The sequence below is a fragment of the Sminthopsis crassicaudata genome, chromosome 4, assembly GCF_048593235.1.
Source record: "Sminthopsis crassicaudata isolate SCR6 chromosome 4, ASM4859323v1, whole genome shotgun sequence".
Taxonomy (NCBI): Eukaryota; Metazoa; Chordata; class Mammalia; order Dasyuromorphia; family Dasyuridae; genus Sminthopsis; species Sminthopsis crassicaudata.
In genome coordinates, this window is record NC_133620.1 from 307,175,817 (window position 1) to 307,236,764 (window position 60,948).

The window sequence follows — 60,948 nt, forward strand, 5'->3', positions numbered from 1 at the left end:
TCCAACATTTATCATTATTTTTTCTTGTCATCTTAGCCAATCTGACAGGTGTGTTGTGGTATCTCAGAGTTGTCTTAAATTGCATTTCTCTGATCAGTAGTAATTTGGAACACTTTCATATGAGTGGAAATAGTTTCAATTTCATCATTTGAAAATTGTTCATATCCTTTGACCATTTATCAATTGGAGAATGGCTTGATTTCTTATAAATTAGAGTCAATTCTCTATATATTGTGGAAATGAGGTCTTTATCAGAACCTTTAACTGTAAAAATGTTTTCCCAGTTTCTTGCTTCCCTTCTAATCGTATTTGCATTAGTTTTGTTTGTATAAAGGCTTTTTAATTTGATGTAATCAAAATTTTCTATTTTGTGATCAATAATGATCTGTAATTCTCCTTTGGTCACAAATTCCTCTTCCTCCAAAAGTCTGAGAGGTAAACTATCCTATGTTCCTCTAATTTATTTATGATCTCATTCTTTATGCTTAACTCATGGACCTATTTTGATCTTATCTTGGTAATAATAGCTTGTTTTATTTTTTTTTTCCAAGATGGGACTGTTTAACCAATTTACTTCTTCCTCTGTTAATCTGAGCAAGCTATATTTTTGAAGGTATTCTTTTGTTTCATTTAAGTTATTGAATTTATTGGCATAAAGTTGAGCAAAGAAACTCCTAATTATCGCTCTAATTTCCTCTTCATTAGGGGCGTGTTCTCCCTTTTCATTTTTAAGACTAACAATTTTATTTTCCTCTTTACTTTTTAAAATCAGATTTACTAAGGGTTTGTCTATTTTGTTGTTTTTTTCATAGAACCAACTCTTAGTTTTATTAATTAATTCAATAGTTTTGTTTTTTTTAATTTCAATTTTATTAATCTCTCCTTTTATTTGTAGAATTTCAAGTTTCGTGTTTGTCTTATCTTTCTCTATTTTATGCAAATAGGACTCTAGAGATATAAAATTTCCCCTTATTAATGCTTTGGCTGCATCCCACACATTTTGGTATGACATCTCATTATTGTCATTTTCTTGGGTGAAGTTGTTAATTATGTCCATGATTTGCTGTTTCACTCGATCATTCTTTAGTATGAGATTATTTAGTTTCCAATTATTTTTTGGTCTATTTTCCCCTGGCTTTTTATTGAATGTAATTTTCATTGCATTGTGGTCTGAAAAGGATGCATTTACTATTTCAGCTTTAATGCATTTGAGTTTGAGGTTTTTATGTCCTAATATATGGTTAATTTTTGTATAGGTTCCATGAATGCTGAGAAAAAAGTGTACTCCTTTCTGTCTCCATTTAGTTTTCTCCAAAGATCTATCATACCTAACTTTTCTAATGTTCTATTTCCCTCTTTGACTTCTTTATTTATTTTGTGGTTTGATTTATTTAATTCTGAGAGTGCAAGGTTGAGATCTCCCACTATTATAGTTTTGCTGTCTCTTTCTTCTTGCAGCACTCTTAACTTCTCTTTTATGAATTTAGGTGCTACACCAATTGGTGCATATATGTTTAATGTTGATATTGTTTCATTATCTATACTACCCATTAGCAAGATACAGTGCCCTTCCTTATCTCTTTTAGTTAGATCAATTTTTGCTTTTGCTTGATCTAAAATGAGAATGGCTATCCCTGCTTTTTTGGCTTCACCTGAAGCATAGTAGATTCTGCTCCAACCTTTTACTTTTATTCTGTATGTATCACCCTGCTTCAGGTATGTTTCCTGTAAACATCATATTGTAGGATTCTGGCTTTTAATCCAGTCTGCTAACCTCTTCCTCTTTATCGGGGAGTTTACCCCATTGACATTTATGGTTAAAATTACCAATTCTGTATTACTGGCCATCTTGTTAACCCCTGCTTATGCTTTTCTACTTTCCTTCCCCCTTACTCCCCCCCCCCCCCCCGCTAGTCACTTGCTTCTCACAGCCCTCCTTTTTTAGTATCCCTCTCTCCACCTTAGAGTTCCTCCCCCTGTTTTACCCCTTTGCATACAATTTCTGCAATCCCTTCCACTTAGCTTATTCCTTCTCTTTTCACTTTACCCCTCCCACTTTTCAATGAAGTGGAAGGAGTTTCACCATAAATCTAATATGTCTATATTTTTTCTCTTTAAGCCAATTCTGATGAGAATATGATACATACTATATTCATCTCCCTCCATTCTTTCTCTCAGATATGATAAGTTACCTTTGTCTCTTCATGAGATGTAGTACCCCCACTTTACCCTTTTTCTGGTATAATTTGCTTACACCTCTAGTTTCTAGAACAAATTATACATGTGTTCTTTATATATCTTTATAGCAGAAATATAGTTCCCAAGATTTCTTTTTACTTTTTTAGGAACTTCTTGAGTTCTATATTTGGAGATCAAACTTCTTGTTTAGATTCAGTTTTTTTCATCAAAAATAGATGAAATTCACTTATTTCGTTCAATGTCCATCTTCTTCCTTGGAAGAAAATGCTCATTTTGGCTGGGTAAGTTATTTTTGGCTGCATACCAAGTGTTCTTTAGCTTTTTGGAATATCAGATTCCAGGCGCTTTGATCCTTTCATGTGGATGCTGCTAGATTCTGGGTAATCTTTATTGTGGCTCCTCTATATTTGAATTGATTTTTTCTAGCAGATTGTAATATTTTTTCTTTAGCTTGATGGTTCTGGAATTTGGCCATCATATTTCTTGGAGTTTTGATTTTAGGGTCTTTTTCAGTAGGTGATTAATGAATTCTTTCAGTGTCTATTTTACCTTCTGTTTCAATAACTTCTGGGCAGTTCTCTTTGATATTTTCTCGGAAAATAGTGTCCAGGCTCTTTTTTTCATTATATTTTTCAGAGAGTCCAATAATTCTCTGTCTCTCCTAGATCTATTTTTATTTTCCAGGTTTGTTGCTTTCCCAAGAAGGTATTTGACATTTGTTTCATTTTTTTGGTTTTGCTTGACTAATTTTTGGTGTCTCCTCGAGTCATTCAATTCCATTTGTTCAATTCTGATTTTCAATGAATTATTTTCTTCACTCACTTTTTAAATATCTTTTTCTAATTGTCCAATTGAGTTTTTAAGTAAGTTGTTTTGTTCTATGGAATTTTTTTCCATTTCACCAATTTTATTTTTTAAAGAGCTATTTTCTTTTTCCAACTCACTAATTCTGTTTTTCAAGTGTTTGATTTCTTTATTTACTCTGTCTTTAAATGAGTGGGATGACTTATCCAGACTCTCTTGCCAAGCTTCCCTTTTCTTTTCCCATTTTTCTTCTAGCTCTCTTGTGAGAGCCTTTTTAATTTTTTCTATGAGAGTTTTGTGTGTTGAGGACCTGATCATATCTCCCTTTGGGGATTCATCTGGAGATAATCTGTTTTTAGTCTCCTCAGGGTTTAAAGTCTGCTCTCTATCCATATAGAAGCTATCAATGGTTAGAGTCCTTTTAAATTTTTTGCTCATTTTGTCAGAGAAGAATCAAAGAAAACAAACTAAGAAGAAAAACAAATACAGTCTGCTTTTTTGGGGGAGAGAAGGGGTTGGATGGTGTTACTGGGCTTCCTCTACAGACTGTGGGGGACAGCAACAAGGCACTAGCAGGACAACAATGGCTGTGCTGCATTTGCACTCTGAGACTCTATAGCTCTAAGAGCCTGCTGAGACACACCGGGTAGGGGTGTCCAGGTCCTGAGAGACCCTAGATTTTCTTGGTTATAGTCTTTAATCCCTGTGTTTACAGTTTCTCTGCTGATACTGGCTGCGCCCGATCTGGCCATTACCACCCCCGAGCAAAAGCAAACCTTTTTGGGTGAATATCAAGGATGTCTTCTGTTGGTAATATTTGTGAGTTTTTTTTTTTTCCAGTCAAGCACTAATTCCAAGGCTTGTCATGAAATAAATTCTGAGAGCAAAGACAGAGATTAAGTAGGTGTGTATATCCTCTCCACCATCTTGGCTGCAAGTTCCGTAACTCTATCACAATTCTTTTTTTAAATTAATTAATTAATTATTATTATTTTTACAAAAATTTTATGTATAGGTAATTTTTCAGCATTGACAATTGCAAAACCTTTTGTTCCAACCCTTCCCCTCCTTCCCCCCATCCCTCCCCCAGATGGCAGGTTGACCAATACATGTTATATGTTAAAGCATAAGCCAAATACAATATATGCATACATGTCCAAACAGTCAGTAATAATGCTGCTGGTTCAAAGGGCATGCATGATAATTGCAATTCTTTTTCAAAATATTTTCCAAGTACATATAAAAACTATTTTTAATATTCATTTTTTAAATTGTGTGTTCCCTGATCCAACCATTCTGGAGAGCTATTTGAAACTATGCCCAAAGAATAATCAAACTGTTGTGCGTACCTTTTGATCTAACAATACCACTACTAGATCTGTATCCCAAAGAGATCATAAAAAAAGAGAAAATGACCTATATGAACAAAAATATTTATAGCAGCTCTTTTTGAAATGGAAAAGAAATGAAAATTGATGAAATATCTATTAATTAGGAGAAGGCTGAATAAATTGTCATGTATGAATGAAATAGAATACTTTTGTTTTATAAGAAATGATAAGCAGTTGGAGTTAAGAAAAACATGGAAATACTAATATGAATTAATGCTGAGTGAAATTAGCAGAATCAGAAGAACATTGTACACAATAACAACAATATTGTGCAGTGATAAACTATGATAGATTTAGTTCTTCTCAGCATTACAATGATCCAAAATAATTCCAAATGACTCATGATGGAAAATGCTATCCACATTCAGAGGAAAGAACTATGGAATCTGAATGCACACCAATGTATATTATTTTCATTTTTGCTTGTTTTTTTTCCCCATCATGGCTTTCCCCTTTTGTTCTGTTTCTTCTTTCACAGTATGACTAATATAGAAATATATTTAACATGATTGCCAATGTATAACCTATATCAGATTGCTTGCCATTTTGGGAAGAGAGGGAGAAGAGAGGGAGAAAAGTTTAGAATTCAAAATCTTATAAAAACCAATGTTGAAAACTATCTTTACATGGAAACAAATAAAATTCCATTTTTAAAATTGGGTTCCAAATTTACTCTCCCCACCTCCTTATCCTTTCTTGAGATGGCAAACAATTTGATATAGATTACACTAGTACAGCCATGAGAAACATATCTGTATATTAGCCATGTTGCAAGAAAAAACAGAAACAAAAATAATTTAAAAAAAAGAAAAATAAATTTAGAATAGTATTCTTCAATCTGCATTTATCCAACCACCAATGTAGTTTTTCATTCAATCTGCAAATGTAGTTTTCCTGCTTATGTCTCTTACTTAGATCTATTTTTATTTTTGCTCTGTCTTAGTCACAATTGTTATCCCTTCTTTTTTACTTCAACTGAAACATAATAGATTCTGCTCCAAATGCTTATTTTTATTTTGTAAAAATTTACTCTGTGTCTCTCTTTTTCAAATGTGTTTCTTGGAAACAACACATCAGATTCTGGCTTTTAATCCACTCTGCTATTCTTTTCCAATTCATGGGTGACTTCTGTGCATTTCCCTCTATTCTATTTTTCCCCTGTTTATCCTTATTGCTCTCTTCTTTCACTCTGTTCCTCCTCAAAAGTCTGACCATCACTTCCCTAAATCTATTCTTCTTTCTGTCATTCTCTCTCTTATTCCCCTTTTACTTCCCTTACTTAGATTTCTATACCCAACTGAGTGCTAAGTTTTTCCCTCTGAGTGAATTCCAGTGACAAAAAAGTTAAAGTATTTCCCAATATCCCCCTATCTTCTCTTTCACTGTAAAAGCTCTTCATTTTTTGTCTCTCTTTTTTTTTTTAAATGTTATTTAAAACTTAAATACAAAATAAGAAAAGAAAAACCATTTGCCATGTGCACAAAAGAACCTAATATGATTCAAAATATTTTATAAAATTATTTACTCCTTTTTTATCTCTCCCTTTCTCCTTCTTCCAGAGAATCCCTCTTTAAAAAAAAAACCAAAAAAAAAAAACCCTTAATTTTGTTTTTTGAAGCCATTCGATTATAGTTAAATCACATCTACATTGTCTGTCTAGATGTACTCCTAACTGCCCTAATAATCATAAAGTTCTTAGGATTTATAAATATTATCTTCTCTTGTAGAAGTGTAAACAATTTAGCCTAATTGGATCTCATGATTTTTCATTCATGTTTACCTTTTTATGCTTTTCTTGAGGCTTTTATTTAAATTCAAGTTTTCTATTCAAATCTGGTCTTTTCTTCAGGGATGTTTGAAACTTTCTTTCGTTAAAAGAAAAAGGGGGGGGGGGAATATCCCAGGGAGATGGAGTTGAAGGTTGGTGCAAGAAATGTAAGGAGTTTCCTCCCACTGTACATCTTAGTGGTTTTTTTTTTGTTTTGTTTTTGGTTTTTTGTTGTTTTTTTCTGGAAACTGCCTCCATGCTAGTCAATCAACTCAGAACAAAATTTTCCAAAAGAAAAGTAATGTAAGGAGAAGTTGATTAAGTTGTCCGGAAGAAGAGAGAGCCAAAATAGGTGAACTTGCTCCCCACATTATCTAAAAATTGAAAATTGGATAGGATTCAAACAAAGGAACAAAAAAGAGTAGCTAGTTAGCTAATAATACTGCTTTCTGAATAAAATTAATTAAATTTTACATAGATTAATTAAAATGTACTTCTCAGAAACTAGAAATTACCTGGAACTTCCAAATATTAATCTTTAGGTTTCTTGAAATTTTCTGGGGTTAATACAACCTGGGGTCCTAGTTTAAGGATTAAAATAATCTGATTTCTAAGTAATACATTCCCAGTTTATTGTCATGCAAGACTACATTTCTATAATCAAGTATTAATAATTTTATCTAAAAATTGATAATTGGTAATTTTACCTACAATTCCTTACTTTTAGGGCTTCTAAGCTCATCATCCCCATTCTATCAAAAGTACAAATTTAGAAGTGAGATTGGATTAAGGATCAAAAGAAAGTTCATCAAAATAACTCAAGCTAGTAGAAGCATCCTCTTCAATGCCCAATTTAGCAAGAATCTGATAGAATTTCTTTAAGGAAGGATCTTTTCCCATGATCTTTTCCTATAGCAAGAAGATCAAATTGAATAAACATTAGGGATTGCAAATTAGGGAATACAAGCTTATATTATGAAAAAAGTGAGCCATGCAATAAGGAAGATTTTAAGCTTTTAAAACAACAAAGAAAACTACATATAGCTACAAATATTATAAACCCATCAGAATCCATTTAGACCATTCTGTTGTCAAACATTCATGACCATAACCATGTTCACTAATTATTACCAATGGAAGATTAATGTATATCTAAAACCAATTTCTGTAGATCCCATAGACAGATTTCAATAAAATGGTTATTATATAAAAAAACTAAAGCAACACATTCCCTAAAAATCTTGGCAACCATATATGTCTGAATAAGATAATCAGTGACTGCCCTAATTCTCTAAACCAATCTTCCTGATCTGTTCAAATTCCACATTCAAAGCTGACATTATGATGGATCTAAGATTTATGGACTTAACCATGAGCTTTTGTGCCTTCTTTCCCATTGGACCATTTTTGCATTCTTCTCATTAGCTTTTTGTATCACTCTCAATTCTTTTCCTAATTTTTCCTCTGTCTCTCTAACTTGATTTTCAAAATCCCTTTTGAGATCTTTCATAGTCTAAGTTCAATTCTTATTTTTCTTGGAGGCTTTGGATACAGGAGCTTTGATTTTGTTATTTTCTTCTGAGTGTGTTTTAATCTTCCTTGTCACCATAATAACATTCTGTGGTCAGAAACTTTTTCTGTTGTTTGATCATTTTCCTAGCCTATTATTAGCTTTTAACTCTTTGTTAAAATAGGGCTCTGTTTCTAGGGTAGAGAATACACTTATAAACTTCAGGAATTCTGTGCAACTGTTTTCAGAGAGATTCTTCTAGGGACCTGCCCACAAGCACTCTTTTCTGCCCTAGATCTGTTAGGAGGGTCCCCACTCCACTGTAACTGTAAGATTTTGTGTGCTAAAGCAATAGTTCTTCCTCAGAATTAATGAAGAGACCTCTTTGGAATAGACCTCAGGAAGCTGCCATTGTCACCACTACCCATGCCTACTCCTGGTATACTGATTTCTCAAGCCTTCTCACCCTATAGACAAACCATTTCTGCCAACCTTCAAAGTCCTCTTTGGTGTCTCTGGGCTGAGAAGTCTAGAAGCCATCAGTACTGTTCCTGATTCAGGGGTCCCTGCTTTGCTGGCATGGGGCCAGGCTGGGGCTATACTGGTGCACTGGACTGCTACCCTGGTGTCACAAATCTTTTCTGCTGAACTTCTAGGTTGTCTTTGGTTGGAAAATGTTCTACTCCATCTTTTTGGGTGTTCTGGTGCTCTAAAATTTGTTCAGAGTCATTATTTAAAGGAATATGGAGCAGTTTGGGGATTGGTCAAGTTCCTACTTTTACTTTACTATCTTCACTCCACCTCCTCCCCTCTCTTTGAAATGTCTGGGCTACCTCTCTGGAGGATCTTAGAATCAGCCCGAGTTGATTGGTCTTAGTGGAGAAGTGAAGGAAGCAGGAGGCTCATGAGGATGGAGGGTCAAAGATGAAGTTTGGAGTCTGGAATCTGGTGTCTGGCATCTTCTCTTGTATTTGTGGCTGAGAGAGAGTCCTCTGTGTCTGAGATTCCCTTAAATACCTCAGTATGATTACATCACTGCAGCACACTGAGGATGTGAAATCATTACATCACATTAAGTATATGTTTAGAGAACAATTATCTCACACTGAATAGGTGCTTAACTATAAGCACCATGTTGTCCTTGATTCAGGGTTCCCTGCCCTCTAATTTCTTAAGATTATCAAGACATTAAATAGAATTACTCCAAGGCCTGGTCTAAGTGAATTGCTTCTTTGAACTCTGATATTAATAGGGAAACATGGATCATCTCCATATATTTCAATGTAAACAGTTTGACACTTGGTTAGTCCTGTATCATTGTTTATTCACACTTATCTTTTTATGTTTCTCTTTACTTCTGGGTTTGAACATCAAATTTCATCATCAAGTTTCATTCACTTTATCAGGAAGGCTTAGATCTGGATTTTGATTATAATGTTCCTGAGAGTTTTCACTTTGGTGTTTCTTACAGGAAGAGACTGGTAAATGCTTTTTTTTTTTTTTTTTTTTCACTTTGCCTCCTATCTCTACTCCTGGTATACTGGGAAGTATTCTTTTAAGATTTTTTGAAAAAGGATGTCTAAGACTTTTTTTTTTGGTCTTAGTACTGTGAATGTGAATTTGACATTTATATCTAAATCAGTTGCTATGATATGTGTTATGACTTATAAATCGTTTCAATTTGTTGGAGCTTCCCTACTTTCCAGGGTAACCTTACTGAAAAGCTAAGATAATCAGTCAAAACCCTTTACTCATTTGACGTGCTTAACAACTCCCTGCACTTGTAATTACCAAGTGACCTGAATCATGTGCTCTGTGGATGTGTAAGAATGAAAAGTCTTGACCTTGTTAATCTTGGTTCTGCACATCACTGGAAAATCACGAGGTTAAATGACTCTAACAACTCTGAAAACTGTTTACCTGTGTTTTCTCTGTTTGAGGTTTTCATGCTTAAACATTGTACTCCTGCTATAAACAGATGACTCTCTCTTCTTAGGAAAGCAGATTCCACTTGCAAGCCTTATCCTCACAAAAAAAAAAAAAATAATAATAAGCTCCTGTTGTTATGCTTTAACCAACTGGTCCTGGCTGCTCCGTTTGGCTTTAGCCTTTACAGATTAGGTGTCTGGTTCAATTTGGTTGACAGTTTAATGATTCTTAATTTTTTTCTCCTTATGATATGATTTATGTAGGCATAAATGATGTGTTCATTCATAGTTCTAAATTCCTAGCTATAATTCCTGGTTCTAAATAATGTGTTTTAGGATATTTGCACCAAACGTTGAGATTGATGTATACACCAAATGTGGTTTGGTCATGTGAAAAATTGACAATGGTTATTCTCTTTGACAAAAGATCTGGGTTTTTTTGTTTGTTTGTTTGTATACATCAGTTGTTTTTATTATAAGATATCCTACATTTTCTTCTATTTTTTTCAGCCTTTTGACTTTGTTTCAACATTTCTTGGTATTTCATGGAGTCATTAGCTTCTTTGTTATTGTTCAGTAATTTTTCAATTGGGCCACATTGCTACTTTATTTCAGAGAAGAGGTTACAGTTAAAATGAAGAGACACAATAGTCACCAGTATTGGTAAATATGAAATATAGTTGCAAGAGCTTATAGTTAGCAAGCAAAGGGATTTTAACAATTAATGATAGAAAAGACTAGTTCCCTCATGGAACTCACAATTAACCAGGAGAAAGGGAATACTCCGTAAACTGGGAATATACCCTTAATTGGAAGGCTAAATCCTTAAGAAGGATTTAACACCCTAAAAGATTTAGTTAGCTATAAGGAGAAAGATGTTATGTGGCATAGAGGAAGAAAGACCCATGGGGCAGATTGTCATGGTTTAACCCCAAAGAGATTCAGCAAAGATGGCATGAACCATGGACAGATTTATTAGGGAAATTTAATCCTCAGGGGTTTGACATAACTTGGATTTCTGGCTGGACACAGCAAGGTGGGACTGTCTACAACTTCCATAGAGGGTGAAACTATAAGGTTCAACCAATCCCATCAGTGCCCTTCTCTATTTGACTCAGGGAATAATTTTATCAGTACTTCAGGCTCTTGCTGCCAACCCTACCTAGTAACCTAGGACCTCATCACTTGGTCTGTTTTTTCACATCAATTGTTTTTGTTATGAAATATTCTACATTTTCTTCTATCTTTTCAGCCTTTTGAAAAGTCAAAAGTTTTTATATTTCTTGGTGTCTCATGGAGTCATTAGCTTCTTTGTTATTGTTCAGGGGTTTTTCAATTGGATCCTGTTGCTACTTTCTTTGAGTATTGAATGTTGAGTTATTCTCAGATCTCAAAGACAGGCTGGGGTTCTGTAGACTTTCAATGTTTCCAAAGTAGTCTGCTACAAGACAAAATCTGATTTATAGCTTCCCTAAATGAGTTCTGCAAGTTCCTGACCTAGGTTGAGTCTGTACAAGAATAGCTGATTTAGCCCAAATCAGTAATCTAGAAAGCTCTCTTGTTTGAGAATGTTAGAATTATAAACTTCTCTTTGGCCCAGGATTCCTGCCTTGGTTATTCCTCTGTTGGCCAGGCTAGCTGCTTTAAATGAGACTATTCTGAACCTAGAATTTGAATCATGCTGCTGCTACCATTGGCTTTTGAATTTCTTCCTTTCTGGATATATTGTCTAAGGTCTCCCTACACAAGTGCTGGATGTGACCTAAAAGTTAACAAATCTTGCATTTGGCCCCTTTTGCCATCACAGTGCTTCAGTATGGATCTGTGAGTGCTTGAATAAGGTTTTGGGATCTCCCCCTTGCCATTTTGTACAACTTCTTTATTGCTGAAAGCCCTCAGCACATTGTTATTCTGGTTGCTCCTATCCCTTCATCTGCAGTGTCTATAGACTTTACTGTCTGCCTCTTTATGCTGAACTGAGCAGAGCTAAGCAAATGAATCACTATATTTCCTATTCAGGATTTGGTCTGATGTATTTTCTAGTTCTGTTTTGAGAAGTTCCTAAAGTTGAGCTCCCTGGAGTGTTTCCTATCACTCCACTATCATAGCTTTCCATCTAAAGGTTTTCTATTTAACTTTTCATTCCCTCTGTCTTTTAGACTCCACAAAACAATGACTTCCTGCTTATTCTCGCCTGTTTATTTTAAATACTTCAATGACCCTGTTTACAGTTTTTTTTTTTTCATTTTACCTCTTCCCATCCTTTACAATGAAAGAAAAATAAAACCTTTGTATCTAACAAGCATAGTCAAGCAAAATAAATAATAAAAGACTCATTGGCAGGGTCTGAAAATAAATTTCATTCTACACCTTAAGAGCACTTTACTATTAAAAGGTAGATAGCATATTTCATAATTTAGCTTCTGGAATCACAGTTGGTCATTGTTTTAATTACAGTTCTTAATCTCTCTCAGTTGCTTTTAATTGTTTTAAATTTTGTTAATATATAAATTATTCTTCTATTTCTGCTCATTTCATTCTATATCTATATCCTAAATGCCTTAAGTTTCTCTGAAACTATTGCTTTCATAATTTCTTATTATACAATAATATTCTGTAATGCTGGAGGAACTGAGGCAAGATTAGAGAGTTTTTAATATTTTATTTGAGAGGGAGAGATTATGCTGGGGGCATATTGCCCCCAGGGATGATGTCTCAAAGCATCCAGCCATGAATGTGAGTTCTCAATGACATATATACACATAGCTCCAAGCTCTGGTAGACAAAGTGCGGTGTAGTCCAAACTTTGGTGATCAGGAATCTCCAAACAGGGACCATCAATCCGGTTCTGATAGGTTGGGCATAGGACCATAAATTCTTTCTTAGGAGGTGTCCAATTAGAGCCAAGAAGTCTGAAACTTAGAGATACTAATTAGGCATCTGAAATAGGACATCTGGAGTTTTATCTTTTGGAATGTCAAACCTCCAAGCCCTAATTATCTCAGTTCTAATGATAAGAAAAGGGGGATACAACCAGGGGGGATTGGCAGAACAATTCAAGGAAACTGAGGCAGAACAATTGGGGAAACTGAATCAGAATGATTTAGAGAAACTGAGGCAGAACAATTCAGGGAAGGTGAGGCAGGACCATCAGGGAAAGTGAGGCAGAACAATAAAAAGGAACTGTGGTACTATTTCACTAACTTCATATTTCATATAATTTATTTATAAATTCCCTAATTTATGAGTCTCATTTTCTAGTTCTTTGCCATTACAAATAATATATCTATATCTCTATAGGCCTATAGGTATTGCAATGGTATGCTGGATCAACAGATGTACAGTTTAGTAATTTCCATTTGTGTTTAATTGTTTGAATTGTTAAGTTTAATTGTTGAATGCAGCCACAGACTTACTCTCCACAAAGAAATAATCATCTCTCTTTACAGATGTAAAATAGGAATTCCAGATCTTATCTCACATAGTTATCTATCCATGCAAATACATGCAAGGCAACCATTTTATGATAGCTGCATCCTCATCTCCATTGTGATGGTTCAAAGAATTGGTCCAGAGTGTGACTACAAACATGATAGGAGTTAAGAAACTCCTGATTTTAAGCCTTGCACTGCCTGTCTGTTCCCTATGCTTAGAATGTGTTCACTTATGCCTTCTAGGTTCACACATATGAAAACATATTATACACATGTATATTACATGTATGTAATATGATTCTTTCATGTATATCTACTTTTCCAATAGAATACAAGTTCCTTGAGAACAGGGATTACTTTTTTTTTTTTCGTGTATTGACTGACTCTAAGCACTTCTAACCAGAATGTAGAACAAGGTGTATTTCATTTCCCCCCTATTCTCAATAAAATGCATATTATTCTTTTTTCAATATGGTTTAAAATGTGGTTTCACTGATGTAGGAACTCCTTCCACTCAATATTTGTTATGCAACTAAAATTCTTAGAGACTTGTCCAAGGTCAGGCAGGCAGGCAGGCAGTGCTTATCAAGAGTTCTGTGCTTTTATTATGTGGTGCAGTAACAACCCGAGTTGAGGATGTTAGAAAAAAACAAGGTATAATCAATCTCTAAACTCAGAATGAATGGTACCACCAATCACCTAAGGTAAAACAGAAAGACAGATATGCTAGAAGGTGTAAGGATGTAGAGAAGGAGTCTAAAGTCTGTGTGGGATTGTTATGCCATAGTCTCCTTGAATCATCCTACCTCAATTATTCTGCCCCAATCCCCAGCCTATAATACCACCCTTCCCTCTTAATCATCATAATGTTTGATAAGGATAAAGATTTTATATCTTAGAATGTCAGGTGCCTTTCCCATCCTAATTTATCAGAATATCAGGTGCTTTTCCCCATCTCTGGTGCCTCTCCCCATTATGTCATTGTTCTTGTTACCCTATAAAGAATCTTTGTATCCCACATTCGATACTGGATACTTGGAGATAATCATGCAATCCAATTGATTAATTAAAATCTCCAATACATTAAATTACAATAACTCTCTAATCTCTATCTTGCTTCAGTTTCTCTGGCATTACATTTTAGAGACTTACCACTGAGATATTAGAAACTGAGAATGGGATTAGAGGTTAGAGATTTTTGGGTTTCTGCTTTGGGCCTGGGGGCAGTTGAGGATCTGGGTTTTTGTTCTTGGGAAGGCTAATTCTCTGGATTTCTCCAGAGTCTCCAGGAAGAGAGCAGTTCTTCAGCCACAGCCACACCCAATGGTGGACACTCTTGTTTCTGTCATAGGAGAGTAAGTCTGGGTGTCTTATGATATCTGTTCTGTCTGTCTGTGCTAGTATCTATATCCTCAGAATTATAAGACACTGATGGATATTAACTTCTGAGAGTAATATCTACTGGATGTAGTGTGACTCTATCTGGGTGTCTTCTAAGACACATATCTGGTTCTGTGTTCCAGTTGCAAAACTTTGGGTATTCTAGAGTATAAATCTGGGGCCTTTTTAGAGACACCATCTGATTCTGATGTTAATGCTTATTGAATGTTGTAATTGTGCAGTCTATTTCCATGTGATCAGTGTTCTGTATTCTGTATGTTTTATCTGCCTGTTTTGTGGCTTAAGGTTTAAAAACTGTAATTGGGAAATTTGGCAATTAGTCAAAAGGGACAGAAAAGGCTTGGTTATTCTGTCAAAAGAAAAACTGTTAAAAGATATTAGGAGTTCTCCCCTAGTGGTATAAGGCTATCTGTCAACTCAGTGACTTTATGATGGGAAACTCTGCTTCAAAAGCAGTAACTCTACTTGATTGCCTTCTTGATCATTTCTCTGAAAAATTTAAATGTCATGATTATGGAATGGCATGGAAAAAGGATAAACTAAAACCATTTTACAAAAAAAAAATTGGCCTTTCTTTGGGGTGGGATACATACAATAGAGACATACCACAAGCCCGGCACTAGATAGTTATTGGTGAGCCTGGCCATTCAGATCAGTATCCCTATATTGACATCTGGCTGCAAGTTGTCTCTTACTCCTCTTCCTGGCTAAGGGTGGTGACCATGGAAAATGGTATTCGTTGGTGACAGAAAGGAGTATACTTTCTTCTTAGCAGTTCATGGAACCTATACAAAAAATTGACCATATAGTAGGACATAAAGACCTCAAAATTAAATGCAGGAAGGCAAAAATAGTAAATGCTTCCTTTTCATCTCACAATACAATAAAAACTACATTCAATAAAAAGTTAGGGGTAAATAGATCAAAAAGTAATTGGAAACTAAATAATCTCATCTTAAAGAATGATTGGGTGAAACAGCAAATTATAGACACAATTAATAATTTCACTCAAGATAATGACAATGATGAGACATCATACCAAAATTTGTGGGATGCAGCCAAAGCAGTAATAAGGGAAAATTTTATATCTTTAAAAGTTTACTTGAATAAAATAAAGAGAAGATCAATGAATTGGGCTTGCAACTTAAAAAGCTAGAAAAAGACCAAATTAAACCTCCCAATCAAATACTAAACTTGAAATTCTAAAATTAAAAAGAGAAATTAAAAATATTGAAAGTAAAAAAAAAAAACTGTTGACTTAAATAAAACTAAAGAGTTGGTTTTGTGAAAAAAAAAAACCCCAATAAAATAGATAAACCTTTGGTAAATCTGATTAGAAAATCAAAAGAGGAAAATAAAATTGTTAGTCTTAAAAATGGAAAGGGAGAACTTTCCACTGATGAAAAGGGAATTAGAGTAATAATGAGTTACTTTGCCCAACTTTATGCCAATAAATTTGATAATCTAAGTGAAATGAATGACTACCTCCAAAAATATACACTTCCCAGATTAACAGAGGAGGAAGTAAATTGCTTAAATAATCCCATCCCAGAAAAAGAAATAGAACAAGCTATTAATCAACTCCCTAATTTACATGTGGACCAGATGCATTTACATGTGAATTCCACCAAATATTTAAAGGACAATTAACCCCAATGCTATATAAACTATTTGAAAAAATAGGAATGAAGGAGTCCTACCAAATTCCTTTTATGACATAGACATGGTACTGATACCTAAACCAGGTAGGTTGAAAACAGAGAAGGAAAATTACAGACTAATCTCCCTTAAATCTTAAGTCTTATATAAAACATTAGTAAAAAGACTATAGAAAATCATCCCCAGGATAATACACCATGATCAAGTCGGATTTATACCAGGAATGCAGGGCTAGTTCAATATTAGGAAAACTATTAGTATAATTGACCATATTAATAACCAAATTAACAAAAACCATATGATTATCTCAATAGATGCAGAAAAAGCATTTGATAAAATCTAACATCCATTCCTATTAAAAAAAAAAAAACACTTGAGAGTATAGGAATAAGTGGACTTTTCCTTAAAATAATCAGTAGCATCTATTTTCAATACCCCCTGCACCAGCCAGTCAACCTCTCTTTGCTTTTCAATGATAGATCACCAAAGGGAATTCTCAGAGCAGCTCACTTGGACTAGGCTGCCACAGGGCTTTAAAAACTCCCCCACCTTGTTTGGTGGAGCCCTCCATCTGGACCTCCAAGGCTTCTGCAAAGAACATTCTTATTGCTCTCTTGTTCAATATGTTGATGATCTCCTTGCTGCCTTCGATGAGTCCCTCTGCTTGCAGGCAACTCGTGCCCTTTTGCAACTTCTTCAATACTTAGTACAGGGTCTCTGCTAAGAAGGTTCAGCTCTACCTTCTCAAGGTCTTTTATCTGGGCTTTGTTCTTAAATCTGGCCACTGCTTCCGGTCTTCCCAACGTATCCAGGCTATCTTATCTATTCAGCCCAATTACTAAAAAACAGGTTCAGGAGTTCCTGGGAACAGCTAGCTACTGTTGCCTTTGGATTCCCTCCTTTGCTGAGAAAACAAAACCCCTTTATTCTGCCACAGCTGGACAGAGTCCCCTTGTCTGGGGCTCCCCTGAACAAGCTGCCTTTAAAAGTCTTAGGAACGCCCTTACCAAGGCCCCCAACCTAGCTTACAAAGCCCTTCCATCTTTTTGTGGCAGAGGTTAGAGGTATTGCAAAGGGCATTCTGACTCAAATGCTTGGCCCCTTGAATCGGCCTGTTGCTTATCTTTCAGAGGGCTTAGATTAGGTGGCAATTGTATGGCCTTCCTGTCTTAGGGCTGTGGCTGCAGACAGCCCTCCTGGTGAAGTTGGCTGACAAGCTTTCCTTGGGCAAATCTCTATCTCTGCCCCTTATTCTGATGAGGGTCCGCCCCGACCAGAGACTCTCTAATGCTCTCATCACCCACTATCAGGCCCTGCTTCTGGATCACTCTCACATCACTTTTCTCAAAACGTCTGCCCTGAACCCTGCCACCTTGCTCCCAGATTCTAGTTCTGACCTGGCCCCTGTGCTTGACTGCTTCCAGCTCCTTAATGAGTCCCAGTCAGTAAGGCCTGATCTTTCTGATACCCTGCTGGAAAACCCCAACCTGATTCTTTTTACATATGGGAGCAGTTTTGTTGTGGGGGATAATTGTATTTCTGGGACAACAGTGGTGGACTATCCCCCTCTCTCTACTCTGTGGTCTTCTTCCCTCCCCTCTGGGTCTTCTGCTTAGAAGGCGGAGCTTGTTGCCTTGATTCATGACCTGTGAATAGCAGAAAGAAAAACAACTATTATTTTCACTGACAGCCATTATGCTTTTGCTACAGCTCATGTCCACGCCTCTCTTTACAAAGAAAGGGGCCTGCTGACATCCACTGGTAAGGAAATTAACAATAAGACAGAGATACTTTCCTTAGTAGATTTTATCTAGTTACCCCTCTCTGTTGCTGTTATTCACTGTCCAGGTTACCAATCCAGTGAGATGATGGAAGCAGTGGGAAATCAGGCTGCAGATGCATGGGCTTGGGGAGCTGCCACCTCCCCCCTTCTTCCCGGAGGGGAGGACAGAGGGAGGGACCATGGAGGACAAAATTTTTATTCTACAAACACTGAGCCGAATGCTGGTAAAGGACTTACATGATTTCACTCATTTGGGTGAAAAGAAAATGAATCAGTTATTGAGCAAATATTATATAAAGGATGTTAGCCAATTGATCAGAAGTTATATCCATAGATGTAACACCTGTGCCCAAGTAAATATAAAAAGAATTAAAGAGGCCTGTGTGGGAATCAGGCTTAAGGGACATATCCCAGGGGAGAGATGGGAGGTAAAGTACCCTGAGATACAGCGGTCAACAGCTGGATGCTTTGGACATCAGCCCTGGGGGCAGCATTCCCTCCTCCCCTCCCCCAGCACAATCTCTCCCTTTCAAATAAATTATTTAAAACTCTCTAATCTCTATCTTGCCTCAGTTTCTCCAGCATTATAGGATTAGGTGGGAGTTGGTGGGAGCGGTGATGCCCGTTTATCCCTGAATTCAGACTTCCGGCATCCCCACTCAACCCCCTCCGAACCCGGAAGTGGGATGGGGTAGGGTGGTGTTAGGATGGGATTATGTTGTAGTGCTAGGCCGGCTGAAAATTTCATATATACTTCCGGCCTTTGTAACCCACCCCCTACCCACCCCAGCCCCCACTCGTCTTTTGTGTGTGGGGTTGAAAGAGAAGTGAGCGTGACTAGCTGCCCCCTTGCCCCCGTCCAGGGTTCGCGGTGAGTGGGGGTCGGGCCGAGCTGTGCAGGGTGGTTGCCGCTGGCTGTCTCAGGGCTGGGAGGGTCGGTGCAGCTGTGCCCCCTTGGGGCCACTCAAACCGGCTCCCTCTCCTTGGCACTGCCTTTTGGCTCTCCCTGAACTCTTTCTCCTCCCTTCTCCTTCCTTTCCACCATTCACTCTTCACCTTTCCTCATTTTTTTCTTCTCCTCTTTGCATTCCCTTATATGACTCTTATTTGCTGTTAATTCTATTTCCCTGCTCTCTCTCCCCTTTTCTACTCTATGTTCTCTCCCTCTTCTTCCTCTTAGTCTCCAGCTTAGTCCTTCACCGTTGCAACTTCCTGACCCTAGCAACTGATAAAAACTGATAAAAACTGCCGATGCTGGGAAAGGGAGGAACAAAAAAGAAAAAGCTTTCTCCAAGACATTTTCCCATTTGTTTTCAGTCAAGCACAAGCCTCTCTTGTCTTGGTTTTGTTGTTAGAGGCCCTAGATTTGAATTTTAATTCATTCACTATTATTCATTATTCCCACTAGCTTCTTGGAACTCCATGCCTTAAAAAGACTAAAATAATTGGGTTGCATTAGATTTGGGGTTCTTAGTCTTTTTATGGTGCCATGGATTATTTTGGCAGTCAGGTAAAGTCTAGTACTTATGAGTCTTGTATGTTCAAAATTGAAGGAAATGATAAATTTTGGTCGGAAGATAGTGAACATAAAAATGTAACTTTTTTTCCTCTCCAAGTTTATAAATCCCCTGAAATCTATTCTAGGACCCCAGATTAAGAACTTCTGGGTAAATGATCTTCAAGCTCCCTTTTAGCTCTAAGTACTGTCTTTCAATATGTTTACTGGAATTTCACACTTTTGTGAGGTATGTCAGACAGACTTTACCTATGGGGTTGGAAGGTATCAGGTATTAAGGATGACAGAAAGCAGATTGCACCCAAGTACTACTATTCTAGTTCAGTCTTTCCTGGTTGTTTCACCAGTCTTTCACTATGGCTAAGACTTTCTATATAAATGAATCAATTAACCAAATATTTATCAAGCACCTACTTTGTGGTAGGAAATGTGTCAGACTCGGGGTATTCAAATACAAAGAATGAAACAATCCTTGTTCTCAAAGAACTTCTAGTAGTAGAGAAAAGAACAGGATGAATATAAAGAAAAAAAAAAGACAAATCAAGGTAGTTCAATGCAAGTTAGTTTGGGAGTAAAGGCACTAGCAGTTGTAGGAAATAAGGAAACACTTCATGTAAAAATCTGATGCTTTCACTGCATCTTCAAGGAAGAGGGGATTCTTTAAAGCAGAAGTAAGAAGAAAGTACATTTTGGACTTGGAGCACCAAAGATGCAAAGACAGGAAACAAGAGAATATTCTGTTTTAAGTACAAGAATAAGGCCAATTTGACTGAATTATAAATTGGGCAAGAAGCAACTGCTGTACAATGAGTTTGAAAAGATAGGTTGGAATTGGATTATAAAGGGTGATGAAAACTAAACAAGTTTATATTTAATTCTAGAGGAAGTTTGGGAAACCCTGGAGTTTACTGGATGAATGAAGACAGTGACATGGTTAGATCCATGCTTAAGGAAAATCATTGACAATAGTAAGTAGGATGAACTGGATCAGAGAGAGATTTGAGCCAGGAATACCACTTAGAAAGATGTTGCAATTATCTAGGTGAGAAGTAACAAGGGATCCTGAGCCAAGGGTAGCACTGTGAGTAGTGAAAAGAGGTTGAATATAAGAGATGCTATGGATGTGGAAGCAGTAAGAATGTGCAATAAGATTGAAGGAGAAGTCAAAGATAATGTTGAGGTTATGAATCTGGAACATGGGAAGGTGTCAATATCATTCCAAAATCAGGGAAGTTTGAAAGAGGGAGTGATTGGAGTGGGAGGAGGAAATAAATTCTGTTTTAGATATATTACATTTTGAGATGTCTCTTTGGACATTGAATTTGGAATAGCCAATTAGCCATCAGTGACTGAAGTTTTGGGGAGACCACAGATTGGATACATAGATCTAAGAGTAACATACATAGATATAATTAAAATCCCTACCAAAGAGGGAATAAAGAGAAGAAAATGGAACCTTTGGAAAAGACATAGTTAAGGGTCAAATGGAGATCAGCACAAATTGGTTGATTAATTAGGCCTGGCCTTTTTTAGTTTTGTTTCTTGCTCTTATTTGTACATTTTATTAAATGGAATTAAATACCACCTTTCCATCTCACTGCTATCTACTGATTCTTCTTTTTAAGTTAACATTATAAAACCATAAAATGTTAGATGTAAAAGGTTCTTTTATCATCAGAAGTTAAGAGAGGGGAAATAATTTGTCTATGGCCACTAGGTAAATTAGTGGTAGAATCAGGACTGGAACCTGGATCTAATTCAGTATTCTTTCCACTGTTACAGCGTTCATTATTCTTGTATCTAAGTATTTTAAAGTTAGTAGATGACTGAACTTTGTAAGCATTTAGACATACTACTAGTATTTGTCATTTCTTTAACAGTAATTTCACACTATTCCTTTATCCCTCTTTGAGTAGCCTGACTTCTTGTTCAAAGATATTTTTTGTATAAGTCAAATGTTGGGTCCAGAGAATTGCTCTGGTAAGCCTCTCCTTTTCCCCCTTTCTTTGAGCTTCTTGAAGAATATTTTATTGTTTCCTAACTCTTGGGTTTTTTTTTCTAATCCCTCATCTCTATTGTTTTGTGTATGTGTGTGTGTTTTAATATTTATTTTATGATTTTACCTCATGGCTTTGTAACACTTAACTTCCTTATTTGCAAAATTAGGAGATTTACAGTGTCTTTTAAGGTCCTGTATAGACCTGATGATCACTGAATTGTTATCTGCAGAGTTAATGTGAAAATCTCAAAAGTTTATTAAGTAAAATTTTAATTAACTTTAAGAAAGATAAGATTATATTGTATAGAAAGCTTTAGAAAAGTAGGGCTGCTGCTTTTGCAAACAAATAAGATTAAAATTAAAGTCAACTCCAAAAAGACTGTTTTATACCAACAATAATTTCTTCTCTTTTAAGTTCCTGAAAGAGAAAATCAAGAGCTGGAATTTGATTCCTAAATCATAGGTTCTATCTGGAGTAAGTGGCACCCTCTGAGTCTGAGTGCCCTCTACAGGATCCAAGGAAGTTGCATTACTGATCCTTAGACCTCCACAGGAACAAGAGAGATCTCTGAAAATGGAGCTGGGGGAGGTTTATGCCTGGGAAAAGGAACCAGACCTACAGTGGAACACACCCCTTGATGGGGAGATTTTTCGCAAACGTTTTAGGCATTTCTGCTATGAGGAAACTCCTGGACCACGTGAAGCTCTGAACCAACTCAGAGACCTTTGTCAGAAGTGGTTGAGACCAGATATTCATACTAAAGTGCAGATCCTAGAGCTACTGGTACTGGAGCAGTTTCTGACTATCCTGCCTGAAGAACTACAAGTCTGGTTGCAGGAGCACCATCCAAAGAGTGGAGAACAGGCAGTGACTATGTTGGAGGATTTAGAGCAAGAGCTTGATGAGCCAGATCAGCAGGTAGGAAAAGAAAGGGAATGGGTAAGCTATTGTGAGAGAGTATGGGTATATCTTTGTAAGAAGAATGAGGGACTCAAGAGCAGAAATGATAGAATGTTATCAAACTTTCCTTGAACTATGTGTTTTTCATTAACTTCCTTTATATCTTCTGCTTTTAATTGTCATCAGAAATTCAAATCTTTATTTTTCCCTATGGCCTGGAGGAGGTGAGGGTCTGAATATTTGTTCTTAGAGACTGTATTTCCATTTCCTGTAGTGATTTCCTTCCTTGTGATATGGGTAAAATATTCCTACTGAGTTTTTATGATAGGTAACTGCTGTCAAATTATATTCACCACAAGGAGAGTCAGATTATTGAAATCTAGGTTTTTATTATATTCAGGTCCAGAGCTTAGGAAAATAATTCATAACCTTTATTAGAGTTCTAACAAGACTTATACTGTGGGGAATTAAAATTGTTTAATCTACAATAAGAGAGAGTGAGGCAGAGTTCTGAGCCAATGGTACTTTATTAAAGAGTCCATGATCCCCTCAGATTTTCTTCCTGATCTGAGATGCACCCTTTTGTCAGGACCTTGTATTTATAGAATTTCATTTACAGAATCTCATTGGTTGATAGACTGTTAGTGAGGGCAAAAAATGCCATATGCAAGGGGATATGTGTCATAGATTGGATAAAACATGGGGCATTTCCACTCACTAAGTGGTCATAAGATGGTCACCTGCTTGTATTGGACAAGAGAGGATGGTCCAGAGGTACAAAAATAAATTGGAAGATTTTCTATGTAATTGAGTTACTATGACAAGAAAAGATAAGGATGGAGGGCCTCTATTTAACTTTCTACAATTAAGCAAATGATCTTACAATCTGCAGCTCAGATTCTGGGCTCTAATATACATAATTTATAATCATTCCCCCCAGGGAATTATATGAAATTGATTGATACTAATTGGAATAGAATAAAGGGGTCCAAATGAATTATTTCTCATAATAGTTTTCAACTACATCAGAGAGAATAATTTCTGGTCATAATTCCTTGAAGTTCATTAAAATTAAGACTTAGTTTTGGTGTCTATAGGAAAATTAAGACAAGCTTTATATTACACTTTGAAGTGAAGTTTATACTACAAAGCTACATTTAGAGAATTTATAATAGGCAAATTGAGAGGGAAAGATTTACATGCCAGAGCTAGTTGAGATCCTTCCTCAAATAAGACAAATAACTTTAAGAATCATTGCCCAAAATTACAAGTGTAATAAATTCCTTTTTCCTACCTTTTGGCTTCTTATCTCAGAAATATCCAATGAAACAGACTTTGGCCAACAAATAACCTCCTAAATAGAGGCAATCCTGAATCACAAAATAATAAAGATTAATAAATAGAAATTTTAAAAATCTTATGATGCTTACCAACCTATACCCAATTCTCTCTAGATTAAAGACTCTGCTCACAAAAAAGAGGAAAGTTTAGAGGAGTCAACACTTCCAGAAACATCACAGAACTCCCCTTGTGTTCAGCTCCAGGCTTCGCAGGCCCACCACACATGTGAGTCTCCAGAATATCACTTCCAACCAGAAAAAGGTAAAAAGTGGGATTTTATCAGGAAGAAAGATAAAATTACAGAACCACACAAATTTTCCCTATTTCCCCTGAAGTCTCCTGACTTTTCCTTATAGGAGATATCATCATGTATTATATTTTTTCAACATAAAGTTTCAGTTTTGTGATTTTTAAAAACTCCTTTCTCTCTATTCAAATTGTTGTGAATTATGTTTTATTCCCATACATTGCCATAATGTTATTTCTTCCATTACAATTTTTCCTCATATTTTCTTTTTTTAATTAATTTTATAATTATAATTTTTTTGACAGTATATATGCATGGATACTTTTTTTACAACATTATTGTATTCACTTCCTTTCCAAATTTTCCCCTCCTTCCCTCTACTCCCTCCCTTAGATGACAGGCAATCCCATACATGTTAAATGTGTTACACTGTATCCTAGATACAATATGTGTGTGTAAAACCAAATTTCTTGTTGCGCGATATGAATTGGATTCTGAAGGTAAAAGTAAACTTGGGTAGAAAGACAATAGTGCAAACAGTTTACACTCAATTCCCAGTGTTCCTTCTCTGGGTGTAGATGTTTCTGTCCATCATTGATCAACTGGAACTGAATTAAATCTTCTCTATGTTGAAGATATCCACTTCAATCAGAATACATCTTGATACAGTATGGTTGTTGCAGTGTATAATGATCTCTTAGTTCTACTCATTTCACTCAGCATCAGTTCATGTAAGTCTCTCCAAGCTTCTCTGTATTCATCCTGCTGGTCATTTCTTAGAGAGCAATAATATTCCATAACACTCATATACCATAATTTACCCAAACATTCTCCAACTGATGGGCATCCATTCATTTTTCAGTTTCTAGCCACTACAAAAAGGGCTGCCACAAACATTTTGGAACATACAGATCCCTTTTCCTTCTTTAGTATTTCTTTGGGATATAAGCCCAGTAATAGCACTGCTGGATCAAAGGGTATGTACAGTTTGATAACTTTTTGGGCACAGTTCCAAATTGCTCTCCAGAATGATTGGATTCGTTTACAACTCCACCAACAATGCATCAGTGTCCCAGTTTTCCCACATCCCCTCCAACATTCATCATTATTTTTTCCTGTCATCTTAGCCAATCTGACAGGTGTGTAGTGGTATCTCAGAGTTGTCTTAATTTGCATTTCTCTGATCAATACTGATTTGGAACACTCTTTCATATGAGTGGAAATAGTTTCAATTTCATCATCTGAAAATTGTCTATTCATATCCTTTGACCATTTATCAATTGGAGAATGGCTTGATTTCTCATAAATTAGAGTCAGTTCTCTATATATATTGGAAATGAGGCCTTTATCAGAACCTTTAACTTTAAAAATATTTCCCCAATTTGTTACTTCCCTTCTAATCTTGTTAGCATTAGTTTTGTTTGTACAAAAGCTTTTTAATTTGATGTAATCAAAATCTTATATTTTGTGATCAATAATGATCACTAGTTCACCTTTGGTCATAAATTCCATCTTCCTCCACAAGTCTCTAATTTATTTATGATCTCATTCTTTATGCCTAAATCATGGACCCATCTTGATCTTATCTTGTTATATGGTGTTAAGTGTGAGTCCATATCTAATTTCTGCCATACTAATTTCCAGTTTTCCCAACAGTTTTTTTCAAATAATGAATTCTTATCCTGAAAGTTGGTATATTTGGGTTTGTCAAACAGTAGATTGCAATAGTTGTACACTATTTTGTCCTGTGAACCTAACCTATTCCACTGATCAACTAATTTATTTCTTAGCCAATACCGAATGGTTTTGGTGACTGCTGCTTTATAATATAGTTTTAGATCAGGTACAGCTAGGACACCTTCATTTGATTTTTTTTTTTCATTAATTCCCTTGAAATTCTCGACCTTTTGTTCTTCCATATGAATTTTGTTGTTATTTTTTCTAGGTCATTAAAATAGTTTCTTGGGAGTCTGATTGGCATAGTACTAAATAAATAGATTAGTTTAGGGAGTATTGTCATCTTTATTATATTTGCTCGGCCTATCCAAGAGCACTTAATGTCTTTCCAATTATTTAAATCTGACTTTATTTTTGTGGCAAGTGTTTTGTAATTTTGCTCATATAATTCTTGACTTTTCTTTGGGAGATGGATTCCCAAATATTTTATACTCTCAACAGTTGTTTTGAATGGAATTTCTCTTTGTATCGCTTGCTGTTGGATTTTGTTGGTGATGTATAAAAATGCTGAGGATTTATGTGGATTTATTTTGTATCCAGCAACTTTGCTAAAGTTGTGAATTATTTCTAATAACTTTTTATTAGAATCTCTGGGGTTCTCTAAAGTATACCATCATATCATCTGCAAAGAGTGATAGTTTGATTTCCTCATTACCTACTCTTATTCCTTTAATCTCTTTCTCAGCTCTTATTTCTGAGGCTAGCATTTCTAATACAATATTGAATAATAATGGTGATAGTGGGCAACCTTGTTTCACTCCTGATCTTATTGGGAATAGTTCCAGTTTATCCCCATTACATATGATGCTTACTGACAATTTTAAATATATGCTCCTGACTATACTCCTATACTCTCAAGTGTTTTTAGTAGGAATGGATGTTGGATTTTATCAAATGCTTTTTCTACATTTATTGAGATGATCATGTGGTTTTTGTTAATTTGATTATTAATTTGGTCAATTATACTCATAGTTTTCCTAATATTAAACCAGCCCTGCATTCCTGGTATAAATCCTACTTGATCATAGTGTATTTATTATCCTGGGGATGATTTTCTGAAGTCTTTTTGCTAATATCTTATTTAAGATTTTAGCATCAGTATTCATTAAGGAGATTGGTCTATAGTTTTCTTTCTCAGTTTTCAACCTACCTGGTTTAGGTATCAGTACCATGTCTGTGTCATAAAAAGAGGTTGGTAGGACTCCTTCATCCCCTATTTTTTCAAATAGTTTATATAACATTGGGGCTAATTGTTCTTTAAATGTTTGATAGAATTCACATGTAAATCCATCTCGTCCTGGGGATTTTTTCTTAGGGAGTTGTTTAATAGCTAGTTCTATTTCTTTTTCTGGGATGGGAGTATTTAAGCTATTTACTTCCTCCTCTGTTAATCTGGGAAGGCTATATTTTTGGAGGTAGTCATCCATTTCACTTACGTTATCAAATTTATTGGCATAAAGTTGGGCAAAGTAACTCCTTATTATTGCTCTAATTTCCTCTTCACTGGTGGAAAGATCCCCCTTTTCATTTTTAAGACTAACAATTTGATTTTCCTCTTTCCTTTTTCTGATCAGATGTACCAAAGATTTATCTATTTTATTGTCTTTTTCATAAAACCAACTCTTGGTTTTATTTATTAATTCAATAGTTTTTTTACTTTCAATATTATTGATTTTTTCCTTTTAATTTTAGAATTTCAAGTTTAGTATTTGGTTGAGGGTTTTTAATTTGGTCTTTTTCTAGCTTTTTAAGTTTTAGGCCCAATTCATTGATCTTCTCTTTCTCTGTTTTATTCAAGTAAGCCTCTAAAGATATAAAAATTCCCCTTATTACTGCTTTAGCTGCATCCCACAAATTTTGGTATGATGTCTCATCGTTGTCATTATCTTGGGTGAAATTATTAATTGTTTCTATAATTTGCTGTTTCACCCAATCATTCTTTAAGATGAGATTATTTAATTTCCAATTACATTTTGATCTATTTACCCCTAACTTCTTGTTGAATGTTGCTTTCATTGCATTGTGATCTGAGAAGGCATTTATTATTTCTGCCTTCCTACATTTAATTTTGAGATCTTTATGTCCTAATATATGGTCAATTTTTGTATAGGTTCCATGAATTGCTGAGAAGAAAGTATACTCCTTTCTATCACCATTCAGTTTTCTCCAAAGATCTATCATACCTAATTTTTCTTTTTTTTTTTTTTTTTTTTTTTTTTTTTTTTTTTGAGGCTGGGGTTAAGTGACTTGCCCAGGGTCACACAGCTAGGAAGTGTTAAGTGTCTGAGATCAGATTTGAACTCAGGTCCTCCTGAATTCAGGGCTGGTGCTCTATCCACTGCATCACCTAGCTGCCCCTTTCTTATTTGTTTTGTGGTCTGATTTGTCTAATTCTGAGAGTGCAAGGTTGAGATCTCCCACTATTATAGTTTTGCTGTCTATTTCTTCTTGCAACTCTCTTAACTTCTCCTTTAGGAAGTTAGATGCTGTACCACTTGGTGCATATATGTTTAGTATTGATATGGTTTCATTGTCTATGCTACCCTTTAGCAAGATATAGTTTCCTTCCTTATCTCTTTTAATTAGATCAATTTCTTCTTTTGCTTGATCTGAGATAAGGATCGCCACCCCTGCTTTTTTGACTTCACTTGAAGCAAAATAGATTTTGCTCCAACCTTTTACCTTTACTCTATATGTATCTCCCTGCTTTAAATGTGTTTCCTATAAACAACATATTGTAGGGTTCTGACTTTTGATCCAGTCTGCTATCCATCTCTGCTTAATGGGAGAGTTCATCCCATTCACATTTACAGTTAAAATTACTAATTCTGTATTTCCTGCCATCATATTATCCCCTTATTATCCTTTTTTTCCCCCTTGACCCCTCTGAACCCCTTCCCCAGTATTAAACTCATGGACCCCATTTGTGTCACTCAGTCCTCCCTTTTTAAGTATCCCTACCCCCTCCTTTTAAGTCCCTTCCCGTTTCTTGTACCCTTCCCTTATTACTCTTTTCCTTTTTCCTTTTCCTCTCCTTCCTTTTAATGAGGTGAGAGAGAATTCTCTGAAAAACAAATATGTCAATTATTTATTCTTTGAGCCTACTCTGATGAGTAAGATTCACAGTTTTCCTCCCCCTCTCTAAATTCCCTCAGATATGGTAAATTTTCTTTGCCTCTTCCTGAGGCAATTTTGTTTTTTAGTGAGTTATTTTCTTTTTCCAATTCAGAAATCCTACTTTCTTGGGAATTCTTTATCTTTTCCAATTCACAAGATCCTACTTTCCTGTGATTTTTTAACCTTTTCCAATTCACAAATTTTGTTTCCCTACACTTCCTGTGAATTCTTTATCTTTTCCAATTCAAATTTCCGGACATTGTTACTCTATCATAACTTCTCTTTCCTTTCCCCATTTTTCTTCCAACTCTCTTAACTTTTTAATAGTCTCTTCTAGGAGAGAGTTATGTGATGGGGGCCAGGTATAATTCCCCTTTAGGGTATTACCTGGAAACTGTCTGCTGTTAGCCTCCTCAGGTTTGGAAACTCGTTCTTTTTCTGTATAGAAGCTGTCAATTGTTCTCTTCAATTTTTTCCTCATTTTTAAAAACCTATGGGGTCTGCCTTCAGGGTGGGGAATTTACCAGCTTCCTTGCAGAACAAGGTTAGCATGGATTGCAGCTGTCTTGTGAATGGGCTGCAAAGGTAAGTGGGAGTTCTGGGAGAGAGTTCCCCTCCCCACACTGGAAATGCCTCAGAGGTGGTTAGCATGGCTGTGCTGTGTGGAGTGCCCAGTGAAGAACCCCTGCTGTGTGGTCTAGCAACTGCCCTGAGGGTAGAGACTGATCAGTGAAAGTGTCACAACCCCAGGCTTTGGATATTAGCAACTGACCAGTGAAAAGCCCCAGTGCACAGACCAGGAAGCACAATTGCTGCTGTAGGAGTTTTGCTGCTGTGGGAGTTTCACTGCTATGGAAGTTCCACTGCCTCAGGCTGAGCCCCCCACTGTGTGGATTAGAGGCTGCTCCAGGCTGTTTCCCCCCCCCCCCCCCCCCCCCCCCCCCCGCAGGTTCTTAACTGCCCCAGGGAATAGCTCCATGCAGCAGAAGGTAGCTGCATAGTCATGCCTCGATCTGTGTTGAGTCACTTCCAGTTTGGGGTAGTTATAGGTTCTGGCATATATATATATATTTTTTTTTAATGTGACTTTGATTTCTCTACTGATCTGCTGTTTTGCAAGCAGAGTAGAGCTATCAGCCTATGCCAGATTCCTCTGTCTCAGTAGCTTTTCTAACCCCAGAGGCCTCCCCAGTCCATTTGGCATAGTATGCTAGCCTTTAGTCTAACCCTGTCTGTGCCGGTCTTTTTCTTCACCCTTCAGGACCGACCTTTTCTGACGAAATTCCAGATTCTCTTCGGCTGGTAAGTTGTGCTTCTAATCTTTGTGGTTTTTACCAGTCCAGTGCTATTTGTGAGGCTGAGTTAAATAGTTGGTATTGAGGGTAAGAGGGAGCTTAGAAATTTGTGTGTATCTTCTCTGCCATCTTGGCTCCTCCCTCCCTCATATTTTCTTTGACTTTGAAATTTTGAATCTGGAATTTACATGCTAAAATAATCTTTCATTTTCAAATTAAGTATTTTTCAATTAAGAGAAATCTGTTTTCTCTCCCTCCTACCACCTTCTCTCCTAAAAAAAAAAAAAAAAAAAAAAAAAAAAAATTTGGTAACAAATGTGCAAAGTCAATCAAAACAAATTTTTATATTAGCCACATTCAAGCCTATCTAATTGATTCTGCCTTTTTAATCTTTCATCTTCATGTCAGCAGATGGATAGCATTCTTTATTATCAGTATTTGGAATTCTTGGTTGGTCATTGCTTTGATCAGTCCCTAAGTCTTTTCGAGTTGTTCATTTTTGCAGTGTTGTTGTTATATCAGTTGTTCTTCTTTTACTCCTTACTTCATTCTGATAAAGTAATGCAAGTGTCAGTAGATTTCAAAAAATAATCTCTCTCAATCCACTCATTTGACTGATCTTTCTCCATACATCATATTTTTCTTTGATTTTAGTTTCCTCCTTGATTCCACAAGCATTTATTGAACAGATATCATGCACAAATAGATGCAGAAGAAAATAGTAAAAGATGGTTCCAGGAAAATATTACTTGTGCTTCATTCTTTTATCCTTTCTCCTACTCAGATTTTTGCTAGTTTTATGTACACATACATGCGCATGCATGCACAAAACCTTTTTTAAATTCAACAGGCAAATATTAAGGAATTTACATTTGTTGAAGATAAAATATTAATACCATATCTTGCTTTTTAGACAGGTCTACTGATATAGTCATTATTAATTTAACCTTAATCTAAATTCAAATAATTCTATTTTTGAGAGAGATGTCTAAATCAGTTACCTCCCTTCTTGCCATTAGAAATGTCTCTAATCTAACAGAATTTAAAGTAACATTTATAGGAATCTTGAAAAAGAGAAAGGTTACAATATAATAAAATACTATTTTAAATTAACATTCTATCCCACCTTAAAGAACAATCAATCTTCCACTAAAATTACCCAATTCCTTCTTTGACTACACTTCTCTGGTACTCCCCTGACTAATTGGAAGGGACCTTTGCCTAGTGATCAAGGCCATAATTCCTTCAAAATAGGAAAAATGCCCTTAGATAGTTCACAATTCATCCCTTCTATAGATGGGAAAAAGTTAATCTTAACTAGACCACTGTTGGGCTTTACTATCTTAGTCCAAAGCTCTTTGGTGACTCTGGAAGAGAGAGTGAGGCTGACAACTTTGTGCAACTTTGCCTCACAGTTGGAACAAATTGCTTTCATCTGCCCATTCCTCCAGGGGAAGTCTTCTCATGCTTGGGATAGATATCTACATAACTCACTGACAGTTTTGAGGCCCTGATTACCCTCAACCTAGTTTAACCTATCTGCTAAGATGGTTTATTAGGGTGTGACTGCTGTGTAAACTATAACTTCTTGGAGTCACAAGTGAGAGCTTAGTGCCAGATAGATAGTATAGATAGAGAATTTAATTCTAAATTGTGATATTCTTCTTCTCTAAATTACGATCATTCTCTTGGGGCAGGTTTCTTGGAGAGTTTCTGGAGGCAGCCTTAGTTTCAGTTCAGTTCAATAATCCCAAAATGCAGCCAGGAGTTAAAGTCCAGATCCTCTATTGTGTCCTTCAAAATCCTGAATCTTCTCCTGGGGCCTGGTTAGCTTTAGTAGAGGCCTATCTCTCTTCTTGACTCCCGAGAGCTCTTGCCCCAATGTCTCCAAATCCAAAGGTTAGTCCTTCAAGTCTCCAGCCTCTCGATGTCTCCAGCCAGCACGAAGGTTGAAGTTGGAATGAATCAGACTCCTCCTCCCAGTGAGTTGGCTTGTGGGTACTTCCTGGGCTTGTGGGAGCTCCTTTAAAAATATTCTCTCTTAAAGGTGTGAATCTCATAGAATTCTAATAAATATATTACTGAACTAGAGAATTGTTAAGTACCATGCTAAATTAGATAATTACATCCATTCCAGTGACTTAGCACCTTGTAAAAATCCTAACACTAAATGACTTTTTCTTCTTGCCTTCTGCTCTACCATTGCTTGGTGCTTAACTCCAGCACCTATTCACTTTCCTTATTATTTCCTTTGGCCATATTCTTAAGGCAAAAGAATGTGTTTTAGATTTATTTACAAATGAATAAAGTAGCATACAGATATATCAAGAAATACATTGGTAGAAATTAATTGGGTTATTGATCCATCAAAGTATTACAGTTTTAAAGATTTCAGGTACTTTAAAGAGGATATAAAAGAATAGACTACTTGATTCTTAAACTTTTAAATTAGTTTTTCCAGCTTAAAATATTTGCCTATTGACTTCCTTCATATCTCAGTTCTATCATCTGCAAGAAGCCTTTCGTAGTCCTCCTTAATCTTTGTGCTTTCCATATGAGATTATTTCCAATTTATCCTGTATAAATCTTACTTGTACAGGACAGCCAAGGCTATTTTTGCCTTTCTATCTCCAGCTCTTAACCTAGTGTTTGATATAGAAGTGCTTCATTAATGTTTTTTGATTTATTAGCTGACTCAAGGCCTCAACCCCACACCATTGCTGTGACCATATCTACTATTTTTTATCTCTCTCTCCCAAGATCTTTTGCCCCTCCATAAACTAAAACACCATCACATTGCTCGAGGGTTCACCTACCTGAGTTTTTAGGACAGAATTTATTCATCTACTCTGTAATTCTAGGTTTACTTTCAGCCATTAATTAAACTTATTCATTGGAGCCAAGCTTCTGGTGTTCTACCTAGTTTTCTATATTTTCAGTTAGCTAGAATTTTCACCAGCTGTTCAACTATCTGGAATCCTCTCTCTTCTTGTCTGTGACTTCTTGGATTCTATCAAGTCTCACCTAATGCAAGAAATTTTTACTGTCACCCTTAATGCTAGGGCCTTCTCTCTAAGATAATTTTCAACTTATCCTGAAGGTATCTTTTTTCTTTCTTTCTTTTCTTTTCTTTTCTTTTTTCTTTTTTCTTTTTTTTTTTTTTTTTTTTTTTTTTTTTTGGCATATGGTTATATACATGTTGTCTCCCTGTTGTGATTGAAATTAAACTGAGCCATAAAGTTCTGAACATAATCTATTTATTTATTTTTTTATCTGAGGCCAAATTTGAACTCGGATCCTTCTGACTTCACGGCTGGTGCTCTATCCAATAGGCCACCTAGCTACCCAATCAATTTATTTATAGGGCTAGCAGTAACCAACTAAATGTTCTTTTAGCTCCTCAGTAAGCTAGGATTGCTAATGAACCCAGTCTTTTAGTTTCGGGAAATACAAGAGAATAAATAACATGAAGTATCACCAATGGAAAACAACATGATTGTTATAAATTCTGAAGATCATAGATATGGAAAACAGTATGATTGGATGGAATTTAGGAATGCAAGACTATCAGCCATCCCTCCTTCCATTTTGTTGCTATAGTGGTAATCATCTGCATGTTAGTGTCATAGCAACAACAAACCAGACTTTACTGAAGGACAGCCAGCATTGAAGAGAGAATATATTTACTAGTGCATCCCTGCATTTTGCAGCACTTATTTAGCAAGATAATAGATCCCTCTTTATAATGCATGGATATATAAAAATCATTAATAATAGATCTCCCATAATTGTGCATAAGCAGTTAGATGTGAATAGATAATATTTTACTTTGAATTAAGGTAATTTTATGAGACAGCTTAGCTTAGAGATGAAAGCTGAACTTCTAAGTTCATTAATTTAACTCAGAGACAAAGAAACATAGCTTAGATAGTATCAGAATAGAATCAATTATAAAATGGAATCAAATATAAAACACTAAATCAACATTTGATTTTCTCGACCCTATTGGATGATGGACTCCTTGAAGACAGGAGCTGTTTTTGCCCTTCTTTGTATCCCCAATACTTAATATGGTACCTAGCATATAGAAGGTTCTTTAATAAGTACTTGCTGACTTGACTACTTACAAATTTTACCTTCTTCATCCTGAAATAGAGAATGGCTAAAAAGAACTAGTACACATACCTTTTGTTCAAATATTTATTTGTATGTGTGTTTTAATCCCCTCTCTCCCTTTCCCCCTTCCCCCTGATAAACCTTTAGCTCTGTGGTAAGGGAACATATTTTATCTAGACTTGTTATGCTCCTAGTGTTTAACAAGATTTCTCTGGTGCTTTGCAAGTGCTTATTGAGTGAACTAAAGTGTTTTCTATCACACATAAAATTTAATTTGAATTTTACTTCATTCCCATGGTTCATAAAAGTTATTTTTATTGCATATATGCTCATAAACTTTAATTTTTCATTTGTCTTCCTCCATTAATCCAGAATCTCTTTAGAATTCTTTTGTTACCCTTCACCTTATTCTAAATAGAGTTGAGAGAAGAGAATATAACCTTCCTGATTTACCCCTTTTAAAGTGATTTTCTCCCTGCAGTTTGTATGTAGGCATGTGTTTTTAAAATAGAAAAGTGATTGAATATACATATCCATTATACCTCCTTAGGCCAAGAGTTCCTATCCTTTTGATATGTTTGTCGACTGCTACCACAGTTTTGATGAACCTACTGTAACTTTCCTATCCCAAGCCATTAATCTTAACTCTATATATCTTATTCCTCCTATTCTGGTCACTGCTATCATCTCCATTCCTCCTCCCCAGCATTCCCTTTCTTAACTTTTCATTCAATTAGGTTTTCACCCATTTCCAAGCCTCCTTTGCCTCCCATTTTTTCCGTGACTTCCTTGTTTGCGTCCATCCATTACTTATTTCTTATGTCCTTATTACTACAGGATCATAGAATTCAAATGATTCCAATAAATTTGATTTAATAACCTGACTTACTTTTTAAAATGTGAATATTTTAAGAACCAGGAATTATCTGGTTGATATTGATGACCAGTATGCAATTCAGGTGAATCTTATGAGGACAAATAACATTTCCAGGAAAAACTAAAAAATTACAAAAAAATTTGTTTAGTCAAGAAATTGAAAACCTTACGGGGACCAAAAGGTGAATTTATCACTCTTTTCATTCTAAAACAGAGAATTCAGATGAAAACATAAGATATAAGAAATGAAACTATGTCTCAATAAACCTGGTAAACAATCCCAGCTGTGAACAACTTTTCATCCCTCCAGCTCCAGGCATATTTTGTCTGTCTTCAGTATATCACTACAAAGAAGAAGAAAGTGGATAGTTTATTTATTTATTTATTTATTTTAAATTTTTTATTTTATTTTATAATTATAACATTTTTTGACAGTACATATGCATGGGTAATTTTTTACAACATTATCCCTTGCACTTACTTCTATTCAGATTTTTTCCCTTCCTCCCCCAACCCCCTCCCCCAGATGGCAAGCAGTTTTATATATGTTAAATATATTACAGTATAATTTAGATACAATATATGTGTGTAGAACCGAATTTTTTTTTGCACAGGAAGAATTGGATTCAGAAGGTAAAAATAACAGTTTACATTCATTTCCCAGTGTTCCTTTTCTGGATGTAGCTGGTTCTGTCCATCATTAATCAATTGGAATTGGATTAGCTCTTCTCTATGTTGAAGAAATCCACTTCCATCAGCATACATCCTCGTACAGTATCATTGTTGAAGTGTATAATGATCTTCTGGTTCTGCTCGTTTCACTCAGCATCAGTTGATGTAAGTCTCTCCAAGCCTCTCTGTATTTCTCCTGTTGGTCATTTCTTATAGAACAATAATATTCCATAACATTCATATACCATAGTTTACCCAACCATTCTCCAATTGATGGACATCCATTCATCTTCCAGCTTCTAGCCGCTATGAAAAGGGCTGCCACAAACGTTTTGGCACATACAGGACCCTTTCCCTTCTTTAGTAGTTCCTTGGGGTATAAGCCCAGTAGTAGTATGGCTGGGTCAAAGGGTATGCACATTTTGATAACTTTTTGGGCATAATTCCAGATTGCTCTCCAGAATGGTTGGATTCTTTCACAACTCCACCAACAATGCATCAGTGTCCCAATTTTCCCACAGCCCCTCCAACATTCATCGTTATTTGTTCCTGTCATCTTAGCCAATCTGACAGGTGTGTAATGATACCTCAGAGTTGTCTTAATTTGCATTTCTCTGATCAATAGTGATTTGGAACACTCTTTCATATGAGTGGAAATAGTTTTAATTTCATCATCTGAAAATTGTCTGTTCATATCCTTTGACCATTTATCAATTGGAGAATGGCTTGATTTCTTATAAATTAAAGTCAATTCTCTGTATATTTTGGAGATGAGGCCTTTATCAGAACCTTTAACTGTAAAAATTTTTTCCCAATTTGTTACTTCCCTTCTAATCTTGTTTGCATTAGTTTTGTTTGTGCAGAAACTTTTTAATTTGGTGTAATCAAAATGTTCTATTTTGTGATCAATAATGGTCTCTAGTTCTCCCTTGGACACAAACTCCTTCCTCCTCCACAAGTCTGAGAGGTAAACCATCCCATGTTCCTCCAATTTATTTATGATTTCGTTCTTTATGCCTAAATCTTGGACCCATTTTGATCTAATCTTAGTATGTGGTGTTAAATGTGGGTCCATGCCTAGTTTCTGCCATACTAATTTCCAGTTTTCCCAGCAGTTTTTGTCAAATAATGAATTCTTATCCCAAAATTTGGGATCTTTGGGTTTGTCAAAGATTAGATTGCTATTTTTATTCACTATCTTGCCCTGTGAACCTAACCTATGCCACTGATCAACTAGTCTATTTCTTAGCCAATACCAAATGGTTTTGGTGACTGTTGCTTTATAATATAGCTTTAAATCAGATACACTTAGACCACCTTCCTCTGACTTTTTTTTCATTAGTTCCCTTGCAATTCTCGACCTTTTATTCTTCCATATGAATTTTGTTGTTAGTTTTTCTAGGTCATTAAAATAGTTTCTTGGGAGTCTGATTAGTATAGCACTAAATAAATAGATTAGTTTGGGGAGTATTGTCATCTTTATTATATTTGCTCGGCCTATCCAAGAACACTGAATGTCTTTCCAATTATTTAAATCTGACTTTATTTTTGTGGCAAGTGTTTTGTAATTTTGCTCATATAATTCCTGACTCTCCTTTGGTAGATATATTCCCAAATATTTGATACTATCGACTGTTATTTTGAATGGAATTTCTCTTTGTATCTCTTGATGTTGGATTGTGTTGGTAATATATAAAAATCCTGAGGATTTATGTGGATTTATTTTGTATCCTGCGACTTTGCTAAAATTCTGAATTATTTCTAATAGCTTTTTAGCAGAGTCTTTGGGGTTCTCTAAGTATACCATCATGTCATCGATAGTTTATTCTTGAAGTAGAGCATTAACCTACTTTAGAAACAAACTAAATAAAAAACCTCTTAACAAATTGCTCACATTGCTTAAATGGAATATTCTTTGTGGTTATTTCTAATCCTTCTAATTGCTAGTTATCTACTTCTCAAAAAAAAAGGTGTATATAGTTTACATTATTTTGCAAATATTTATTTATATGTTCATTTGCTGTATTCCTCAACAGAATATAAATTCTGCTGGGAAGAGACTATTTCTCTTTATTTTTATTTTGTGTTGTACTCCCAGGACCCAGTACAGGATGTGGTACTTAGTAGGCACTGAATAAATACTTGTTGATTGCCTGATGAAATAAAATAAAATAAATTGAGGATATTTTGAGCTTTAAGTAGTGATAAAATCAAGTAAACTCACAATTACAATTTTTAAAAGTTTTATTCACATTTTTTGTATCACCCTCATTTCAAAATTTTTCATTCTCTTATCTTTTCCCAGAAAAGTATATTTACAATTAATTGACTTTTTAAAAAGACTTTCAAATATAGATCTCTATATAACAGTTTAGTTACTTACCCTTTTTGTAGGTAAATAATCTAAACTATCTGAAACTATCTAGAACAGATGGTTATTTTCTTCTTGGAGATCAAAAGGTCAAACAACACAACTTTATTGTTCTATTTAATTATCTACATGTTTTAAAAAATATTCTTTCCCATAATTTCCTATAATTAATCAAAATTTGCTTTCATCTAGAACTCTCAATAGATATTTAAAATAACTAATTTATCATTTCTTTCATAAAACTTATTTATATATTTAAGGATCATAATTTCATCCCATAGACTGCTTATGGATTGATTAGCAGTCTATGGGATGAAATTATGATCCTTAAATATATCAATCCATATTGTTAGCTTTTCTTCATTGCTTTAATTGCTTTTGTCAGTTATTCCTCAAACCTCTGTAAGTTGACTCATTATCCCTTTCCCATATTACTACTTTGTTTTCATTAGTAAACATAGACATTTTTAGTATTCTTGGTGTTTCATTTCAATCTTTTTTTGTCTTTCTGAGAATTTATGACATTTTCTTGATTTTTTTATTTTAGGCATTCATAATCAGACTGAGGAACACTTAACTCCAAAGCAAGAAATTTCTATAGAAAAAGAACTGCATGAAGATATCTCTGGAAATCTTAATGGGAATATTCCACAGGTTTCAGAATGTGAAAAACACTTTAAGGGTAGATTAAGAAAAAAGAAGGAAAATCTTCTGGGCCTGAAACAACATAAAGATAATGAATGGGGAAAAAATTTTACTTGGAACTCGGGCTTCAATAGGAATCAAAGCACTTATTCTACAGAAAAACCCTGTGGATGTGATGGATGTGAGAAAGCCTTCAGTCAGAGTTCACATCTTTTTAATCATCAGAGAATTAATACTGGAGAGAAACCCTATGGATGTGAGGAGTGTGGAAAAGCCTTCAGTTATAGCTCACACCTTATTCTTCATCGGAGAATCCACACTGGGGAGAAGCCTTATGAGTGTGTTGAGTGTGGGAAATCATTTAGTCAGAGTTCCAGTCTTATCCAGCATCAAAGAATCCACACTGGGGAGAAACCCTATCCATGTAATCAGTGTAGTAAAAGTTTCAGTCGAAGCTCAAATCGTATTTTACATCAGAGGATCCATACGGGAGAGAAACCTTATGAGTGTGATAAGTGTGGAAAAGCTTTCAGACAGAAATCTGCCCTTGTTCTACATCAGAGAATACATACAGGAGAGAAACCTTATGAATGTGAAGAATGTGGGAAAGCCTTCAGTCAGAGCACAAATCTTATTAAACATCAAAGAAGCCACAGTGGAGAAAAAAATCCTTTAAACATCATGAGTATGGGAAAACTTTGAGTTAGAATCTGAGTCTTTGTTATTAGTAAAAAAAACAAAAAAAACACTGGAGAAAATTCCTTCTTGTAATCACCATAGTTTAAAATGTTGTTACTCATAGATTTACTAAAAGTCTCTCCAGACAGAAGCTCCATTAATATAACAAATAAAGAAAAAAAAAAGTTAAAAAAAAACAACAACATCGAAATCTTGTCTACCAATATTGGTAATGTTTTGTAAGTCAGTCAACAACCATTAAGCATCTACTTTATGGGGATTTCAATATAAATACAAAAGAAAAGACCTCCTACTTTCAAAGTGCTTACATTCTACTTAGAGGATTTATATGTTTTCAATAAGTATAACCCTAGCCTTTTTCTTGAAAATTTGTTTTAAAATTATTTACATGGGATCACATTCTACTTCCAAATGTTCATTCCTACTCTTACTGTAAATGATAAAATTATTAGGATCCTCTGTTGTCAGAATTCACTCTTTGAACCAACAGTTTGTCAGTAAGTGTGAGATCTCTTGATTATTAAATGCTTCTTATAAAGACCAAATAACCTCTTTCAACTATTCTATTATGTATTAATACAGTATTCTGAATATAGGAATCAAAGTTTTCAAAAGAAAGAAGTGTTTTGCAGAGTAGAATGAAAAACTTTTCCAGTGTGGAAGTTTTTGAGGCTTTATAGTGCATGATTGATATGCTACAGATCAAACACCATTAACACTAAATTAGCTCCTAAATGTTTCATTATGGTGTTTAAAGTGAATTTTATAATATCACAATTCACTTGTTTTCTTATTTAATGGATACTTGCACATTTCAATAAATTTATGTAATTACTGCCTTTATTTCACCTTAGTAATGCCTAGGTATACATTTTTTAAATGGTTGGCCTTAAAATCAGAAAGCTTTGGATTCAAGTTTTCCCTTTGACATCCTGTCTGTCCTTGGACAAGTTACTTAACCTCTTAGTACACCCCACCACCACCAGGCAACTCTTTGAGACAATATATTATTTACAATAATCTTGATCTATTTTCACCGGAACTCTCTTCACTGATGAAATTACAGTTCTGGTCAAATAAACAAGTAAAAGAGAATTTCCTGGTTATTGATAAGGTACTATATTTAGGCAGTATTTCAGCTTTTGTTTGCTGTATTTGTGTGCTGAGCATGTCACTATCGCTCGGCATTCTTTTACTAAGGGGAAAGGGTGAATATGTTCTGAGGATTATATGGGGAAAGAAATGACAGATCATATGGGTAGGGAGAGTATCAAAAATCAAGAGAGGGACATTTTAATCTGGAAGGAAAGAAAAGATAATTTCAAATAGCAACTGAATTTTTTAAGCATTCCTGTTTTTAAATGACCATTATAAGAATACTAATATGATTATCAACATTTTATGCATCCATGGCAATAATTCTCCTCAGAAATGTTTTTTTGAACTTGTTCTTTCTATTCCCACTGCTACGACCCTCTTTTTTTTTTTTTTTGGCCAGGACTTTTGTAACATTCCTGTATTCTATCATTGCCTGTCTCATCCCAGTGGATCTGCACAAGATTAATCTTTATTTGAAACTTTATTCATGAAAATAAATCCAGATTCCTTAGCTTGACATTCAAGACCCTTATCTCAACTTTCTAGCCTTTACTGTTGCTCTGTAGCCTTAACTTTTTACTCTTTTTTAACATTTACTGTTGCTTTCGCCAAACACTATTTTATATCATTTCCCAAACACTCTGTACTTTCTTAACCTTCACAACTTTGCTTATATCATTCTCTCAGCTTTTAATACTCTGCCCTTAAGTCTCTGTCCATACAACTTCTACCTGTCTTTCAAAGCCCAAATCAAATGCTGCCTCCTTATGAAACTCTGCCTGATTGCTAAAATTTTAATTTTTCTCTCTCTGAATTCTTAAGGTTTTGATTATAAACTTCTCTTTAAGCACTTATTCTTCCTTGTATTATATCTGCACATGTCATAAATTAGATTGCAAATCCCTTGAAAAAACTATGTATCCCTTTCACAGCCAAACATATAGATACAAAATAAATACTTGTTGCATGAGTGAGATATAAGGTTCTTACCTATAAATTAACTTGAGAAAGTATTTCATTGGCTCATATTGTATAGGCCATTGATGCCTGAAGTTTAAATGGGCAAAACTAAAGTACATTCATAGTAGTCATATCAGTAGCAAATAGCAAAGTCTAGATTAAAACTGTGGTTCCACACACTCCCAAGTTAATCACCGTTTCTATTGTACCATACTACTTATCAAAGTAAAATGTAGAAGGCTTTATTGTAATGAACTGCTATTACTCCATTCTTGCAGAGTAAGAGTATATGATATAATTCTTGATTTCTTATCTAAGAGTTAACATTCATGAACACACAAGACATATCAAGAAAACACAAAGACATACAATAAGGGAAGTTAGCTGTTAAATCTGTTACCATTTTTTTTTTTTATGCTGGATAAATACAATTTTAGAAATAAATGCCAGCACACTTCATAAACTTCAGAGGATTATAAAGTCACTGTTGGAAACTACTTCAGAGATTAATTAGTTCATATAGCTTCTGCCTGAACAAGAATAACCTTCAACTCTTTTCCCAGGAAATAGTTTTCTAGCTCAAGGTTGATCTCTGAAAAATTTTTACTTTTATATATTTCTGAAGTTTTAGTTTGAATTCAAATTTGCCTCTTTGAAGCTCCATTGATTCTAGTTTTGCCCTCTGGGTCCAAACAAAACAAGGTTAATCCATTTTCCCCATAACTTTTCAATTAATATTTCTTACAAATATTCCCTTGCTTTAGGTTAAACATCTTGGTTTCTTCAAATGGCCCTGATGTAATCAAAACATAACTTTTAGTGTGGCTCCTTGTCTTGAAACTTTCTAAGTAACATGCTTTCAGCATATTCTAGGTCAGCGCTTCTCAAACTTTTTGGTCTACAGAGCCTTTTAAATTCTTAAAAATTATTGAGGATTATTTCAAAGAGCTTTTGTTTATATGGATTGTATTCTTTTTTCTATTGATAGAAACCATATTAGAAATTTAAATGCCTTATCATGAAAAATAGTTCTAACTTCATAGATTCCATGAAAGTATCTCAGGGACCATTTCTAAAATGTGTGCTGTAACTGTTGCAAAAGAACTTTAATAATCCTTGCTCTGAATCTTTTGTTTCTGTAATACCTGGTGCTTCTCATATGTGAGCCCCCAAAAAACTATCTTAAGTTTAAGAAACTTTATGGATAAACATTCACTAAAAATCTTAGATTCTGAATGCCAAGTATTTTGTTTAAAAGAGAATAAATCAGTTCAAATTTCAACAAGATAACAAGTGGGAAGAAAAATTTGCCCCATTAATGATTATATGATCATATGCTATCACACTGTCAGTGGGGAAAGAGGACACATGCAAGGAACCTGCATGATCAGGGGTCACATATTTAGGGAATATATATATGGCCAAGGAACATATATGAAAGAATACACACATAGGGAACATGCAAAAAGACATAAGTAATTAAATCCCTGACAATACACATCCTTCATGATGCAGAGTAGTGAACATCAACTGTTATCACAATAATTATTTGCTATTTTCTGCTTGGTATCTACACTGAAGTGCTTCTCTTTGCTGGTCTTAAGCTGTGTTATCTTTTATAACTTTAGCTTATTATTCCTATTTTTGTCCTTTGGTACAAAACAAATCTATTTTTCCACATCTTTCAAATACTTGAAGAAAGCTATTATGTGCCAGAACTATTTTTCTCCCAAATTTTCTCCCTCATTTCTTTCAACTGATTCTCACATGACATGGACATAAGACTTCTCCATCCTTTGCCTTCCTTTCTAGCTTATTAATGTTTTTCCTAAATTAAGGCTCCAAGGATCTGAACATAATACTTCATTTTTAAAAAATTGTTTTCAATTTCAAATTTCCTCCCTCCTACTCCTTCCTGACCCATCAAGAATATAGGAAATATCTTACATATTATACATGAAGTTATGTAAAACATTTCCATATTAGCCATGTTGTGGAGGAAAAATAAAAGTGAAGAAAAAAATCAGTTTGCCCTTGTCTTTGGAGCTAGATAGAATATTCTGTTATGAATCCTTTGAAATTTTCATGGATTATTATATTGATCAGAGTAGCTAAGTTTTTCACAATTGTTGTTACAATATTGCTGTTACTTTGTACAATGTTCTTCTAGTTCTGTTCACTTCACTGCAATAGAGGTTAAATATGTACAGTTCTTCTAAACATATTTCCACATTTATGCTGCACAAGAAAATTCAGATCAAAAAGTGTAATGTTTTGGTTAGTTTGCTGGAGGTCTTTCAGACCAGTCTTCATTTCAGCAGAGTAATTATCTCCTTCACAGTCTATCTCCTTCATATCTCCTTCACTTGGGATTTGGCTAGCTTTCTGCGGGGCCTTCAGACAGGACTTAATTTCAGTGGAGAAATGAAGGAGGACAGGCCAACCACCACAAAGGTGGGAGATGGAATGAATGTCCCTCTGATACTGGAGCTCCTCCAGTCCTTGGTCTTCTCTGAGTCTGTCTCCCAGTCTGTCTCTCGGACAGAGTTTGTCCCAATTTATATGCTCTATTATAGTTACATCATTACAATATACTGAATATAAACCAATCATTATATCACTAGGGAACCATTATTTGTTGTAAGATTAATTCAATCATACTGGACTAGAGAACTATTAATCACTATGCTAAACTAGGGAATCATTGTATTATCAATTCCACTGAGTTAACACCTTGTTTAAATCAATCATACAGAGTTACAGCCCTCTACATCTCCTGCTTTCTTTTGTTTTAGAACATAGGTGGTCACATTCTCCCTGACTTCTCAGAAAAGGGGATGAAAACACCATAAAAGTAGGTGATCACACCCTCCCTGATGTTTCAGAGAGATGAAAACACCAAAGGGAAATGGGGAGTCAAACCAGATTAGCGGGTTTCTGAAGAGTCTTACTTGAAACAGGTATACATGAACCCATCAACATGGGAGGTATTACATAAGCACATAACAATATAGCACAGGCTAGTAGTGAGGTTACAAACAACATGAATCAACATGAGAAAGTATACATATCCATAAGTCCTAAAAATAGTCCAAAACCAATATATTGTCCATTACTTCATGTGTCAGAGAATCCAATAATTCCTGCAACTTTGAAGTCCTACAACAATCTTATGTCTCAGAGAATACAATGATTCCTATGGGTTTTCTGTAACAGTCTTATTATCAGCCATGCTCTTTCAGTGTCAGATGTTTCTTTGGTCTTCTCCTTTGTTTCGAGGTTTTTTCTCTTTTTTTGTCTCTCTCTGATAGACAAGAAAAATATGACTTACTGGCACCCATCTGATTCCTTCTCCATCTGTAGAGAGACAAGCAAACCCTCTCCCCCAAGCAGTTAACCTATCTAGTCCCTTCCATTCACCACTTTCTGGATCTCTCCTTCATCACCTGGCAATTACATTGGAGCTGCCTGCACTGGACACTGCCCTTCTGTCGGGTTATAAAAGCTGTATTCTCCCCAGTTATAATCCATCTCTCCCATCTTATGCTGTAATGAGCCAGAACTCCAGAGAAACGTACTTGAAACAAGGTATTAATTCAGAGGAATTGATAAAACAATGGTTATCTAATATAGCATGGTAATTAATAGTTCTCTAGTTCAGTACATGTACTTAGTACTTAATATAGTTCTAAAAGATTCACACCTATGATTATGTAATTATAATAGAGTATATAACCTGGGAAAAACTCAGTGAGAGACATTCATTCCATCTCCCACCTTTGTGGTGACTGGAGATTGGAACAAAAGTCCTTGGACTCAGAGAAACATTCCATCTTTGATCAGGCTCCTGGTGGCTCTCCTTCATTTCTCCACTGAAACCAAGTCCCCTCTAAAGGGCCTCCAGAAAGCTAGCCAGGCCTCAAGTGAAAGGAGACAGACTTTGAAGCAGATAATAAAGAATTTGGACTTTCTCCTTAGCTATTCTTGTGGTGATTATTCTGTTTAAATGAAGGCTCATCCAAAGACCTCCAGAAAACCAATCAGAACATTACAAATTGCTTCTCTGCTGATTGATCATGTCTGAGTATTGAACTTCTAAAAACTCTTTGGGTGTAACCTCGGCTGTCACCATGCCCCACCTGTTTTTTGTTTAAGGTCTTGGAGCTCGGCCCCAACTCTCATTTCCCTGGATCAATCTACATTCTGAGGCCCAGTAGAAGTCCTTATTGCATTTTGGACATGGGGTTTTGGTCTTGTTCTCTCACCTTGTTCTCTTACTGTATCACTATGTCAACAATGAGCTTTCAGATGCCCTACTTTACCACATTGAAAGCATTGACAAGTCTCTCTGGAAGTCCCTTGCGAAGAGGGACCCTGTCTTCCCATTTTCTGCATCATAGTCTGGGTATAAAAGGCATTTGTGCTTATTATCCGGGAGACATAAATATAATATCTGATTCAGCCTATTCAGTAGGTGTGGTACAAAGAATTGCCACAGCCCAAATAAAATTTGTAGCCTCCAATATATATCAGCTCTTTAAAGAGCTTCAAGAGCAAGTGAGAAAGCATCCAGGTAAGATTTATATTTTGCATGTCCATTCCCATAGTGGACTTCCAGGTCCTATTTTTGATGGTAATTCAAAGGCAGATAGCCTTCTAACCATGCTGGCCAGTACTCCTTTATTTCAAGAAGCACAAGAGTCTCATTCTAAATATCATCAGGCTGCCCGAGCTTTACGTTTGCAGTTTGGAATAACAAGAGAAGAAGCTAGGAGCATAGTAAAAGCCTGTACAGCTTGCCTTCCTTTCCATGCTCCTACACTCCCTCCAGGGAAGAACCCTCGTGGTTTGAGACCTAATGAAATTTGGCAAATGGATGTGACCCATTATAAATCTTTTGGTCGTCTATCTTTTATCCATGTCGTGGTAGACACCTTTTCAGGATTCACATTTGCAATACCAGCAGCAAAAGAGACAGCCCGAGTGGTAACTGAATTCCTTATACAAGCATTTGCAATTATGGGTGTGCCCCAAGCAATAAAAACAGACAATGGACCTGCATATACATCTAAACATTTTACACACTTTTGTGCACAGTATAAGATTTTACACACCACGGGCATACCCTTTAATCCTCAAGGGCAGGCAATAGTAGAGAGAAGAAACAGAGATATTAAGACACTCCTCCAAAAACAAAAGAAAGGGGGAGCCACGGGTAACCCTAGAGAACTTCTAAATTTAGTTTTTTAATTTTTGACAAAGATGCACTGGCTCCAGCAGACAGGTTTTATAACTCACCGGAAGGGCAGTGTCCAGTGCGAGCAGCTCCACTGTCTTTAGATAATCGCCAAGTGATGTGGAGAGACCCAGAAAGTGGTGAATGGAAGGGACCAGATAGGTTAACTGCTTGGGGGAGAGGGTTTGCTTGTATCTCTACAGATGGAGAAGGAATCAGATGGGTGCCAACGAGCCGTATTCGCCTTGTCCATTGGAGAGAGACAGAGCAGACCCTTGAAACGAAGGAGAAGGACCAAGAAACATTGGGTGGTTCCGTTGCTGACTGTGCCCACCACTGAAAGAACCTGGCAGTTATGGCGTTTGACCCATGGACATCAAAAACTGTTGGACTTGAAAATCCTCAGGAATCATTGGATTCTCTGAGACATCATAAGACTATTGTAGGACTGAAAGTCCTCAGGAATCATTGGATTCTCTGAGGCATCATAAGACTATTGTAGGACTGAAAGTCCTCAGGAATCATTGGATTCTCTGAGGCATCATAAGACTGTTGCTGGACTTCAAAAACTTGTGGGGATCATTGGATTCCCTAACATATAAAAAGACTGATGTGGGATTTCAAAAACTTGTAGGGATCATTGGATTCCCTAACAGTGAAGCAATGGACAATAGATTGGTTTTGGACTGTTTCTTGGTTGCTGAAGAAGGAGTATGTGTGTCTGGTGTTTACATACCCTCCTTCTAGGACTTCTGGAAATCTCTTACAATACCATGTTGATTTATATTGTTTGTTATATCACTATTTGCATGTACAATTCCTGTTTGTTACACCACATCGAGTCTGCACTGACTGTGGGGAGAGTCACCACTAATAGCCTCTGCATTATTGCTATGTGCTTGTGTAATAACTCCCATGCTGATGGGTTTGTGCATACTTGTCTCTAATAAGGCCCTTCAATCCAGAAACCCGCTAGCAAATCCCCACTTCTCTTTGGTGCTTCTCATCTCCCTTCCTGAGATGTCAGGGAGGGCGTGATTATCTCCTTTTTAGTGCTTTCATCTCCCCTCCTGAGAAGTCAGGGGGGGCGTGATCACCTCCTTTTTGGGGTTCTCATCTCCCTGAAAAGTCAGGGATGGCGCGACCTCCTGTGGTCTAAAACAGCTTCTTATGATCTTTTCTAAAGGAGCATCTTTGTGTAGTCCTACTATAATTATTCTACAAACCTCATTAGCATTTTCTCTAGCAAGTTGTTTTATTATTGTTGCTGTAGCTGCATTTTCACCAATAGTTCTAATGACAGCTGTCTGCAGACATCACACAAAATCAGTAAAGAGTTCATTTGGACCTTGTTCTATTTTCCCTTCTATCTTGTTTTCCTGGGAGGGTGCCCCATGCTTTGATAGCAGCAGCAACAATTTGCTCATATGCTATCAAAGGGTAATTAATCTGTGCTCAACATCTGTATACTGACCTTTATCTGCTAGTTGATCAAAGGTGACTAGTATATTAACTCCAGTCTGCCTATTTTGTTGGTCTTGTATTCTACATAGTTCATTGTACTCAGAAAGCCACAACAAGTTTTGTCCAGGTTCTAAACATGTCCTTGCTATAGATTTCCAATCACTAGGGATTAAAGTTTCATAAGCCAAATTCTCTAATACCATTTTAAGATGATATAGCCCCATAAAGAGTGCAACCCTTTTTCAAATCTTTGATAATTTTCAGATCAAAAGGAGTGTATCTTCTCCTTTGTTGACCTGAAGAGTCAAACTCTTGAATAAGAGGGTATGCCTCTATTAAATCAGATATATCCTGTGCTTTTTTAGCTTTAACTAGTGCCTTTTGTAATCTTGTCATGGGGAGGGGTGTGGACAAAGCTCCTGCATGGATGGTGCTGATGGTGTCACTACCCCTCTCCCTCCTCCTTCTCCCTCCACCCATGAAGGGTTAATTGAGAGGGGTAGGTCAGGGGATGGGGAATGCTCTAATGGCTCCTGCTGTGAAGTACCACATTCCTTAATTTCATCAGCATTGTACTTAACTCCTTTCTTGTCTAATTCTTTATGCTTTTCACCTAGTTTGTCAATATCCTCCCTCTCCTGCTCTTTCTTCTTTTTCCTTATTCTAATATTTATGTAATTCCTTAAAGCCAATTGTATTAAGTTATATGTATAGAATGTTTCTTTAGGAATTGAATTAGAACCATTATCATTGTAATATTCAATTAATTGCTCTCCTACTAGTTTCCACTTGTCTGTCTCTAATTCTTCTTCCTTTGAGAGCCAAGAGATGTGTATTTTAATGTTTTGAAGAGTTCAATGATCTGCTTCCATGTTACAATCAAACCTTGTTTTTTTTAGTTTAATGTTTTCTACACACTTTCAGAAGACTCTTTTCTAAACATTTGTCCCATTTCAGTCAAAACACTAGTTTAGCCCTTAACAAAGTTTCCTTCTTGTCTATTTTTGTACTCCCCCTAATTTCTGGGTCATGGAGACTTTTCCACTGAACTCAGGATCATATCAGTCTGGACTGCTGAGTGTAAACCCTTAGTCCCATGTTCAGGCGCCAAAAAAAAAGGAAAGAAAAAAAATTGAGGGAAAAAAGCAAACAAAAAAAAAAGGTGAAAATGCTATGATGTGATTCACATTTGGTCTCCATAGTCCTCTTTCTGTATGCAAATGGCTCTCTCCATCATAAGTCTATTGGAATTCACCTGAATCACCTCATTGTTAAAAAGAGCTAAGTCCATCATAGTTGATCATCACAAATTCTTATTGCTGCTGTGCATCCACAATATTCTCTTGGTTCTACTCACTTCACTTAGCATCAGTTCATGTAAGCCTCTCCAAGCCTTTCTAAAATCAACCTGTACATTGTTTCTTATAAAAATAATAGTCCATTATATTAATATACTATAACTTATTCAGCCATTCCCCAACTGATGGGTATCTAGTCAGTTTCAAGCTCCTTGTCACTACAAAAAGGACTGCTAAAAATATTTTTTGCACATATGTGTCCTTTTTCCTCTTTGGAGTGCAGAGCCAATAGACATAATGCTGGATCAAAGGATATGTACAATTTGCTAGCCCTTTGGGCATAGTGGAAAAAAGTTTACATTAGACTGGTTATTTGGACTGAGAGTAAAGTCTTTGAAGCCAGACAGGATACAATCAAGGAAATAACCTCTCCCCATTAAACTTCCACATTAAACTTTTCCAAAAAGTGGGAAGAGTAGCTCTTTTTTAGGGATTACATATGGAGTATTCCTACAAGGGTAACACATGTGGCTTGGGGATTTGCATGAAGGGATAGATACATAGAAGCCTTGTAACTAGAGTACACACATGAAAGGGACTCTAAATACTTCAAAGCTGATTATATCTTAAATAAAAATTTAATATTTTTATTAAATATTTTGTTTTATTATATATTTTATTAGATAATTTTATACATTTAAATTATATAATTTATTATGTAATTTCCCCCCTCAATTACATGTTTAAAACAATTTTTGAATATTTTAAAAATAGTTTTGAGTTCCAAATTCTATCCCTGCCTCCCCTTCCCTTTTCTTGAAATGGTAAGCAATCTGATATAGTTTATAGATGTGCATTCATGTAAAATATTCCATATCATTTTGCACAAAAAGACTCAAATTTTTAAAAAAGGAATGAAGAAAGGAAGGAAAGAAGAAAGAAAGAGAGTGAGAGAGGGGGGAAGGGAGGGAGGAAGGAAGAAAGGGAGGAAGGGAAAGAGGGAAAAAGGGAGGGAGGAAAGGAAGAAGGGAGAGAGGGAGGGAGGGAAAAAAAAGATGGGAGAGAGGGAGGGAGGAAAAAAAAGGATGGGAGAGAGGGAAAGAGTAAAGGGGGAGAAGGAAAGGATCCTTGTGCTTGAAGTGAGTTCAAAAAGGATGAGGAATGAGAATGGATTTTTATAATTGGCAATTAAGAGATCATTGGTAACTTTGATGCTTCAATCTGTATTCAAATGCTTTCAGTTCTTTCTCTAGAAGCAAAGAGTATATACTTCATCATGAGTTTTGGGATTGGATCATTGTATTGTTGAGAATAGCTAAGTCATTCACAATTCTTCATCACATAATATCCCTGTTACAATGAATAATATTATTAAAGGAAAATATTAAATTTTAATTAATTAAAGGAAAATATTAAATAATATTAAAGGAAAAAGAAAATATAAAAAACCATGGTGCCTTCTGTTCCTCCTCTACTATAAAGGAAAAAAAAAAAAGTGAAAATGTTGGAGAAAAAGGAAATTACTCTTTATCTCTTTAGAAGTATCAAGTGTCAAATCTCAACAACCTGGTAGTTGATAACTGATACTTTAAAGTTCACAGTGGGTCTCCTATTGCATAATGGTGGTGATGAGCTAAAAAAAAAAAAAAAACAATACCAGGAATCCCTAGGATGATGATATCTCAAGTACAATCACAGATTCTCCTGATATGAAAAGGTGACAATGATCAGGAGAAGCATGGGAAACATCAGAGCCTGATGACATGGATGATGACATTTTCAGAACACTCAGAATTTTGTGTCATGCATTAGGATTATCTGTAGTAAAATGGATGAGGTTATGAACTTCTTCCATTCAATCTATCCCAGTATCACATTTGATAATGAGTTTCTCCCAATACTATCATCCCATTCAGTATTATCCTATTATGTATTCCCTGGATTATCTGGCAAAACCTCTCTAAGAGCTACATCAGAGGAATGACACAGAATCTTAGCCTTCTTACAGAGATTTGTTGAGAGACTGCCCTTTTTCTCCACAGGGGTAAATAAGGACTTTCCTTTGCCCTCATCAGTGGTTTCAAGTTTACTACTGTCAGTTAAGTGATTCCTTTTCTTCCAAAGAAATACAAAACTTACCATAGTTATTTAGTGTTATTAAATAGCAAGGCATCTCCCAACAATGCCACCTTTTGATTCCCCAAAGACCTTTATAGTAATGATTTATCTAAACCATCTCAGAAGGAAAGGAAGTCTGTCAATTGAAGAAGATCTAAATTATGTCTTTCTTGAGAAAAGACAGTAAAATTACATTGAACTCCTTCCCAGTTGAAATCAAACTGCTCTTGAATACTGTCAGCAATAGGAATAGAGAAAAAATTGCTAAGATTAATAAATCTATACCAAACATGCTGAGCCTGGGCTTCCTGGTCTGTAACACTGAAGATTTCAGAAACAGTTACACACCAGTTCCCTCTAAGCTTTTCTTATAAGCTTCCAGATGTCATGTGCCTTCCTTACAGATAACCCAGAGTTATTGTGAGGACTATTCATATTATGAAGTCTTCAGCTTCCTTTATCTCTATACTAGAAAATAAATCTTTTTTGCATCAGCTAACGCATAGTAAATTCTACTTCAGTTCTACATTTTAACTCTGTGTATATTTCTCATTTTTAAATGTGCTTCTTGTACACAAGATCCTGTTGGATTCTGATTTTTAATCTATTCTGCTGTCAGTTTTTGTTTTATAGGGTGAGGTGAGTTCATTCCTTAGCCTTGAAGCCTCAGAGATTTTATTAGTCTTCCTGTTAAAACTGAAACCTAAAAAACTAAACCAAAGTGAGAATATCTGGGAGGTTATGTCTTCTAAAGATTATTGTGCCTACAGTAAGTAATCTGTAACAAAGTACATCTAACTACCTAGTAGCAACTTTAAATTCAGAGATTTTATTTTCCCCTTAGGAGTTAGTTAGCAATGGTATTTGTAAGTTTAGGAACACTTTATGGAGTTATTCAAGTCCTAACAACATAATGATATTAACATAGTGATTAATGAAATTTTGCTGTTTGAAGAAAAATCTCTGGAACTTTAATCTGTTCCTATTCTAAGTTTTGAAATTTTGCTATTTTGGTGTGTCTGACCTCTCACAAGGTTACTAGTCAGTCATTCAAAGGAAAAGATGTGTTCCTACAGTTTGAGGACTATCTGTCTGTCTCTGGGAAAGTTTCAGGGAATGACCTTACAAAGGTGAAGATAAGATCTTTTTGACTTAGTTTTCCCATCTTGGTAAACTTAGACATTTTTCCACCTCATAATGAGCCTTTTCATGTGATTAACCACTGATTATGACTAATATTGATACTGATATTGCTATATTCTTCTTTTTTCCCTTCACATAGCAAATTTCATTGAAAAGGACAAATATATAATGATGCTTCACTTTTTCATTATAGGAATAAACATAAGAGACAAACTCTATTTGTGGTTTTGACTGAATAATATATGATAATATAGTACTGCTATAATGGAAAATCATTTTAAATTATCATTTGAATTACAAATGATAGAAATTATGAGGTCTTATAATTCGATAGGATATTTAGTTTATAGGATATCAATACAACCTACTTTCATTATATTAATATAATCAAAATATCCTCTTAAAAGAGAAATAAATTATAATCATATTTAGCTGAAGGTAAAGATGAAGATACACAAAAAAAATTTTTAATTTAAATGGAGCACACAATTTTGAAGAGTAACTATATATATATGTATATGTATACATATATAGAAGAAGCTCCTCATATCCTGTTTGAATATATATGTGTGTGTGTGTGTATTTTTTTTTACCTGTAGTTACTTTTCTATATCCAAATCACCTAAATCCTATTTGTTTTGTTTGTATTATAAATATCAACCATATCCTGTTAGAGCAGATGTTTCTTAATTATGAAAATGTCATTTCTTCTCATGCATTTCCGTATACTGATAGTAAGAATATCTTTAAATTCTCAAAATAATAGCTAATCCAAATAGAGTATTTCCTTTGATTTTGTTGATTTGTTATATAAAATAAATCCTATAGAAAAATCTAATTGAATTGTTGAGATATTCTGTGCAATTCTTTTACAAGTAAAGTGTCTTTTGACTTAGCAAATGTGACTTAGAATTTAATTTCAGGTACCTAAGACAATCTCACTGCCACTATCCCCCTCCCCAAATAGTCACATTCAGTGAGCCCAAATGAAGAGCCATTGTTATTGGAGTAAAATATCATCCTAAAAATTTCAAAAGGATTTTTACTTTTGGTTCCTCTGGATTGCTTATTTTCAAAGAGAAGTAACTTAGAGCTTCTATAAAACTTAAACTATTGAATAAGCAATATTGTTTGTTCAAGAAGAAAAACAATCTGTTCAGCCAAATTTGTCAGAGACACATTTTTAATTTAATGTATAATATTCTGATCAGCATAGTTCCTCCCATTAAAACAAAAAAGCCTTTCTTTTCCAGCAATTTCTGATTCATATTTTATATCACTAGATCATGAAAAAGGATATTTCACGGGGAGGACAAAAGAAAAGTATAGTTTCAGTAAGAGTTTTTAGAATTATTAAACTAAAAGATCAGAGTTAATATCTACAGATTCACAAATGTAACTTCTCTAAAAGAACTTCCTCTTTTGGTCTTTATTGTTGCTCAGTTATCTGATTCCTCTTCTTGAGATAAAGATTCTAGAGTGATTTATCATTTTCCAGCTCATTTGATAAAACTAGGAAACTGAAGCAAATAGAATTAAATGACTTATCCAGAATCACGATCACTCAGCTAGTGTCTAATTAGTAGATTTGAACTCAAGTCTTTCTGACTGTGCTCAGCCTCTTATTCATATCATTATCTAACTGTCCCTCTTTTGGTCTAGCCCTCACTAATAAATAAAAATGAACACTTCGTTTAGTTAACAAAAAGACATTCACACGTGTGCAGTCAAGAATAAACAAGATGTTCTCATTCATTTTGATTCAATGCACTACAACTATTAGTCTGATGCTTTTAATCTAGCTAACATTTTTTTCTTCTTTGGGGAGTTAAATGTCCTTCTTTTCAAACTGATTAAATCTTCTATTCAAAAGAGACTAATTAGATTTTTGATTCAGGGAATCCAAGGAGTTTAAGAATACTAGGCTAAAGACACATAATAATCTTAATTTTAATAATGAAATTGAGGTCTTAGTGATGCATATTGGATGCATGCTTTTAGAATTGCACACAGTCTTCACAGGACAAAAATCTAGTGGATACTAGTATGAACATTCTAAATTAATATTTTTATAAGGTACTTAGTAGAAAGTTCCATAAGACAATATGAAAGTTTCAATATGTCTTTGAAATAGATAAGGCCACAGGTAGTTTGGAATGACGTAATATTGTTACAAATATCTAGCCAATATGGATCTGACAAAATTGAAGTTTCATGAAAATATGATGTATTAGTGTTCCTCTAAAATTGCCCACTTGGCATGTATTCCTAGAAGACAAATAATTTATCAGATTACCAGTTAGAAATGTTTCCTAATGCCAAAGGAAAAAAAAACCTAGATAAGGACAAAGAATGATTGAGTCATTATGAAAGATGTTAAACTGCAAGATGCAGGAAGTTGGAAATGAGGTGAGGCAATTTACAAGTGGCAACAATTTTATGAAAGAATAAAAAGACATCCTGAGTTTATATGTAAATATATTTAAAATAATAATACTGTGATAGCTTAGCACTCATATATTGTCAAATTTGGTATTTGAGACATTTTGACAAAAAAAAAAAAAAAAAAAAAAAAGCTTCAGCACTTGACAGTGCTCCAAACTTGTTACACTGGTTGTTGTCTTAGTTGAACTGTAAGGTTGTGAGGTTGGTCAGCATACTGTCCAGCGTTCAACTTCTATTACCCTTGGCTACAAAACTGTCAGGTTTAGGAACTGCTCACAGGCAGTTCCTACAGGACAATGAGGCTGCAGTATATAGTTTTCCAACTCCTAATATAATAATACTGTAGGGGGAGAGAGTATCTGGCATGCTCAGAAATGAGCTGAAGCAGCAGGGGTTGTGCAAGAAGAAGAAGCAGGATCCCAGGCAAAGGCAGCAGTAGTAGCAGCAGCAGTAATAGCAGCAAGGAACCTAGGATTTCTGGAAGCTCTGAGTCCAGGGCAGGAGCCAAAGCCCTATGTGATGAAGGTCCAGGAACCATATTCTGCCTCTATATCTGCCCTCTCCCCTCCAGGAAGCTTGGACAGCATGGGGTGGTATAAAGTATAAAGATTTGGTTCCTCTCAGAAAGTGAGTTGGGTCAAAAAGGAAGGAGCACTGGGCTGGGTTGGCTTATTTCTCAGCAGTTCCAAGGCCCACTTGCTTTTTAAAGGAATTGGGTGGGAAGAGATGATTAAGCTGTGGACTGGCAACACGCTCTATATGGGAAAAATTCTTTTGGTACTTGTTTTTGACACTTCTGCCTTCTGGAACTAATTAATGGTGAGTACAAGGTATCACTGTAACTAGCATTTATATTTGGCAAACTGCCTTACAAATTTCATCTTAATAACAATCCTGGAAGTAGATTCCTTTATGATCCCTGTCTTATAGATGTAGAAATAAATATAGAGAGATTGTTACTTTTACAATAAACATTCACTTGACCAAAAAGGTTTTGAAAAATGATTAATATGCATGCAATCCAATTTAATATCCTGTTAATGGGATGTGAATAACTGCATGCATTTCATCTGCTCAAATTATTTTGGGAAAATTAAAATGGAATATTACTTGAGTGTTACAAGTTTCAAATGCCTTTCACTTTTCCTTGAATGAGCAACAGTACCTATCTGTGGGGCTGAAAAGGATTTTTATCTCCAAATATTTTGCATGTCATTTTCTCCTACTTGATAGAGCCTTGAACCCCTTTTTTGTATATGCAATATATCAGGTGAAAAATATTTTAACACTTTTGGGGGTTGGAATGGGTGGAATGAGATAGTATCCAAAACTGAAAACTTAGAGCTTTTCTCCTTACTTTGCACCTGCTATCATCAGCCCCTCTTTATATCTCCATGTGTTCTGCTATCCATTGACATATTCCTTTCATAAGATACTTTATCTTCTAACTCCTGTACATTTTCATTAACTGTATCCTGATTGAAATTCTCTCCATCTTAGTTTCCTTAGCTTTCTTCAGACCCTGGCTAAAATTTTATCTTTTACATGAAGACTTTCCAATTTTCCTTAATGCCAATTTCTTTAATAATTTCCAATTATTAGAAAAATAAATAAACCTCAATTTATCCTGCTTTTATCTTTTAGAGTCCTAAATTTGATCATGTGAAGAATTCACAACACTCATTCTCTTTAACAAAAGGTAGGTTTCTTTAGAAGAGGTTACAGACAAAAAAAAAAAAAATACAATAAGACACCAGGAATAATAAATAGAGTTAGGAGAGCATGTAGCAAAGAAAGGGGTTTTAATAATTAATAACAGAAAAGACAAGTTCCTTAGTGAAATTCACAATTTCCCAGGAGAAAGGGAACACCCCTTGAGATTGGGGCATAACCCTTAGCTGGCAGGCTAAAAACTAAAAGGGATTTAGGAGTCTAAAAGAGTTAGCATGAGGGGAAGGGTGAAGGAAAAGACATTATAAGGCAGAGTGCCATGGTGGGCTACCTAAGAGGGATTGAGCAAAGATGGCATGTACCATGGAGAGATTTATTGGGGAAATTTAATTTCAGGGACATGACTGGGATTTTTGACAGGACATAGCAATGTGAGGCTGCCCACACAACCCCCACAGAGGGTAAGTCTCAGAGATTTGACATAATTTGGATTTCTTGGCTGGACACAGCAAGGTAGAGCTAGAAGATTAAACTGATTCCCATCAGTGTCCTTCCCTGTTTGACTCAGAGCAGTCTTTCTCTGCCAGCCACACACACCCAGCCATCCAGGACCTCCTTATTTGTACATAATTTCTTGCATGACATCTATTAGACTGTGAGCTTCTCAGGAGCAGGAACAAGTCTTTTGCCTTTCGTTGTGTCCCCAGTGCTTAGCACAGTACCTGGCACATACCTGGTATGTGCCATACCTACCACATACCACATACCACAGTACCTGGTACTTAAGAAAAGCTTGATAACTTGGTGGGTTGGTGGCTTATCTTTATTATTATTATTATTTTATTATTATTATTATTATTATTATTATTATTATTATTATTATTATCATCATTATTATTATTTGCCCTGGCCAATGTGTAGATATTTTCCTATCTTCCTAGCAGGTCTCAGCACAAAGCAGACATCCAAAATTTCTTGAAGACTCATACCATTCCTTTCATACCATTCTTCTAGCCTTTTGGGCTTTTTAGATAAAGAAACAAAACTATTTGCTCTTTAATGAAAATTAAAGATCTCTGGATTTAAATCTTTCATTTTACTTTATTCTCTCATCAAATTATAACCTTCTCTTTCACTATCAAATACCTGGGGGAAAATATGATTGTATTACTTTTATCCACTTAATCACTACCACTTTTATTCCCTCTGCAAATGGGTTTCTCATCCCACTATTGTATTCTCTCCAAGGTTTCCTCTTGTGTATTGTCTTCCTGTTTCATCTTTCTGCAATTTTTTTCTATATAATTTCTTTTCTCTTTGACCTTTTCTTTTCTGCCTTCTAGATCTTCTTCTTACTTCTTCTGTTACTACTTGTTCCCTTGATTATTTAAATCTAAAGCACATCTTCATGAATCGTTAAAGGCCTGTTTACATAATTCATTAATTGTCAAAGGATGGGCCTCCAGAAACTGAAAACTGAGTGGATGTCCATCAATTGGAGAATGGCTGAATAAATTGTGGTATACGAATATTATGGAATATTATTGTTCTGTAAGAAATGACCAGCAGGATGATTTCAGAAAGGCCTGGAGAGACTTGCATGGACTGATGCTGAGTGAAATAAGCAGGATCAGGAGATCATTGTATACTTCCACAACAATACTATATGATGATCAATTCTGATGGATGTAGCCATTTTGAGTAATGAGATGAACCAAATCAGTTCCAATAGAGCAGTAATGAACTGAACCAGCTACACCCAGCAAAAGAACTCTGGGAGTTGACTATGAACCACTACATAGAATTCCCAATCTCTCTATTGCATTTTTGATTTCCTTCACAGGCTAATTGTACACGATTTCAAAGTCCGATTTTTTTTGTACAGCAAAACAACTGTTTGGACATGTATACATATATTGTATTTAATTTCTACTTTAACATATTTAACATGTATTGGTCAAATTGGAATAAAAGGTTTTGCAATTGTCAATGCTGAAAAATTACTTATGCATATATCTTTTAAATAAAAAGCTATAATAAAAAAAGAGAGAGAAAGAGATCAACAATGTTAAAAAAAAAAAAAAAAAAAGAAGGATGGGCCTCATCAAGGCCAATCTAGTGTTTCAGGTTCAGAATATAAATGACTTGAGACATTCATAAACCTTTTAGCAATTGACTAAGCCATAGTATGAAAAATATATTCAACAATGATAAAGCATTGATTCATTTGAATGAAACTTCTCTGCTTCTATGTTGGCCATATTGGGATTCTGGTGAAGTCTTAGGGAAAGCAACTTCTGTCTCCTTATCAATTGGCTTTTATATTCAGGCTACAGGAAGCTACGCCAGTAGTCCCAGTCTTATTGATATGAGCCAATTATGTATCAAAAACAGTCTTAAAACCATTTAAGGAAAATGTAAATTAATTTATATATTGTAGATGTTAAGCCCTACCCTTGTGTGGCAAGGTCCTGAAGATTTTTCAGCATAGAAGTGTCATACAGACAGCCTGCTGACAATATTATGGCCACATTTCCCAATGTGGAACCAGTTTAAAAATGTAATTAGGAAATATTTAACAAAATAAGTAAAAATGCAAGGGAATGTATATAATATCAATATGTGGCTTTCTAAGTCAACATGCAGCGTGCAGAGTTTCTTTCTCTTTTTTATTTTTATTTTAACTAAAGCTTTTTATTTTCAAAATATGTGCATGCTTGGGAATCTACCAAGGGAAAGTCAGGAACTATATGAACACAAATACAAAACACTTTCCACACAAATAAAGTCAGATCTAATCAGTTGGAAAAATATCAAGTGCTCACATGTTAGGATTCTTATAAGGTGCTAAGTCACTGGAATGAATAGAGACAATAATTATCTAATTTAGCATGGTTCAGTATGATTGATCTGATCTTATAAGGAGATGTTATGGACTAGAACTTGAAACAAGGTACTAAGTGGAATTGAGGAGACACTGGTTAAATCTAGTTTAGCATTGATTTAATCCTACAACAAATAATGGTTTCCTCATGATAGAATGATTGGTGTATACTCAGTGTGGAAGAAGCTCTCAGGGCCAAGGGGTGTAAAGGGCTAGAACTGAGCAAATGCACTTGGTTAATGGAGCACGTGAGACTAATTGCCAATTGGATGGTTCCATATTAACTTGTTTGAAAGTTGACCCTCCCCAGCTGTTCTGTGCTGACTTGATTGATGAGACAAAGAGGGGGAAATGACGTGTGTAGGAGGAGGAAGAGAAAATTGAGACACTGACGCTTAGTCAATCTCTCGTGGTGTTTGAGGGAAGAAGGTGTGTGTGGGATTACTAGACCTAATCCCCTGACCTTGACTGGAAAAGATCAAGAATAAAGACGTTTAATGATCCTGACTCCGGCTGATTCCTGGGAATATAGAGTTCCAGCAAAGGGGACTTTGGGAGATTCACAACTAGGATTGACTTCCGGGAGATTCACAAGCCCACAGAAGCCCACAATCCCACACTCTTGGAGGCGGAGTCTGATTCATTCCCACTTCCACCTTTGTGTTGGCTGGAGACATTTGGACAAGAGCTCTCAGGAACCAAGGAGAAAGAAAGGCCCCCAGAAAACTAGCTGAGCCCCAAGTGAAAGAGATAAGATTTTGGAAGAGACAATAAAGGATTTGGACTTTAACTCCTGGCTGCATTTGAAGTGATTATTGAAACTGAACTGAAACTAAGGCTGCTCCTAGAAGTTCCCCAAAAAACCTGCACCACAGAGAAAGATTATAATTTAGAGAACAGAACATTACACTCATGCAGCTGAGTGAATTTAATAAAGCTGACAATCCTACCTAAATTAATTAACTTATTTAATGCCATATCAATCAAACTCCCAAGAAATTATTTTATAGATTTAGAAGAAGTAATAACAAAGTTTATGTGGAAGAACAAAAGGTCAAGAATTTCAAGGGAATTAATGAAAAAAAATGCTAATGAAGTGGGCCTAACTGTGCCAGACCTAAAACTATATTATAAAGCAGAGGTCATCAAAACCATCTAGTACTGGCTAAAAAATAGAGTAGCCAGTTAGTGGAATAAGTTAGAATCACAGGACAAAGTAGTC

At 35.5% G+C, this 60,948-nt stretch overlaps 1 protein-coding gene and 1 long non-coding RNA gene across 5 annotated transcripts; one reads left to right on the forward strand and one right to left on the reverse strand.

The window, feature by feature from the left end:
- Window positions 1-12,242: 12,242 nt before the first annotated feature.
- On the reverse strand, window positions 12,243-18,545 carry LOC141541030 (uncharacterized). The gene is made up of 4 exons (XR_012481631.1): window positions 18,446-18,545; window positions 16,644-17,740; window positions 15,042-15,220; window positions 12,243-12,512 (listed from the first exon to the last, which is right to left on the reverse strand). It is a non-coding gene; the product is annotated as an uncharacterized LOC141541030 (long non-coding RNA).
- Window positions 18,546-18,573: 28 nt separating this feature from the next.
- LOC141541017 (zinc finger and SCAN domain-containing protein 23-like) lies at window positions 18,574-50,082 on the forward strand. Of its 4 annotated transcripts, XM_074265065.1 has the most exons (5): window positions 18,574-18,748; window positions 21,808-22,311; window positions 23,748-23,895; window positions 29,997-30,037; window positions 38,613-38,781. In XM_074265065.1, exons 2-5 carry the CDS (start codon window positions 21,967-21,969, stop codon window positions 38,640-38,642), a joined length of 564 nt encoding a protein of 187 aa, XP_074121166.1. In that variant the 5' UTR covers window positions 18,574-18,748; window positions 21,808-21,966; the 3' UTR covers window positions 38,643-38,781. The 4 variants fall into 4 exon arrangements, with proteins under 4 accessions (XP_074121166.1, XP_074121163.1, XP_074121165.1 ...); XM_074265062.1 differs by lacking the exon at window positions 29,997-30,037 and having other exon boundaries at window positions 38,613-50,082; XM_074265064.1 differs by lacking the exon at window positions 29,997-30,037 and having other exon boundaries at window positions 23,748-23,859; window positions 38,613-50,082.
- The last annotated feature ends 10,866 nt before the right edge of the window (window positions 50,083-60,948 follow it).

Bases quoted from the DNA above. Each gene is read 5' to 3' on its own strand.
- LOC141541017 (XM_074265062.1), top strand. From the start codon at position 21,967: ATGGAGCTGGGGGAGGTTTATGCCTGGGAAAAGGAACCAGACCTACAG. The intron at 22,312-23,747 runs GTAGGAAAAGAA...AATTCTCTCTAG, and splicing joins TTGATGAGCCAGATCAGCAG to ATTAAAGACTCTGCTCACAA. The intron at 23,896-38,612 runs GTAAAAAGTGGG...TTTTTATTTTAG, and splicing joins TCACTTCCAACCAGAAAAAG to GCATTCATAATCAGACTGAG.